This window comes from Electrona antarctica, assembly GCF_951216825.1.
Source record: "Electrona antarctica genome assembly, chromosome: 14".
Taxonomy (NCBI): domain Eukaryota; kingdom Metazoa; phylum Chordata; class Actinopteri; order Myctophiformes; family Myctophidae; genus Electrona; species Electrona antarctica.
In genome coordinates, this window is record NC_136795.1 from 34,133,973 (window position 1) to 34,206,061 (window position 72,089).

Consider the following 72,089-nt stretch of genomic DNA (forward strand, 5'->3'; position numbering starts at 1 on the left):
GGGCTCTTCCTTTCCTTCTTCCTCTGGCCTTTTTCCACAGAGGAATAGAGCACTTCGACAGGTGGTGCCTCATCTGCATCACTTTGATCCTTGACCTCACTGACAGTCACTGCCTTCCGTTTCCTTTTCTTCTTCTTTTTGGTGACAGTAGAGTCTGCTGCTGGTTCACCGCCATCTTTTGTAGGCTCTTGGTTTACCACTGTGCAATTAGCAGTAACTGTGGGGCCACTCCCACTATGCATGCCATTGGTTTGTAAAGGACCATTGATTACCCATCCCAGTAGGGTTCTGACAGCATAAGGTCCCTTTCCATGGCTGTTAATTACCTCTCTCGGTTCCATTAACTTGGAGGTATTAGTACCAATTAACAGGTCCACATTAGCTGCAATTCTAGGGATCTGGATATCTTGGAGGTAATGCCACTTATCCAGCTCCTCTTTACTGATCAGGTTAGCAGTAGACACAGGCATTTCTTTTTGGGTGAACACATCAGGAAGTTCGAAAAATAGCTTGCCGGTAAATTCAGATACTTCCAGGCCATTAACCATGCAGCTGGGTACCATCTTGCTATGACCCATGGTGTGCAAATGGACTTTGGTTCTTTGGCCTTCTGTGTTCAGTTTGTTCACCAGGTGTTCTGAACAGAAAGTACCGGTGCTTCCTGGATCCAGAAAAGCATAGGTCTGGATGACCTTGCTGCCCTCTGAGCATCTCACTTGTACAGGCAAGATGGGAAGAATGCCGTTACTGTTGCCAGCCCCTGTATGGCCACAAGTAGTTATAATGCAATTCTCAGATTTGTCTGTTTGCTGCTCATTGGTAGCTCCAAAACTCCACATTTCCTGTCTCTCCATATGTAGAACACTGGGATGTCTCTTGTTGCAGTGGGAGCAATTCATGCGACTGCCACAAGTCTTGTTCAAGTGCCCTGGGCACAGGCATCCAAAACACAGGCCTTTCTCCCTTAGAAAGTCAAGCCTTTCTTGATGTGCCTTCTTCTTCAGTTGCGGACACTGCTCCAAAGCATGATCACGTTCACAATAAAGACAGGATGGGCGAGAGTCTGTTTCAGATTCATCAGAAAGTTCAACATGAGTTGCAAAACTGTTTCTATACAGTGATTTGGTTTGAGGTTGAGGTTTGGGTTTGATAATTGGTTTACCCAGAGGAGTGTCCTGGATGTCTCCAAAAACAGGGTCGGAGGCAATTCTGACCAGCTGTTCGATAAATGTCACAATGTCTGGGAAACAAGCTCTTCGGTCATGTCTGTCAAGGATGTCACATGCCTTCCCTCTCCACTGGTCTCTGAGCTTGTATGGGAGTTTCAGAATAAGAGCTTTCATGTTTGCTGGCATGTTAAGCTCTTCCAAATACTGCAGCTCCTCCATGGCATTTGAACATTCCCGCAAGTAAAGTGCAAATGCCTTGAGACCTTTCACATCCTCTGACTTTACATTTGGCCAAGCCATGATTTTGTCCATGTAGGCTGCAGTAATTCTTAATGGATGCCCAAAGTGTTCCTTGAGCAGATCTTTAGCAGCAGCATAACCCCTCTCAGGAGGCATATGGAGGCAACTGCGTACCAGGTCCCTTGGCTGTCCCCTAGTAAACTGCTCAAGGTAATACAAACGGTCACCAAAGTCATTAGTTTTTGCCTCCACACAATGCTGAAATGCCTTTATGAATGACTGAAACTGTAATGGGTCACCATCAAAATGTGGAATCTCTCTGTGAGGTAGGAACTGAGAAGTTTGTGTTTGTACAAGGAGTGTTGTTATTTCATTTTGCCTTTGTAGTATATTGTACAGATCTGATGGTTGGTTATTGGGTTGGGATGGTGGAGCTGGTTGGGGTAATTTTTGCCTTGTTTGCATTTTTGCAGGATCCAATGTTGAGGTGTGAACTCGTTTACTTTGCTTGTTTTGCTGAGGGTTGAAATGATTCCGGTGAGCTGTGTCTTTGGATTGGTGATGCATGACTGGGTTTTGCATTGACTGCTGCTGTTGAGAGGAGAACTGCTGTAAGCCAAGAGGCTGGATTTTAGATCTAGTGCCTTGCCTAAAATAGGACTCCATGCCATCAGTTCTCCTGCCAGTGACACTGCTGCCGGCCTCTTGTAGGACAGATATTTTAGCAGTAGAGGCTGCTATCTGAGCATCCAGCTCCACTTGTTCCTTTTTCCTCCTTAGGGCCTCAGCCTGCTTCTCCAAGGCATGTACCTCTTTTAATGCAGCAGCACGGGCCATGAGTGCGGCCTTGTCCGCCTCTGCTTTAATGCGTGCTGAAGAAGTAGAGGACCTTTTGCTTGTCTTTGAAGCAGTGCTGTTATTATGGTTTACATTAGCAGTTGACACATGGGATGGAACATTAGAAATGCTGTCATGAGGCTCGACATCATTATTGTCATCGGCGGCAACAGAACCCTCAATTTCAGCATTAATTTCATCACCCTTTTCATCACCGGCGGCAACAAAACTCTCACTTTCAAAAATCACATCATCATCCTCCTCAGAGCAACTTTGAACATAACTCCACCTTTTCATTTCATCAATAAACCCATCAAAAGTGAGCATTTTTGCATTGTACCATGTTTCATGTTTTTTGGCTTCATCAGCCGACACAAGACCCAACAAAGTATTGTGAACCTTTTTTGTTTCATCATATAAACCCTTGAAATTGTGAAATGCACATTCTGCTTCATATGCACATGTCTCATCATTCACCAAGGCAGAAACCACTTCCTTCAGTTTTAACAGTTTGCTCAGTTTAACCTTTCTCTCCTTTTGCAAACTGTCGATTTTTTCATCCAACGCTTTGGGTGTCAATTTGACCATACGTTTTCCCAAAGCCCCTTCCCCACCAGACTCAAGTTCAACCACATTGTCACCAGCGCCAGCTGGCGCCTCCTTTTGATCCATAATAGAAAATAAATAAACAAATGTCAAGTTTCTTAGAGTGTTCCGCAATAAAGTACTTGTTGTTCAACTTCAAACAATAATAAGCTGCGCGCAAAGTGGCGCTCCTTTTACCAATGCATTGGGTTTGTTATTTCACTTATTTGTGTGCACACCTTTCCTAACAATGGCCATTGTTTTAATGTCGGCGTTGCGCTGCTAAAGCCTTTAGCCTACCATGCATGCACACGCTGAACGCCGGGTGCGCCGCGTTGATGAGCCAGGTGTTTTTCGCCGATCGCTGTATGATGACGGTCCGGTCCGCTGCTGTCAGCTGCGGCGGCCCGGTAGTGCTGCCGATGTGCCCCGATGAGCGCCCCTGTAGCTCTGGGTCGACTCGTGCAGCCGTGTCCGCCGCCGTTGCGCTGATCCGTCCCCGGTCCCGTCCACCTCCGCGGCTCCGCCGTTGCAACAACACACGCTGCGGCCCGTCCGTGGCCGTGCGTGTTCTCCTTCCAAACGACCCCCGTTGGTTCCACTTGCCTCCCAGTTGGCGTGGCGTGGAACAGAGGCAGTTTTTTGACTAAAATGTAGCGTCAAAGTCCTAAACTTTGGGCTACTGGCTGCCCGATGCCGAGGGTCTAGTCATGACGTGTGATAAAAAGACTGATGTACAAACGTTGACTTAAAGTTCAAAGATGATATTTATTCACTGTAACTTGTATTAAATAAAACAAAAGAGTGTCAAAACCATATCAATCAACAGCCTATGTCTCACAGTCAAAAAACTGTTCGCCTTCACATCAGGACAACAACAGAGTATTCAATCAGGTCTCATTAAGTAACCTGGCCAACCTTGGCCTTGACCAAGCCCTTGGAATGACGTCATCAAAAAACATAGAAATAAAATGAACAGAAAAGAAATGGCTCTTACAGGTGTCTTTAGTGCTTTTAAGTGTCTGCTTGTGTTGGCTTTGATACTCTGGTACCTCTGCCCCGAGGGCAGCAGCCTGAAAAAAACTGTTCTTCAGTCTGCTTGTGTTAGCTTATAGGGGTGTGTGGGGAAAAGCGTGACGGAAAAGTGTGACGAAAAAGCGTGACGGAAAAGCGTGACGAAAAAGCGTGTTTTTCATCATTTTTGACCATGGGCTGTAGCCCATCTCAGACGGCATACTATAGCATGCTGTTTTTCATCATTTTTGAGGATTTGAAAAAAAGACGAAAATCACTCAAGACAATGGACTATAGCCCATGGTCTCGGAGTGATTTTAGTCTTTTTTTCAAATCCTCGTTTTTCATCATTTTTGACCATGGGCTGTAGCCCATCTCAGACGGCATACTATAGCATGCCGTTTTTCATCATTTTTTAGGATTTGAAAAAAAGACGAAAATCACTCAAGACAATGGACTATAGCCCATGGTCTTGGAGTGATTTTAGTCTTTTTTTCAAATCCTCGTTTTTCATCATTTTTGACCATGGGCTGTACCCCATCTCCGACGGTATACTATAGCATGCTGTTTTTCATCATTTTTGAGGATTTGAAAAAAAGACGAAAATCACTCGAGACAATGGACTATAGCCCATGGTCTCGGAGTGATTTTCGTCTTTTTTTCAAATCCTCAAAAATGATGAAAAACGGCATGCTATAGTATGCCGTCCGAGGCCATAGTCATCTTAACAAGGGTGCCACTGAGCTCTCAGTGATTTCTAGGTTGTAAGTTGTTCTTCTTGGTGTCACTTTTCAAATGGGGCCTTGGGATCATGTACAGAGCATTTGAATGGTGCTGTGCATCAAAGGTGTCTTTAGTGCTTTTAAGTGTCTGCTTGTGTTGGCTTTGATACTCTGGTACCTCTGCCCCGAGGGCAGCAGCCTGAAAAAAACTGTTCTTCAGTCTGCTTGTGTTAGCTTATAGGGGTGTGTGGGGAAAAGCGTGACGGAAAAGTGTGACGAAAAAGCGTGACGGAAAAGCGTGACGAAAAAGCGTGTTTTTCATCATCTCAGACGGCATACTATAGCATGCTGTTTTTCATCATTTTTGAGGATTTGAAAAAAAGACGAAAATCACCCAAGACAATGGACTATAGCCCATGGTCTCGGAGTAATTTTAGTCTTTTTTTCAAATCCTCGTTTTTCATCATTTTTGACCATGGGCTGTAGCCCATCTCAGACGGCATACTATAGCATGCCGTTTTTCATCATTTTTTAGGATTTGAAAAAAAGACGAAAATCACTCAAGACAATGGACTATAGCCCATGGTCTTGGAGTGATTTTAGTCTTTTTTTCAAATCCTCGTTTTTCATCATTTTTGACCATGGGCTGTACCCCATCTCCGACGGTATACTATAGCATGCTGTTTTTCATCATTTTTGAGGATTTGAAAAAAAGACGAAAATCACTCGAGACAATGGACTATAGCCCATGGTCTCGGAGTGATTTTCGTCTTTTTTTCAAATCCTCAAAAATGATGAAAAACGGCATGCTATAGTATGCCGTCCGAGGCCATGGGCTATAGCCCATGGTCTCGGAGTGATTTTCGTCTTTTTTTCAAATCCTCAAAAATGATGAAAAATGGCATGCTATAGTATGCCGTCCGAAAAAAACTTATAACTTTGGCATGCTACTAGTCCTACATACTTACACCTAGAATCCCCATTCAAACCTATTTAGGTTCATCTTACGGTGGACATGTTTGCCTGAAAAGGAATCTTTCAAATGTTTCATAGTTTTAGAAATATAGTGCTTTCAAATTTGAGAAATTTATAATGGCAGATAGTGGCACGTCAAAAAATCTTTCACCTAGAAACTCCATTCACACGTTTTATAATTCAGCTTACTGTGGAGACACATGCTGGAACTTTTTACTTTGAAATGTTTTGTAGTTTCTGAGTTATTTAACTTAAACGCCCAATGCATTCTCAATGGCAATAGCACAAACTTTGGCATGCTACTAGTCCTACATACTTACACCTAGAAACCCCATTCAAACCTATTTAGGTTCATCTTACGGTGGACATGTTTGCCTGAAAAATGGCATGCTATAGTATGCCGTCCGAAAAAAAATTATAACTTTGGCATGCTACTAGTCCTACATACTTACACCTAGAATCCCCATTCAAACCTATTTAGGTTCATCTTACGGTGGACATGTTTGCCTGAAAAGGAATCTTTGAAATGTTTCATAGTTTTAGAAATATAGTGCTTTAAATTTGAGAAATTTATAATGGCAGATATTGGCACGTCAAAAAATCTTTCACCTAGAAACTCCATTCACACGTTTTATAATTCAGCTTACTGTGGAGACACATGCTGGAACTTTTTACTTTGAAATTTTTGTAGTTTCTAAGTTATTTAACTTAAACGCCCAATGCATTCTCAATGGCAATAGCACAAACTTTGGCATGCTACTAGTCCTACATACTTACACCTAGAAACCCCATTCAAACCTATTTAGGTTCATCTTACGGTGGACATGTTTGCCTGAAAAATGGCATGCTATAGTATGCCGTCTGAGGCCATGGGCTGAACTTGAACCCACAACCTGTGGCTCACATAGACAGCAGCTTATCACAGAGTGCCACCATGCTCTCTGAGAATCTCCTCAGCTTTCCATCTCTTTCCAGTTCTCTTCTGGATGTTATTCTCCAAAACATGCTGCAGAGTGAAAGTAGGAGGAACTCAGCTGGATTTGAACTCACAACCTCTGGCTCACAGGGACGTCATCTTAACAAGGGGGCCACTGAGCTCTCAGTGATTTCTAGGTTGTAAGTTGTTCTTCTTGGTGTCACTTTTCAAATGGGGCCTTGGGATCATGTACAGAGCATTTGAATGGTGCTGTGCATCAAAGGTGTCTTTAGTGCTTTTAAGTGTCTGCTTGTGTTGGCTTTGATACTCTGGTACCTCTGCCCCGAGGGTAGCAGCCTGAAAAAAACTGTTCTTCAGTCTGCTTGTGTTAGCTTATAGGGGTGTGTGGGGAAAAGCGTGACGGAAAAGTGTGACGAAAAAGCGTGACGGAAAAGCGTGACGAAAAAGCGTGTTTTTCATCATTTTTGACCATGGGCTGTAGCCCATCTCAGACGGCATACTATAGCATGCCGTTTTTCATCATTTTTTAGGATTTGAAAAAAAGACGAAAATCACTCAAGACAATGGACTATAGCCCATGGTCTTGGAGTGATTTTAGTCTTTTTTTCAAATCCTCGTTTTTCATCATTTTTGACCATGGGCTGTACCCCATCTCCGACGGTATACTATAGCATGCTGTTTTTCATCATTTTTGAGGATTTGAAAAAAAGACGAAAATCACTCGAGACAATGGACTATAGCCCATGGTCTCGGAGTGATTTTCGTCTTTTTTTCAAATCCTCAAAAATGATGAAAAACGGCATGCTATAGTATGCCGTCCGAGGCCATAGTCATCTTAACAAGGGTGCCACTGAGCTCTCAGTGATTTCTAGGTTGTAAGTTGTTCTTCTTGGTGTCACTTTTCAAATGGGGCCTTGGGATCATGTACAGAGCATTTGAATGGTGCTGTGCATCAAAGGTGTCTTTAGTGCTTTTAAGTGTCTGCTTGTGTTGGCTTTGATACTCTGGTACCTCTGCCCCGAGGGCAGCAGCCTGAAAAAAACTGTTCTTCAGTCTGCTTGTGTTAGCTTATAGGGGTGTGTGGGGAAAAGCGTGACGGAAAAGTGTGACGAAAAAGCGTGACGGAAAAGCGTGACGAAAAAGCGTGTTTTTCATCATCTCAGACGGCATACTATAGCATGCTGTTTTTCATCATTTTTGAGGATTTGAAAAAAAGACGAAAATCACCCAAGACAATGGACTATAGCCCATGGTCTCGGAGTAATTTTAGTCTTTTTTTCAAATCCTCGTTTTTCATCATTTTTGACCATGGGCTGTAGCCCATCTCAGACGGCATACTATAGCATGCCGTTTTTCATCATTTTTTAGGATTTGAAAAAAAGACGAAAATCACTCAAGACAATGGACTATAGCCCATGGTCTTGGAGTGATTTTAGTCTTTTTTTCAAATCCTCGTTTTTCATCATTTTTGACCATGGGCTGTACCCCATCTCCGACGGTATACTATAGCATGCTGTTTTTCATCATTTTTGAGGATTTGAAAAAAAGACGAAAATCACTCGAGACAATGGACTATAGCCCATGGTCTCGGAGTGATTTTCGTCTTTTTTTCAAATCCTCAAAAATGATGAAAAACGGCATGCTATAGTATGCCGTCCGAGGCCATGGGCTATAGCCCATGGTCTCGGAGTGATTTTCGTCTTTTTTTCAAATCCTCAAAAATGATGAAAAATGGCATGCTATAGTATGCCGTCCGAAAAAAACTTATAACTTTGGCATGCTACTAGTCCTACATACTTACACCTAGAATCCCCATTCAAACCTATTTAGGTTCATCTTACGGTGGACATGTTTGCCTGAAAAGGAATCTTTCAAATGTTTCATAGTTTTAGAAATATAGTGCTTTCAAATTTGAGAAATTTATAATGGCAGATAGTGGCACGTCAAAAAATCTTTCACCTAGAAACTCCATTCACACGTTTTATAATTCAGCTTACTGTGGAGACACATGCTGGAACTTTTTACTTTGAAATGTTTTGTAGTTTCTGAGTTATTTAACTTAAACGCCCAATGCATTCTCAATGGCAATAGCACAAACTTTGGCATGCTACTAGTCCTACATACTTACACCTAGAAACCCCATTCAAACCTATTTAGGTTCATCTTACGGTGGACATGTTTGCCTGAAAAATGGCATGCTATAGTATGCCGTCCGAAAAAAAATTATAACTTTGGCATGCTACTAGTCCTACATACTTACACCTAGAATCCCCATTCAAACCTATTTAGGTTCATCTTACGGTGGACATGTTTGCCTGAAAAGGAATCTTTGAAATGTTTCATAGTTTTAGAAATATAGTGCTTTAAATTTGAGAAATTTATAATGGCAGATATTGGCACGTCAAAAAATCTTTCACCTAGAAACTCCATTCACACGTTTTATAATTCAGCTTACTGTGGAGACACATGCTGGAACTTTTTACTTTGAAATTTTTGTAGTTTCTAAGTTATTTAACTTAAACGCCCAATGCATTCTCAATGGCAATAGCACAAACTTTGGCATGCTACTAGTCCTACATACTTACACCTAGAAACCCCATTCAAACCTATTTAGGTTCATCTTACGGTGGACATGTTTGCCTGAAAAATGGCATGCTATAGTATGCCGTCTGAGGCCATGGGCTGAACTTGAACCCACAACCTGTGGCTCACATAGACAGCAGCTTATCACAGAGTGCCACCATGCTCTCTGAGAATCTCCTCAGCTTTCCATCTCTTTCCAGTTCTCTTCTGGATGTTATTCTCCAAAACATGCTGCAGAGTGAAAGTAGGAGGAACTCAGCTGGATTTGAACTCACAACCTCTGGCTCACAGGGACGTCATCTTAACAAGGGGGCCACTGAGCTCTCAGTGATTTCTAGGTTGTAAGTTGTTCTTCTTGGTGTCACTTTTCAAATGGGGCCTTGGGATCATGTACAGAGCATTTGAATGGTGCTGTGCATCAAAGGTGTCTTTAGTGCTTTTAAGTGTCTGCTTGTGTTGGCTTTGATACTCTGGTACCTCTGCCCCGAGGGTAGCAGCCTGAAAAAAACTGTTCTTCAGTCTGCTTGTGTTAGCTTATAGGGGTGTGTGGGGAAAAGCGTGACGGAAAAGTGTGACGAAAAAGCGTGACGGAAAAGCGTGACGAAAAAGCGTGTTTTTCATCATTTTTGACCATGGGCTGTAGCCCATCTCAGACGGCATACTATAGCATGCCGTTTTTCATCATTTTTTAGGATTTGAAAAAAAGACGAAAATCACTCAAGACAATGGACTATAGCCCATGGTCTTGGAGTGATTTTAGTCTATTTTTCAAATCCTCGTTTTTCATCATTTTTGACCATGGGCTGTACCCCATCTCCGACGGTATACTATAGCATGCTGTTTTTCATCATTTTTGAGGATTTGAAAAAAAGACGAAAATCACTCGAGACAATGGACTATAGCCCATGGTCTCGGAGTGATTTTCGTCTTTTTTTCAAATCCTCAAAAATGATGAAAAACGGCATGCTATAGTATGCCGTCCGAGGTCATGGGCTCGGAGTGATTTTCGTCTTTTTTTCAAATCCTCAAAAATGATGAAAAATGGCATGCTATAGTATGCCGTCCGAAAAAAATTATAACTTTGGCATGCTACTAGTCCTACATACTTACACCTAGAATCCCCATTCAAACCTATTTAGGTTCATCTTACGGTGGACATGTTTGCCTGAAAAGGAATCTTTGAAATGTTTCATAGTTTTAGAAATATAGTGCTTTCAAATTTGAGAATTTTACAATGGGGCTCAATGGCAGATATTGGCACGTCAAAAAAGCACTTTCACCTAGAAACTCCATTCACACTTTTTATAATTCAGCTTACTGTGGAGACACATGCTGGAACTTTTTACTTTGAAATGTTTTGTAGTTTCTGAGTTATTTAACTTAAACGCCCAATGCATTCTCAATGGCAATAGCACAAACTTTGGCATGCTACTAGTCCTACATACTTACACCTAGAAACCCCATTCAAACCTATTTAGGTTCATCTTACGGTGGACATGTTTGCCTGAAAAATGGCATGCTATAGTATGCCGTCTGAGGCCATGGGCTGAACTTGAACCCACAACCTGTGGCTCACATAGACAGCAGCTTATCACAGAGTGCCACCATGCTCTCTGAGAATCTCCTCAGCTTTCCATCTCTTTCCAGTTCTCTTCTGGATGTTATTCTCCAAAACATGCTGCAGAGTGAAAGTAGGAGGAACTCAGCTGGATTTGAACTCACAACCTCTGGCTCACAGGGACGTCATCTTAACAAGGGTGCCACTGAGCTCTCACTGATTTCTAGGTTGTAAGTTGTTCTTCTTGGTGTCACTTTTCAAATGGGGCCTTGGGATCATGTACAGAGCATTTGAATGGTGCTGTGCATCAAAGGTGTCTTTAGTGCTTTTAAGTGTCTGCTTGTGTTGGCTTTGATACTCTGGTACCTCTGCCCCGAGGGCAGCAGCCTGAAAAAAACTGTTCTTCAGTCTGCTTGTGTTAGCTTATAGGGGTGTGTGGGGAAAAGCGTGACGGAAAAGTGTGACGAAAAAGCGTGACGGAAAAGCGTGACGAAAAAGCGTGTTTTTCATCATTTTTGACCATGGGCTGTAGCCCATCTCAGACGGCATACTATAGCATGCTGTTTTTCATCATTTTTGAGGATTTGAAAAAAAGACGAAAATCACTCAAGACAATGGACTATAGCCCATGGTCTCGGAGTAATTTTAGTCTTTTTTTCAAATCCTCGTTTTTCATCATTTTTGACCATGGGCTGTAGCCCATCTCAGACGGCATACTATAGCATGCCGTTTTTCATCATTTTTTAGGATTTGAAAAAAAGACGAAAATCACTCGAGACAATGGACTATAGCCCATGGTCTCGGAGTGATTTTCGTCTTTTTTTCAAATCCTCAAAAATGATGAAAAACGGCATGCTATAGTATGCCGTCCGAGGCCATGGGCTATAGCCCATGGTCTCGGAGTGATTTTCGTCTTTTTTTCAAATCCTCAAAAATGATGAAAAATGGCATGCTATAGTATGCCGTCCGAAAAAAACGTATAACTTTGGCATGCTACTAGTCCTACATACTTACACCTAGAATCCCCATTCAAACCTATTTAGGTTCATCTTACGGTGGACATGTTTGCCTGAAAAGGAATCTTTGAAATGTTTCATAGTTTTAGAAATATAGTGCTTTCAAATTTGAGAATTTTACAATGGGGCTCAATGGCAGATATTGGCACGTCAAAAAAGCACTTTCACCTAGAAACTCCATTCACACTTTTTATAATTCAGCTTACTGTGGAGACACATGCTGGAACTTTTTACTTTGAAATGTTTTGTAGTTTCTGAGTTATTTAACTTAAACGCCCAATGCATTCTCAATGGCAATAGCACAAACTTTGGCATGCTACTAGTCCTACATACTTACACCTAGAAACCCCATTCAAACCTATTTAGGTTCATCTTACGGTGGACATGTTTGCCTGAAAAATGGCATGCTATAGTATGCCGTCTGAGGCCATGGGCTGAACTTGAACCCACAACCTGTGGCTCACATAGACAGCAGCTTATCACAGAGTGCCACCATGCTCTCTGAGAATCTCCTCAGCTTTCCATCTCTTTCCAGTTCTCTTCTGGATGTTATTCTCCAAAACATGCTGCAGAGTGAAAGTAGGAGGAACTCAGCTGGATTTGAACTCACAACCTCTGGCTCACAGGGACGTCATCTTAACAAGGGTGCCACTGAGCTCTCAGTGATTTCTAGGTTGTAAGTTGTTCTTCTTGGTGTCACTTTTCAAATGGGGCCTTGGGATCATGTACAGAGCATTTGAATGGTGCTGTGCATCAAAGGTGTCTTTAGTGCTTTTAAGTGTCTGCTTGTGTTGGCTTTGATACTCTGGTACCTCTGCCCCGAGGGCAGCAGCCTGAAAAAAACTGTTCTTCAGTCTGCTTGTGTTAGCTTATAGGGGTGTGTGGGGAAAAGCGTGACGGAAAAGTGTGACGAAAAAGCGTGACGGAAAAGCGTGACGAAAAAGCGTGTTTTTCATCATTTTTGACCATGGCCTGTAGCCCATCTCAGACGGCATACTATAGCATGCTGTTTTTCATCATTTTTGAGGATTTGAAAAAAAGACGAAAATCACTCAAGACAATGGACTATAGCCCATGGTCTCGGAGTGATTTTAGTCTTTTTTTCAAATCCTCGTTTTTCATCATTTTTGACCATGGGCTGTAGCCCATCTCAGACGGCATACTATAGCATGCCGTTTTTCATCATTTTTTAGGATTTGAAAAAAAGACGAAAATCACTCAAGACAATGGACTATAGCCCATGGTCTTGGAGTGATTTTAGTCTTTTTTTCAAATCCTCGTTTTTCATCATTTTTGACCATGGGCTGTACCCCATCTCCGACGGTATACTATAGCATGCTGTTTTTCATCATTTTTGAGGATTTGAAAAAAAGACGAAAATCACTCGAGACAATGGACTATAGCCCATGGTCTCGGAGTGATTTTCGTCTTTTTTTCAAATCCTCAAAAATGATGAAAAACGGCATGCTATAGTATGCCGTCCGAGGCCATGGGCTCTGAGTGATTTTCGTCTTTTTTTCAAATCCTCAAAAATGATGAAAAATGGCATGCTATAGTATGCCGTCCGAAAAAAATTATAACTTTGGCATGCTACTACATACTTACACCTAGAATCCCCATTCAAACCTATTTAGGTTCATCTTACGGTGGACATGTTTGCCTGAAAAGGAATCTTTGAAATGTTTCATAGTTTTAGAAATATAGTGCTTTCAAATTTGAGAATTTTACAATGGGGCTCAATGGCAGATATTGGCACGTCAAAAAAGCACTTTCACCTAGAAACTCCATTCACACTTTTTATAATTCAGCTTACTGTGGAGACACATGCTGGAACTTTTTACTTTGAAATGTTTTGTAGTTTCTGAGTTATTTAACTTAAACGCCCAATGCATTCTCAATGGCAATAGCACAAACTTTGGCATGCTACTAGTCCACTACTATAGCCCATGGTCTTGGAGTGATTTTAGTCTTTTTTTCAAATCCTCGTTTTTCATCATTTTTGACCATGGGCTGTACCCCATCTCCGACGGTATACTATAGCATGCTGTTTTTCATCATTTTTGAGGATTTGAAAAAAAGACGAAAATCACTCGAGACAATGGACTATAGCCCATGGTCTCGGAGTGATTTTCGTCTTTTTTTCAAATCCTCAAAAATGATGAAAAACGGCATGCTATAGTATGCCGTCCGAGGCCATGGGCTCGGAGTGATTTTCGTCTTTTTTTCAAATCCTCAAAAATGATGAAAAATGGCATGCTATAGTATGCCGTCCGAAAGAAATTATAACTTTGGCATGCTACTAGTCCTACATACTTACACCTAGAATCCCCATTCAAACCTATTTAGGTTCATCTTACGGTGGACATGTTTGCCTGAAAAGGAATCTTTGAAATGTTTCATAGTTTTAGAAATATAGTGCTTTCAAATTTGAGAATTTTACAATGGGGCTCAATGGCAGATATTGGCACGTCAAAAAATCTTTCACCTAGAAACTCCATTCACACGTTTTATAATTCAGCTTACTGTGGAGACACATGCTGGAACTTTTTACTTTGAAATTTTTGTAGTTTCTAAGTTATTTAACTTAAACGCCCAATGCATTCTCAATGGCAATAGCACAAACTTTGGCATGCTACTAGTCCTACATACTTACACCTAGAAACCCCATTCAAACCTATTTAGGTTCATCTTACGGTGGACATGTTTGCCTGAAAAATGGCATGCTATAGTATGCCGTCTGAGGCCATGGGCTGAACTTGAACCCACAACCTGTGGCTCACATAGACAGCAGCTTATCACAGAGTGCCACCATGCTCTCTGAGAATCTCCTCAGCTTTCCATCTCTTTCCAGTTCTCTTCTGGATGTTATTCTCCAAAACATGCTGCAGAGTGAAAGTAGGAGGAACTCAGCTGGATTTGAACTCACAACCTCTGGCTCACAGGGACGTCATCTTAACAAGGGGGCCACTGAGCTCTCAGTGATTTCTAGGTTGTAAGTTGTTCTTCTTGGTGTCACTTTTCAAATGGGGCCTTGGGATCATGTACAGAGCATTTGAATGGTGCTGTGCATCAAAGGTGTCTTTAGTGCTTTTAAGTGTCTGCTTGTGTTGGCTTTGATACTCTGGTACCTCTGCCCCGAGGGTAGCAGCCTGAAAAAAACTGTTCTTCAGTCTGCTTGTGTTAGCTTATAGGGGTGTGTGGGGAAAAGCGTGACGGAAAAGTGTGACGAAAAAGCGTGACGGAAAAGCGTGACGAAAAAGCGTGTTTTTCATCATTTTTGACCATGGGCTGTAGCCCATCTCAGACGGCATACTATAGCATGCCGTTTTTCATCATTTTTTAGGATTTGAAAAAAAGACGAAAATCACTCAAGACAATGGACTATAGCCCATGGTCTTGGAGTGATTTTAGTCTATTTTTCAAATCCTCGTTTTTCATCATTTTTGACCATGGGCTGTACCCCATCTCCGACGGTATACTATAGCATGCTGTTTTTCATCATTTTTGAGGATTTGAAAAAAAGACGAAAATCACTCGAGACAATGGACTATAGCCCATGGTCTCGGAGTGATTTTCGTCTTTTTTTCAAATCCTCAAAAATGATGAAAAACGGCATGCTATAGTATGCCGTCCGAGGCCATGGGCTCGGAGTGATTTTCGTCTTTTTTTCAAATCCTCAAAAATGATGAAAAATGGCATGCTATAGTATGCCGTCCGAAAAAAATTATAACTTTGGCATGCTACTAGTCCTACATACTTACACCTAGAATCCCCATTCAAACCTATTTAGGTTCATCTTACGGTGGACATGTTTGCCTGAAAAGGAATCTTTGAAATGTTTCATAGTTTTAGAAATATAGTGCTTTCAAATTTGAGAATTTTACAATGGGGCTCAATGGCAGATATTGGCACGTCAAAAAAGCACTTTCACCTAGAAACTCCATTCACACTTTTTATAATTCAGCTTACTGTGGAGACACATGCTGGAACTTTTTACTTTGAAATGTTTTGTAGTTTCTGAGTTATTTAACTTAAACGCCCAATGCATTCTCAATGGCAATAGCACAAACTTTGGCATGCTACTAGTCCTACATACTTACACCTAGAAACCCCATTCAAACCTATTTAGGTTCATCTTACGGTGGACATGTTTGCCTGAAAAATGGCATGCTATAGTATGCCGTCTGAGGCCATGGGCTGAACTTGAACCCACAACCTGTGGCTCACATAGACAGCAGCTTATCACAGAGTGCCACCATGCTCTCTGAGAATCTCCTCAGCTTTCCATCTCTTTCCAGTTCTCTTCTGGATGTTATTCTCCAAAACATGCTGCAGAGTGAAAGTAGGAGGAACTCAGCTGGATTTGAACTCACAACCTCTGGCTCACAGGGACGTCATCTTAACAAGGGTGCCACTGAGCTCTCACTGATTTCTAGGTTGTAAGTTGTTCTTCTTGGTGTCACTTTTCAAATGGGGCCTTGGGATCATGTACAGAGCATTTGAATGGTGCTGTGCATCAAAGGTGTCTTTAGTGCTTTTAAGTGTCTGCTTGTGTTGGCTTTGATACTCTGGTACCTCTGCCCCGAGGGCAGCAGCCTGAAAAAAACTGTTCTTCAGTCTGCTTGTGTTAGCTTATAGGGGTGTGTGGGGAAAAGCGTGACGGAAAAGTGTGACGAAAAAGCGTGACGGAAAAGCGTGACGAAAAAGCGTGTTTTTCATCATTTTTGACCATGGGCTGTAGCCCATCTCAGACGGCATACTATAGCATGCTGTTTTTCATCATTTTTGAGGATTTGAAAAAAAGACGAAAATCACTCAAGACAATGGACTATAGCCCATGGTCTCGGAGTAATTTTAGTCTTTTTTTCAAATCCTCGTTTTTCATCATTTTTGACCATGGGCTGTAGCCCATCTCAGACGGCATACTATAGCATGCCGTTTTTCATCATTTTTTAGGATTTGAAAAAAAGACGAAAATCACTCGAGACAATGGACTATAGCCCATGGTCTCGGAGTGATTTTCGTCTTTTTTTCAAATCCTCAAAAATGATGAAAAACGGCATGCTATAGTATGCCGTCCGAGGCCATGGGCTATAGCCCATGGTCTCGGAGTGATTTTCGTCTTTTTTTCAAATCCTCAAAAATGATGAAAAATGGCATGCTATAGTATGCCGTCCGAAAAAAACTTATAACTTTGGCATGCTACTAGTCCTACATACTTACACCTAGAATCCCCATTCAAACCTATTTAGGTTCATCTTACGGTGGACATGTTTGCCTGAAAAGGAATCTTTGAAATGTTTCATAGTTTTAGAAATATAGTGCTTTCAAATTTGAGAATTTTACAATGGGGCTCAATGGCAGATATTGGCACGTCAAAAAAGCACTTTCACCTAGAAACTCCATTCACACTTTTTATAATTCAGCTTACTGTGGAGACACATGCTGGAACTTTTTACTTTGAAATGTTTTGTAGTTTCTGAGTTATTTAACTTAAACGCCCAATGCATTCTCAATGGCAATAGCACAAACTTTGGCATGCTACTAGTCCTACATACTTACACCTAGAAACCCCATTCAAACCTATTTAGGTTCATCTTACGGTGGACATGTTTGCCTGAAAAATGGCATGCTATAGTATGCAGCCTGAAAAAAACTGTTCAGTCTGCTTGTGTTAGCTTATAGGGGTGTGTGGGGAAAAGCGTGACGGAAAAGTGTGACGAAAAAGCGTGACGGAAAAGCGTGACGAAAAAGCGTGTTTTTCATCATTTTTGACCATGGGCTGTAGCCCATCTCAGACGGCATACTATAGCATGCCGTTTTTCATCATTTTTTAGGATTTGAAAAAAAGACGAAAATCACTCAAGACAATGGACTATAGCCCATGGTCTTGGAGTGATTTTAGTCTTTTTTTCAAATCCTCGTTTTTCATCATTTTTGACCATGGGCTGTACCCCATCTCCGACGGTATACTATAGCATGCTGTTTTTCATCATTTTTGAGGATTTGAAAAAAAGACGAAAATCACTCAAGACAATGGACTATAGCCCATGGTCTTGGAGTGATTTTAGTCTTTTTTTCAAATCCTCGTTTTTCATCATTTTTGACCATGGGCTGTACCCCATCTCCGACGGTATACTATAGCATGCTGTTTTTCATCATTTTTGAGGATTTGAAAAAAAGACGAAAATCACTCGAGACAATGGACTATAGCCCATGGTCTCGGAGTGATTTTCGTCTTTTTTTCAAATCCTCAAAAATGATGAAAAACGGCATGCTATAGTATGCCGTCCGAGGCCATGGGCTCAGAGTGATTTTCGTCTTTTTTTCAAATCCTCAAAAATGATGAAAAATGGCATGCTATAGTATGCCGTCCGAAAAAAATTATAACTTTGGCATGCTACTAGTCCTACATACTTACACCTAGAATCCCCATTCAAACCTATTTAGGTTCATCTTACGGTGGACATGTTTGCCTGAAAAGGAATCTTTGAAATGTTTCATAGTTTTAGAAATATAGTGCTTTCAAATTTGAGAATTTTACAATGGGGCTCAATGGCAGATATTGGCACGTCAAAAAAGCACTTTCACCTAGAAACTCCATTCACACTTTTTATAATTCAGCTTACTGTGGAGACACATGCTGGAACTTTTTACTTTGAAATGTTTTGTAGTTTCTGAGTTATTTAACTTAAACGCCCAATGCATTCTCAATGGCAATAGCACAAACTTTGGCATGCTACTAGTCCTACATACTTACACCTAGAAACCCCATTCAAACCTATTTAGGTTCATCTTACGGTGGACATGTTTGCCTGAAAAATGGCATGCTATAGTATGCCGTCTGAGGCCATGGGCTGAACTTGAACCCACAACCTGTGGCTCACATAGACAGCAGCTTATCACAGAGTGCCACCATGCTCTCTGAGAATCTCCTCAGCTTTCCATCTCTTTCCAGTTCTCTTCTGGATGTTATTCTCCAAAACATGCTGCAGAGTGAAAGTAGGAGGAACTCAGCTGGATTTGAACTCACAACCTCTGGCTCACAGGGACGTCATCTTAACAAGGGTGCCACTGAGCTCTCACTGATTTCTAGGTTGTAAGTTGTTCTTCTTGGTGTCACTTTTCAAATGGGGCCTTGGGATCATGTACAGAGCATTTGAATGGTGCTGTGCATCAAAGGTGTCTTTAGTGCTTTTAAGTGTCTGCTTGTGTTGGCTTTGATACTCTGGTACCTCTGCCCCGAGGGCAGCAGCCTGAAAAAAACTGTTCTTCAGTCTGCTTGTGTTAGCTTATAGGGGTGTGTGGGGAAAAGCGTGACGGAAAAGTGTGACGACAAAGCGTGACGGAAAAGCGTGACGAAAAAGCGTGTTTTTCATCATTTTTGTCCATGGGCTGTAGCCCATCTCAGACGGCATACTATAGCATGCTGTTTTTCATCATTTTTGAGGATTTGAAAAAAAGACGAAAATCACTCAAGACAATGGACTATAGCCCATGGTCTCGGAGTAATTTTAGTCTTTTTTTCAAATCCTCGTTTTTCATCATTTTTGACCATGGGCTGTAGCCCATCTCAGACGGCATACTATAGCATGCCGTTTTTCATCATTTTTTAGGATTTGAAAAAAAGACGAAAATCACTCAAGACAATGGACTATAGCCCATGGTCTTGGAGTGATTTTAGTCTTTTTTTCAAATCCTCAAAAATGATGAAAAACGGCATGCTATAGTATGCCGTCCGAGGCCATGGGCTCGGAGTGATTTTCGTCTTTTTTTCAAATCCTCAAAAATGATGAAAAATGGCATGCTATAGTATGCCGTCCGAAAAAAAAAAAGTGTGACGAAAAAGCGTGACGGAAAAGCGTGACGAAAAAGCGTGTTTTTCATCATTTTTGACCATGGGCTGTAGCCCATCTCAGACGGCATACTATAGCATGCTGTTTTTCATCATTTTTGAGGATTTGAAAAAAAGACGAAAATCACTCAAGACAATGGACTATAGCCCATGGTCTCGGAGTAATTTTAGTCTTTTTTTCAAATCCTCGTTTTTCATCATTTTTGACCATGGGCTGTAGCCCATCTCAGACGGCATACTATAGCATGCCGTTTTTCATCATTTTTTAGGATTTGAAAAAAAGACGAAAATCACTCGAGACAATGGACTATAGCCCATGGTCTCGGAGTGATTTTCGTCTTTTTTTCAAATCCTCAAAAATGATGAAAAACGGCATGCTATAGTATGCCGTCCGAGGCCATGGGCTATAGCCCATGGTCTCGGAGTGATTTTCGTCTTTTTTTCAAATCCTCAAAAATGATGAAAAATGGCATGCTATAGTATGCCGTCCGAAAAAAACTTATAACTTTGGCATGCTACTAGTCCTACATACTTACACCTAGAATCCCCATTCAAACCTATTTAGGTTCATCTTACGGTGGACATGTTTGCCTGAAAAGGAATCTTTGAAATGTTTCATAGTTTTAGAAATATAGTGCTTTCAAATTTGAGAATTTTACAATGGGGCTCAATGGCAGATATTGGCACGTCAAAAAAGCACTTTCACCTAGAAACTCCATTCACACTTTTTATAATTCAGCTTACTGTGGAGACACATGCTGGAACTTTTTACTTTGAAATGTTTTGTAGTTTCTGAGTTATTTAACTTAAACGCCCAATGCATTCTCAATGGCAATAGCACAAACTTTGGCATGCTACTAGTCCTACATACTTACACCTAGAAACCCCATTCAAACCTATTTAGGTTCATCTTACGGTGGACATGTTTGCCTGAAAAATGGCATGCTATAGTATGCAGCCTGAAAAAAACTGTTCAGTCTGCTTGTGTTAGCTTATAGGGGTGTGTGGGGAAAAGCGTGACGGAAAAGTGTGACGAAAAAGCGTGACGGAAAAGCGTGACGAAAAAGCGTGTTTTTCATCATTTTTGACCATGGGCTGTAGCCCATCTCAGACGGCATACTATAGCATGCCGTTTTTCATCATTTTTTAGGATTTGAAAAAAAGACGAAAATCACTCAAGACAATGGACTATAGCCCATGGTCTTGGAGTGATTTTAGTCTTTTTTTCAAATCCTCGTTTTTCATCATTTTTGACCATGGGCTGTACCCCATCTCCGACGGTATACTATAGCATGCTGTTTTTCATCATTTTTGAGGATTTGAAAAAAAGACGAAAATCACTCAAGACAATGGACTATAGCCCATGGTCTTGGAGTGATTTTAGTCTTTTTTTCAAATCCTCGTTTTTCATCATTTTTGACCATGGGCTGTACCCCATCTCCGACGGTATACTATAGCATGCTGTTTTTCATCATTTTTGAGGATTTGAAAAAAAGACGAAAATCACTCGAGACAATGGACTATAGCCCATGGTCTCGGAGTGATTTTCGTCTTTTTTTCAAATCCTCAAAAATGATGAAAAACGGCATGCTATAGTATGCCGTCCGAGGCCATGGGCTCAGAGTGATTTTCGTCTTTTTTTCAAATCCTCAAAAATGATGAAAAATGGCATGCTATAGTATGCCGTCCGAAAAAAATTATAACTTTGGCATGCTACTAGTCCTACATACTTACACCTAGAATCCCCATTCAAACCTATTTAGGTTCATCTTACGGTGGACATGTTTGCCTGAAAAGGAATCTTTGAAATGTTTCATAGTTTTAGAAATATAGTGCTTTCAAATTTGAGAATTTTACAATGGGGCTCAATGGCAGATATTGGCACGTCAAAAAAGCACTTTCACCTAGAAACTCCATTCACACTTTTTATAATTCAGCTTACTGTGGAGACACATGCTGGAACTTTTTACTTTGAAATGTTTTGTAGTTTCTGAGTTATTTAACTTAAACGCCCAATGCATTCTCAATGGCAATAGCACAAACTTTGGCATGCTACTAGTCCTACATACTTACACCTAGAAACCCCATTCAAACCTATTTAGGTTCATCTTACGGTGGACATGTTTGCCTGAAAAATGGCATGCTATAGTATGCCGTCTGAGGCCATGGGCTGAACTTGAACCCACAACCTGTGGCTCACATAGACAGCAGCTTATCACAGAGTGCCACCATGCTCTCTGAGAATCTCCTCAGCTTTCCATCTCTTTCCAGTTCTCTTCTGGATGTTATTCTCCAAAACATGCTGCAGAGTGAAAGTAGGAGGAACTCAGCTGGATTTGAACTCACAACCTCTGGCTCACAGGGACGTCATCTTAACAAGGGTGCCACTGAGCTCTCACTGATTTCTAGGTTGTAAGTTGTTCTTCTTGGTGTCACTTTTCAAATGGGGCCTTGGGATCATGTACAGAGCATTTGAATGGTGCTGTGCATCAAAGGTGTCTTTAGTGCTTTTAAGTGTCTGCTTGTGTTGGCTTTGATACTCTGGTACCTCTGCCCCGAGGGCAGCAGCCTGAAAAAAACTGTTCTTCAGTCTGCTTGTGTTAGCTTATAGGGGTGTGTGGGGAAAAGCGTGACGGAAAAGTGTGACGACAAAGCGTGACGGAAAAGCGTGACGAAAAAGCGTGTTTTTCATCATTTTTGTCCATGGGCTGTAGCCCATCTCAGACGGCATACTATAGCATGCTGTTTTTCATCATTTTTGAGGATTTGAAAAAAAGACGAAAATCACTCAAGACAATGGACTATAGCCCATGGTCTCGGAGTAATTTTAGTCTTTTTTTCAAATCCTCGTTTTTCATCATTTTTGACCATGGGCTGTAGCCCATCTCAGACGGCATACTATAGCATGCCGTTTTTCATCATTTTTTAGGATTTGAAAAAAAGACGAAAATCACTCAAGACAATGGACTATAGCCCATGGTCTTGGAGTGATTTTAGTCTTTTTTTCAAATCCTCGTTTTTCATCATTTTTGACCATGGGCTGTACCCCATCTCCGACGGTATACTATAGCATGCTGTTTTTCATCATTTTTGAGGATTTGAAAAAAAGACGAAAATCACTCGAGACAATGGACTATAGCCCATGGTCTCGGAGTGATTTTCGTCTTTTTTTCAAATCCTCAAAAATGATGAAAAACGGCATGCTATAGTATGCCGTCCGAGGCCATGGGCTATAGCCCATGGTCTCGGAGTGATTTTCGTCTTTTTTTCAAATCCTCAAAAATGATGAAAAATGGCATGCTATAGTATGCCGTCCGAAAAAAACTTATAACTTTGGCATGCTACTAGTCCTACATACTTACACCTAGAATCCCCATTCAAACCTATTTAGGTTCATCTTACGGTGGACATGTTTGCCTGAAAAGGAATCTTTGAAATGTTTCATAGTTTTAGAAATATAGTGCTTTCAAATTTGAGAAATTTATAATGGCAGATAGTGGCACGTCAAAAAATCTTTCACCTAGAAACTCCATTCACACGTTTTATAATTCAGCTTACTGTGGAGACACATGCTGGAACTTTTTACTTTGAAATGTTTTGTAGTTTCTGAGTTATTTAACTTAAACGCCCAATGCATTCTCAATGGCAATAGCACAAACTTTGGCATGCTACTAGTCCTACATACTTACACCTAGAAACCCCATTCAAACCTATTTAGGTTCATCTTACGGTGGACATGTTTGCCTGAAAAATGGCATGCTATAGTATGCCGTCTGAGGCCATGGGCTGAACTTGAACCCACAACCTGTGGCTCACATAGACAGCAGCTTATCACAGAGTGCCACCATGCTCTCTGAGAATCTCCTCAGCTTTCCATCTCTTTCCAGTTCTCTCCTGGATGTTATTCTCCAAAACATGCTGCAGAGTGAAAGTAGGAGGAACTCAGCTGGATTTGAACTCACAACCTCTGGCTCACAGGGACGTCATCTTAACAAGGGTGCCACTGAGCTCTCAGTGATTTCTAGGTTGTAAGTTGTTCTTCTTGGTGTCACTTTTCAAATGGGGCCTTGGGATCATGTACAGAGCATTTGAATGGTGCTGTGCATCAAAGGTGTCTTTAGTGCTTTTAAGTGTCTGCTTGTGTTGGCTTTGATACTCTGGTACCTCTGCCCCGAGGGCAGCAGCCTGAAAAAAACTGTTCTTCAGTCTGCTTGTGTTAGCTTATAGTGGTGTGTGGGGAAAAGCGTGACGGAAAAGTGTGACGAAAAAGCGTGACGGAAAAGCGTGACGAAAAAGCGTGTTTTTCATCATTTTTGACCATGGGCTGTAGCCCATCTCAGACGGCATACTATAGCATGCTGTTTTTCATCATTTTTGAGGATTTGAAAAAAAGACGAAAATCACTCAAGACAATGGACTATAGCCCATGGTCTCGGAGTAATTTTAGTCTTTTTTTCAAATCCTCGTTTTTCATCATTTTTGACCATGGGCTGTAGCCCATCTCAGACGGCATACTATAGCATGCCGTTTTTCATCATTTTTTAGGATTTGAAAAAAAGACGAAAATCACTCGAGACAATGGACTATAGCCCATGGTCTCGGAGTGATTTTCGTCTTTTTTTCAAATCCTCAAAAATGATGAAAAACGGCATGCTATAGTATGCCGTCCGAGGCCATGGGCTATAGCCCATGGTCTCGGAGTGATTTTCGTCTTTTTTTCAAATCCTCAAAAATGATGAAAAATGGCATGCTATAGTATGCCGTCCGAAAAAAACTTATAACTTTGGCATGCTACTAGTCCTACATACTTACACCTAGAATCCCCATTCAAACCTATTTAGGTTCATCTTACGGTGGACATGTTTGCCTGAAAAGGAATCTTTGAAATGTTTCATAGTTTTAGAAATATAGTGCTTTCAAATTTGAGAATTTTACAATGGGGCTCAATGGCAGATATTGGCACGTCAAAAAAGCACTTTCACCTAGAAACTCCATTCACACTTTTTATAATTCAGCTTACTGTGGAGACACATGCTGGAACTTTTTACTTTGAAATGTTTTGTAGTTTCTGAGTTATTTAACTTAAACGCCCAATGCATTCTCAATGGCAATAGCACAAACTTTGGCATGCTACTAGTCCTACATACTTACACCTAGAAACCCCATTCAAACCTATTTAGGTTCATCTTACGGTGGACATGTTTGCCTGAAAAATGGCATGCTATAGTATGCAGCCTGAAAAAAACTGTTCAGTCTGCTTGTGTTAGCTTATAGGGGTGTGTGGGGAAAAGCGTGACGGAAAAGTGTGACGAAAAAGCGTGACGGAAAAGCGTGACGAAAAAGCGTGTTTTTCATCATTTTTGACCATGGGCTGTAGCCCATCTCAGACGGCATACTATAGCATGCTGTTTTTCATCATTTTTGAGGATTTGAAAAAAAGACGAAAATCACTCAAGACAATGGACTATAGCCCATGGTCTCGGAGTAATTTTAGTCTTTTTTTCAAATCCTCGTTTTTCATCATTTTTGACCATGGGCTGTAGCCCATCTCAGACGGCATACTATAGCATGCCGTTTTTCATCATTTTTTAGGATTTGAAAAAAAGACGAAAATCACTCGAGACAATGGACTATAGCCCATGGTCTCGGAGTGATTTTCGTCTTTTTTTCAAATCCTCAAAAATGATGAAAAACGGCATGCTATAGTATGCCGTCCGAGGCCATGGGCTATAGCCCATGGTCTCGGAGTGATTTTCGTCTTTTTTCAAATCCTCAAAAATGATGAAAAATGGCATGCTATAGTATGCCGTCCGAAAAAAACTTATAACTTTGGCATGCTACTAGTCCTACATACTTACACCTAGAATCCCCATTCAAACCTATTTAGGTTCATCTTACGGTGGACATGTTTGCCTGAAAAGGAATCTTTGAAATGTTTCATAGTTTTAGAAATATAGTGCTTTCAAATTTGAGAATTTTACAATGGGGCTCAATGGCAGATATTGGCACGTCAAAAAAGCACTTTCACCTAGAAACTCCATTCACACTTTTTATAATTCAGCTTACTGTGGAGACACATGCTGGAACTTTTTACTTTGAAATGTTTTGTAGTTTCTGAGTTATTTAACTTAAACGCCCAATGCATTCTCAATGGCAATAGCACAAACTTTGGCATGCTACTAGTCCTACATACTTACACCTAGAAACCCCATTCAAACCTATTTAGGTTCATCTTACGGTGGACATGTTTGCCTGAAAAATGGCATGCTATAGTATGCAGCCTGAAAAAAACTGTTCAGTCTGCTTGTGTTAGCTTATAGGGGTGTGTGGGGAAAAGCGTGACGGAAAAGTGTGACGAAAAAGCGTGACGGAAAAGCGTGACGAAAAAGCGTGTTTTTCATCATTTTTGACCATGGGCTGTAGCCCATCTCAGACGGCATACTATAGCATGCCGTTTTTCATCATTTTTTAGGATTTGAAAAAAAGACGAAAATCACTCAAGACAATGGACTATAGCCCATGGTCTTGGAGTGATTTTAGTCTTTTTTTCAAATCCTCGTTTTTCATCATTTTTGACCATGGGCTGTACCCCATCTCCGACGGTATACTATAGCATGCTGTTTTTCATCATTTTTGAGGATTTGAAAAAAAGACGAAAATCACTCAAGACAATGGACTATAGCCCATGGTCTTGGAGTGATTTTAGTCTTTTTTTCAAATCCTCGTTTTTCATCATTTTTGACCATGGGCTGTACCCCATCTCCGACGGTATACTATAGCATGCTGTTTTTCATCATTTTTGAGGATTTGAAAAAAAGACGAAAATCACTCGAGACAATGGACTATAGCCCATGGTCTCGGAGTGATTTTCGTCTTTTTTTCAAATCCTCAAAAATGATGAAAAACGGCATGCTATAGTATGCCGTCCGAGGCCATGGGCTCAGAGTGATTTTCGTCTTTTTTTCAAATCCTCAAAAATGATGAAAATGGCATGCTATAGTATGCCGTCCGAAAAAAATTATAACTTTGGCATGCTACTAGTCCTACATACTTACACCTAGAATCCCCATTCAAACCTATTTAGGTTCATCTTACGGTGGACATGTTTGCCTGAAAAGGAATCTTTGAAATGTTTCATAGTTTTAGAAATATAGTGCTTTCAAATTTGAGAATTTTACAATGGGGCTCAATGGCAGATATTGGCACGTCAAAAAAGCACTTTCACCTAGAAACTCCATTCACACTTTTTATAATTCAGCTTACTGTGGAGACACATGCTGGAACTTTTTACTTTGAAATGTTTTGTAGTTTCTGAGTTATTTAACTTAAACGCCCAATGCATTCTCAATGGCAATAGCACAAACTTTGGCATGCTACTAGTCCTACATACTTACACCTAGAAACCCCATTCAAACCTATTTAGGTTCATCTTACGGTGGACATGTTTGCCTGAAAAATGGCATGCTATAGTATGCCGTCTGAGGCCATGGGCTGAACTTGAACCCACAACCTGTGGCTCACATAGACAGCAGCTTATCACAGAGTGCCACCATGCTCTCTGAGAATCTCCTCAGCTTTCCATCTCTTTCCAGTTCTCTTCTGGATGTTATTCTCCAAAACATGCTGCAGAGTGAAAGTAGGAGGAACTCAGCTGGATTTGAACTCACAACCTCTGGCTCACAGGGACGTCATCTTAACAAGGGTGCCACTGAGCTCTCACTGATTTCTAGGTTGTAAGTTGTTCTTCTTGGTGTCACTTTTCAAATGGGGCCTTGGGATCATGTACAGAGCATTTGAATGGTGCTGTGCATCAAAGGTGTCTTTAGTGCTTTTAAGTGTCTGCTTGTGTTGGCTTTGATACTCTGGTACCTCTGCCCCGAGGGCAGCAGCCTGAAAAAAACTGTTCTTCAGTCTGCTTGTGTTAGCTTATAGGGGTGTGTGGGGAAAAGCGTGACGGAAAAGTGTGACGAAAAAGCGTGATGGAAAAGCGTGACGAAAAAGCGTGTTTTTCATCATTTTTGTCCATGGGCTGTAGCCCATCTCAGACGGCATACTATAGCATGCTGTTTTTCATCATTTTTGAGGATTTGAAAAAAAGACGAAAATCACTCAAGACAATGGACTATAGCCCATGGTCTCGGAGTAATTTTAGTCTTTTTTTCAAATCCTCGTTTTTCATCATTTTTGACCATGGGCTGTAGCCCATCTCAGACGGCATACTATAGCATGCCGTTTTTCATCATTTTTTAGGATTTGAAAAAAAGACGAAAATCACTCAAGACAATGGACTATAGCCCATGGTCTTGGAGTGATTTTAGTCTTTTTTTCAAATCCTCGTTTTTCATCATTTTTGACCATGGGCTGTACCCCATCTCCGACGGTATACTATAGCATGCTGTTTTTCATCATTTTTGAGGATTTGAAAAAAAGACGAAAATCACTCGAGACAATGGACTATAGCCCATGGTCTCGGAGTGATTTTCGTCTTTTTTTCAAATCCTCAAAAATGATGAAAAATGGCATGCTATAGTATGCCGTCCGAAAAAAACGTATAACTTTGGCATGCTACTAGTCCTACATACTTACACCTAGAATCCCCATTCAAACCTATTTAGGTTCATCTTACGGTGGACATGTTTGCCTGAAAAGGAATCTTTGAAATGTTTCATAGTTTTAGAAATATAGTGCTTTCAAATTTGAGAATTTTACAATGGGGCTCAATGGCAGATATTGGCACGTCAAAAAAGCACTTTCACCTAGAAACTCCATTCACACTTTTTATAATTCAGCTTACTGTGGAGACACATGCTGGAACTTTTTACTTTGAAATGTTTTGTAGTTTCTGAGTTATTTAACTTAAACGCCCAATGCATTCTCAATGGCAATAGCACAAACTTTGGCATGCTACTAGTCCTACATACTTACACCTAGAAACCCCATTCAAACCTATTTAGGTTCATCTTACGGTGGACATGTTTGCCTGAAAAATGGCATGCTATAGTATGCCGTCTGAGGCCATGGGCTGAACTTGAACCCACAACCTGTGGCTCACATAGACAGCAGCTTATCACAGAGTGCCACCATGCTCTCTGAGAATCTCCTCAGCTTTCCATCTCTTTCCAGTTCTCTTCTGGATGTTATTCTCCAAAACATGCTGCAGAGTGAAAGTAGGAGGAACTCAGCTGGATTTGAACTCACAACCTCTGGCTCACAGGGATGTCATCTTAACAAGGGTGCCACTGAGCTCTCACTGATTTCTAGGTTGTAAGTTGTTCTTCTTGGTGTCACTTTTCAAATGGGGCCTTGGGATCATGTACAGAGCATTTGAATGGTGCTGTGCATCAAAGGTGTCTTTAGTGCTTTTAAGTGTCTGCTTGTGTTGGCTTTGATACTCTGGTACCTCTGCTCCGAGGGCAGCAGCCTGAAAAAAACTGTTCTTCAGTCTGCTTGTGTTAGCTTATAGGGGTGTGTGGGGCGTGACGGAAAAGTGTGACGAAAAAGCGTGACGGAAAAGCGTGACGAAAAAGCGTGTTTTTCATCATTTTTGACCATGGGCTGTAGCCCATCTCAGACGGCATACTATAGCATGCCGTTTTTCATAATTTTTTAGGATTTGAAAAAAAGACGAAAATCACTCAAGACAATGGACTATAGCCCATGGTCTTGGAGTGATTTTAGTCTTTTTTTCAAATCCTCGTTTTTCATCATTTTTGACCATGGGCTGTACCCCATCTCCGACGGTATACTATAGCATGCTGTTTTTCATCATTTTTGAGGATTTGAAAAAAAGACGAAAATCACTCGAGACAATGGACTATATATAGCCCATGGTCTCGGAGTGATTTTCGTCTTTTTTTCAAATCCTCAAAAATGATGAAAAACGGCATGCTATAGTATGCCGTCCGAGGCCATGGGCTATAGCCCATGGTCTCGGAGTGATTTTCGTCTTTTTTTCAAATCCTCAAAAATGATGAAAAATGGCATGCTATAGTATGCCGTCCGAAAAAAACGTATAACTTTGGCATGCTACTAGTCCTACATACTTACACCTAGAATCCCCATTCAAACCTATTTAGGTTCATCTTACGGTGGACATGTTTGCCTGCAAAGGAATCTTTGAAATGTTTCATAGTTTTAGAAATATAGTGCTTTCAAATTTGAGAAATTTATAATGGCAGATAGTGGCACGTCAAAAAATCTTTCACCTAGAAACTCCATTCACACGTTTTATAATTCAGCTTACTGTGGAACTTTTTACTTTGAAATGTTTTGTAGTTTCTGAGTTATTTAACTTAAACGCCCAATGCATTCTCAATGGCAATAGCACAAACTTTGGCATGCTACTAGTCCTACATACTTACACCTAGAAACCCCATTCAAACCTATTTAGGTTCATCTTACGGTGGACATGTTTGCCTGAAAAGGAATCTTTGAAATGTTTCATAGTTTTAGAAATATAGTGCTTTAAATTTGAGAAATTTATAATGGCAGATAGTGGCACGTCAAAAAATCTTTCACCTAGAAACTCCATTCACACGTTTTATAATTCAGCTTACTGTGGAGACACATGCTGGAACTTTTTACTTTGAAATGTTTTGTAGTTTCTGAGTTATTTAACTTAAACGCCCAATGCATTCTCAATGGCAATAGCACAAACTTTGGCATGCTACTAGTCCTACATACTTACACCTAGAAACCCCATTCAAACCTATTTAGGTTCTACGGTGGACATGTTTGCCTGAAAAATGGCATGCTATAGTATGCCGTCTGAGGCCATGGGCTGAACTTGAACCCACAACCTGTGGCTCACATAGACAGCAGCTTATCACAGAGTGCCACCATGCTCTCTGAGAATCTCCTCAGCTTTCCATCTCTTTCCAGTTCTCTCCTGGATGTTATTCTCCAAAACATGCTGCAGAGTGAAAGTAGGAGGAACTCAGCTGGATTTGAACTCACAACCTCTGGCTCACAGGGACGTCATCTTAACAAGGGTGCCACTGAGCTCTCAGTGATTTCTAGGTTGTAAGTTGTTCTTCTTGGTGTCACTTTTCAAATGGGGCCTTGGGATCATGTACAGAGCATTTGAATGGTGCTGTGCATCAAAGGTGTCTTTAGTGCTTTTAAGTGTCTGCTTGTGTTGGCTTTGATACTCTGGTACCTCTGCCCCGAGGGCAGCAGCCTGAAAAAAACTGTTCTTCAGTCTGCTTGTGTTAGCTTATAGGGGTGTGTGGGGAAAAGCGTGACGGAAAAGTGTGACGAAAAAGCGTGACGGAAAAGCGTGACGAAAAAGCGTGTTTTTCATCATTTTTGACCATGGGCTGTAGCCCATCTCAGACGGCATACTATAGCATGCTGTTTTTCATCATTTTTGAGGATTTGAAAAAAAGACGAAAATCACTCAAGACAATGGACTATAGCCCATGGTCTCGGAGTAATTTTAGTCTTTTTTTCAAATCCTCGTTTTTCATCATTTTTGACCATGGGCTGTAGCCCATCTCAGACGGCATACTATAGCATGCCGTTTTTCATCATTTTTTAGGATTTGAAAAAAAGACGAAAATCACTCAAGACAATGGACTATAGCCCATGGTCTTGGGGTGATTTTAGTCTTTTTTTCAAATCCTCGTTTTTCATCATTTTTGACCATGGGCTGTACCCCATCTCCGACGGTATACTATAGCATGCTGTTTTTCATCATTTTTGAGGATTTGAAAAAAAGACGAAAATCACTCGAGACAATGGACTATAGCCCATGGTCTCGGAGTGATTTTCGTCTTTTTTTCAAATCCTCAAAAATGATGAAAAACGGCATGCTATAGTATGCCGTCCGAGGCCATGGGCTCGGAGTGATTTTCGTCTTTTTTTCAAATCCTCAAAAATGATGAAAAATGGCATGCTATAGTATGCCGTCCGAAAGAAATTATAACTTTGGCATGCTACTAGTCCTACATACTTACACCTAGAATCCCCATTCAAACCTATTTAGGTTCATCTTACGGTGGACATGTTTGCCTGAAAAGGAATCTTTGAAATGTTTCATAGTTTTAGAAATATAGTGCTTTCAAATTTGAGAATTTTACAATGGGGCTCAATGGCAGATATTGGCACGTCAAAAAATCTTTCACCTAGAAACTCCATTCACACGTTTTATAATTCAGCTTACTGTGGAGACACATGCTGGAACTTTTTACTTTGAAATTTTTGTAGTTTCTAAGTTATTTAACTTAAACGCCCAATGCATTCTCAATGGCAATAGCACAAACTTTGGCATGCTACTAGTCCTACATACTTACACCTAGAAACCCCATTCAAACCTATTTAGGTTCATCTTACGGTGGACATGTTTGCCTGAAAAATGGCATGCTATAGTATGCCGTCTGAGGCCATGGGCTGAACTTGAACCCACAACCTGTGGCTCACATAGACAGCAGCTTATCACAGAGTGCCACCATGCTCTCTGAGAATCTCCTCAGCTTTCCATCTCTTTCCAGTTCTCTTCTGGATGTTATTCTCCAAAACATGCTGCAGAGTGAAAGTAGGAGGAACTCAGCTGGATTTGAACTCACAACCTCTGGCTCACAGGGACGTCATCTTAACAAGGGGGCCACTGAGCTCTCAGTGATTTCTAGGTTGTAAGTTGTTCTTCTTGGTGTCACTTTTCAAATGGGGCCTTGGGATCATGTACAGAGCATTTGAATGGTGCTGTGCATCAAAGGTGTCTTTAGTGCTTTTAAGTGTCTGCTTGTGTTGGCTTTGATACTCTGGTACCTCTGCCCCGAGGGTAGCAGCCTGAAAAAAACTGTTCTTCAGTCTGCTTGTGTTAGCTTATAGGGGTGTGTGGGGAAAAGCGTGACGGAAAAGTGTGACGAAAAAGCGTGACGGAAAAGCGTGACGAAAAAGCGTGTTTTTCATCATTTTTGACCATGGGCTGTAGCCCATCTCAGACGGCATACTATAGCATGCCGTTTTTCATCATTTTTTAGGATTTGAAAAAAAGACGAAAATCACTCAAGACAATGGACTATAGCCCATGGTCTTGGAGTGATTTTAGTCTATTTTTCAAATCCTCGTTTTTCATCATTTTTGACCATGGGCTGTACCCCATCTCCGACGGTATACTATAGCATGCTGTTTTTCATCATTTTTGAGGATTTGAAAAAAAGACGAAAATCACTCGAGACAATGGACTATAGCCCATGGTCTCGGAGTGATTTTCGTCTTTTTTTCAAATCCTCAAAAATGATGAAAAACGGCATGCTATAGTATGCCGTCCGAGGCCATGGGCTCGGAGTGATTTTCGTCTTTTTTTCAAATCCTCAAAAATGATGAAAAATGGCATGCTATAGTATGCCGTCCGAAAAAAATTATAACTTTGGCATGCTACTAGTCCTACATACTTACACCTAGAATCCCCATTCAAACCTATTTAGGTTCATCTTACGGTGGACATGTTTGCCTGAAAAGGAATCTTTGAAATGTTTCATAGTTTTAGAAATATAGTGCTTTCAAATTTGAGAATTTTACAATGGGGCTCAATGGCAGATATTGGCACGTCAAAAAAGCACTTTCACCTAGAAACTCCATTCACACTTTTTATAATTCAGCTTACTGTGGAGACACATGCTGGAACTTTTTACTTTGAAATGTTTTGTAGTTTCTGAGTTATTTAACTTAAACGCCCAATGCATTCTCAATGGCAATAGCACAAACTTTGGCATGCTACTAGTCCTACATACTTACACCTAGAAACCCCATTCAAACCTATTTAGGTTCATCTTACGGTGGACATGTTTGCCTGAAAAATGGCATGCTATAGTATGCCGTCTGAGGCCATGGGCTGAACTTGAACCCACAACCTGTGGCTCACATAGACAGCAGCTTATCACAGAGTGCCACCATGCTCTCTGAGAATCTCCTCAGCTTTCCATCTCTTTCCAGTTCTCTTCTGGATGTTATTCTCCAAAACATGCTGCAGAGTGAAAGTAGGAGGAACTCAGCTGGATTTGAACTCACAACCTCTGGCTCACAGGGACGTCATCTTAACAAGGGTGCCACTGAGCTCTCACTGATTTCTAGGTTGTAAGTTGTTCTTCTTGGTGTCACTTTTCAAATGGGGCCTTGGGATCATGTACAGAGCATTTGAATGGTGCTGTGCATCAAAGGTGTCTTTAGTGCTTTTAAGTGTCTGCTTGTGTTGGCTTTGATACTCTGGTACCTCTGCCCCGAGGGCAGCAGCCTGAAAAAAACTGTTCTTCAGTCTGCTTGTGTTAGCTTATAGGGGTGTGTGGGGAAAAGCGTGACGGAAAAGTGTGACGAAAAAGCGTGACGGAAAAGCGTGACGAAAAAGCGTGTTTTTCATCATTTTTGACCATGGGCTGTAGCCCATCTCAGACGGCATACTATAGCATGCTGTTTTTCATCATTTTTGAGGATTTGAAAAAAAGACGAAAATCACTCAAGACAATGGACTATAGCCCATGGTCTCGGAGTAATTTTAGTCTTTTTTTCAAATCCTCGTTTTTCATCATTTTTGACCATGGGCTGTAGCCCATCTCAGACGGCATACTATAGCATGCCGTTTTTCATCATTTTTTAGGATTTGAAAAAAAGACGAAAATCACTCGAGACAATGGACTATAGCCCATGGTCTCGGAGTGATTTTCGTCTTTTTTTCAAATCCTCAAAAATGATGAAAAACGGCATGCTATAGTATGCCGTCCGAGGCCATGGGCTATAGCCCATGGTCTCGGAGTGATTTTCGTCTTTTTTTCAAATCCTCAAAAATGATGAAAAATGGCATGCTATAGTATGCCGTCCGAAAAAAACTTATAACTTTGGCATGCTACTAGTCCTACATACTTACACCTAGAATCCCCATTCAAACCTATTTAGGTTCATCTTACGGTGGACATGTTTGCCTGAAAAGGAATCTTTGAAATGTTTCATAGTTTTAGAAATATAGTGCTTTCAAATTTGAGAATTTTACAATGGGGCTCAATGGCAGATATTGGCACGTCAAAAAAGCACTTTCACCTAGAAACTCCATTCACACTTTTTATAATTCAGCTTACTGTGGAGACACATGCTGGAACTTTTTACTTTGAAATGTTTTGTAGTTTCTGAGTTATTTAACTTAAACGCCCAATGCATTCTCAATGGCAATAGCACAAACTTTGGCATGCTACTAGTCCTACATACTTACACCTAGAAACCCCATTCAAACCTATTTAGGTTCATCTTACGGTGGACATGTTTGCCTGAAAAATGGCATGCTATAGTATGCAGCCTGAAAAAAACTGTTCAGTCTGCTTGTGTTAGCTTATAGGGGTGTGTGGGGAAAAGCGTGACGGAAAAGTGTGACGAAAAAGCGTGACGGAAAAGCGTGACGAAAAAGCGTGTTTTTCATCATTTTTGACCATGGGCTGTAGCCCATCTCAGACGGCATACTATAGCATGCCGTTTTTCATCATTTTTTAGGATTTGAAAAAAAGACGAAAATCACTCAAGACAATGGACTATAGCCCATGGTCTTGGAGTGATTTTAGTCTTTTTTTCAAATCCTCGTTTTTCATCATTTTTGACCATGGGCTGTACCCCATCTCCGACGGTATACTATAGCATGCTGTTTTTCATCATTTTTGAGGATTTGAAAAAAAGACGAAAATCACTCAAGACAATGGACTATAGCCCATGGTCTTGGAGTGATTTTAGTCTTTTTTTCAAATCCTCGTTTTTCATCATTTTTGACCATGGGCTGTACCCCATCTCCGACGGTATACTATAGCATGCTGTTTTTCATCATTTTTGAGGATTTGAAAAAAAGACGAAAATCACTCGAGACAATGGACTATAGCCCATGGTCTCGGAGTGATTTTCGTCTTTTTTTCAAATCCTCAAAAATGATGAAAAACGGCATGCTATAGTATGCCGTCCGAGGCCATGGGCTCAGAGTGATTTTCGTCTTTTTTTCAAATCCTCAAAAATGATGAAAAATGGCATGCTATAGTATGCCGTCCGAAAAAAATTATAACTTTGGCATGCTACTAGTCCTACATACTTACACCTAGAATCCCCATTCAAACCTATTTAGGTTCATCTTACGGTGGACATGTTTGCCTGAAAAGGAATCTTTGAAATGTTTCATAGTTTTAGAAATATAGTGCTTTCAAATTTGAGAATTTTACAATGGGGCTCAATGGCAGATATTGGCACGTCAAAAAAGCACTTTCACCTAGAAACTCCATTCACACTTTTTATAATTCAGCTTACTGTGGAGACACATGCTGGAACTTTTTACTTTGAAATGTTTTGTAGTTTCTGAGTTATTTAACTTAAACGCCCAATGCATTCTCAATGGCAATAGCACAAACTTTGGCATGCTACTAGTCCTACATACTTACACCTAGAAACCCCATTCAAACCTATTTAGGTTCATCTTACGGTGGACATGTTTGCCTGAAAAATGGCATGCTATAGTATGCCGTCTGAGGCCATGGGCTGAACTTGAACCCACAACCTGTGGCTCACATAGACAGCAGCTTATCACAGAGTGCCACCATGCTCTCTGAGAATCTCCTCAGCTTTCCATCTCTTTCCAGTTCTCTTCTGGATGTTATTCTCCAAAACATGCTGCAGAGTGAAAGTAGGAGGAACTCAGCTGGATTTGAACTCACAACCTCTGGCTCACAGGGACGTCATCTTAACAAGGGTGCCACTGAGCTCTCACTGATTTCTAGGTTGTAAGTTGTTCTTCTTGGTGTCACTTTTCAAATGGGGCCTTGGGATCATGTACAGAGCATTTGAATGGTGCTGTGCATCAAAGGTGTCTTTAGTGCTTTTAAGTGTCTGCTTGTGTTGGCTTTGATACTCTGGTACCTCTGCCCCGAGGGCAGCAGCCTGAAAAAAACTGTTCTTCAGTCTGCTTGTGTTAGCTTATAGGGGTGTGTGGGGAAAAGCGTGACGGAAAAGTGTGACGACAAAGCGTGACGGAAAAGCGTGACGAAAAAGCGTGTTTTTCATCATTTTTGTCCATGGGCTGTAGCCCATCTCAGACGGCATACTATAGCATGCTGTTTTTCATCATTTTTGAGGATTTGAAAAAAAGACGAAAATCACTCAAGACAATGGACTATAGCCCATGGTCTCGGAGTAATTTTAGTCTTTTTTTCAAATCCTCGTTTTTCATCATTTTTGACCATGGGCTGTAGCCCATCTCAGACGGCATACTATAGCATGCCGTTTTTCATCATTTTTTAGGATTTGAAAAAAAGACGAAAATCACTCAAGACAATGGACTATAGCCCATGGTCTTGGAGTGATTTTAGTCTTTTTTTCAAATCCTCGTTTTTCATCATTTTTGACCATGGGCTGTACCCCATCTCCGACGGTATACTATAGCATGCTGTTTTTCATCATTTTTGAGGATTTGAAAAAAAGACGAAAATCACTCGAGACAATGGACTATAGCCCATGGTCTCGGAGTGATTTTCGTCTTTTTTTCAAATCCTCAAAAATGATGAAAAACGGCATGCTATAGTATGCCGTCCGAGGCCATGGGCTATAGCCCATGGTCTCGGAGTGATTTTCGTCTTTTTTTCAAATCCTCAAAAATGATGAAAAATGGCATGCTATAGTATGCCGTCCGAAAAAAACTTATAACTTTGGCATGCTACTAGTCCTACATACTTACACCTAGAATCCCCATTCAAACCTATTTAGGTTCATCTTACGGTGGACATGTTTGCCTGAAAAGGAATCTTTGAAATGTTTCATAGTTTTAGAAATATAGTGCTTTCAAATTTGAGAAATTTATAATGGCAGATAGTGGCACGTCAAAAAATCTTTCACCTAGAAACTCCATTCACACGTTTTATAATTCAGCTTACTGTGGAGACACATGCTGGAACTTTTTACTTTGAAATGTTTTGTAGTTTCTGAGTTATTTAACTTAAACGCCCAATGCATTCTCAATGGCAATAGCACAAACTTTGGCATGCTACTAGTCCTACATACTTACACCTAGAAACCCCATTCAAACCTATTTAGGTTCATCTTACGGTGGACATGTTTGCCTGAAAAATGGCATGCTATAGTATGCCGTCTGAGGCCATGGGCTGAACTTGAACCCACAACCTGTGGCTCACATAGACAGCAGCTTATCACAGAGTGCCACCATGCTCTCTGAGAATCTCCTCAGCTTTCCATCTCTTTCCAGTTCTCTCCTGGATGTTATTCTCCAAAACATGCTGCAGAGTGAAAGTAGGAGGAACTCAGCTGGATTTGAACTCACAACCTCTGGCTCACAGGGACGTCATCTTAACAAGGGTGCCACTGAGCTCTCAGTGATTTCTAGGTTGTAAGTTGTTCTTCTTGGTGTCACTTTTCAAATGGGGCCTTGGGATCATGTACAGAGCATTTGAATGGTGCTGTGCATCAAAGGTGTCTTTAGTGCTTTTAAGTGTCTGCTTGTGTTGGCTTTGATACTCTGGTACCTCTGCCCCGAGGGCAGCAGCCTGAAAAAAACTGTTCTTCAGTCTGCTTGTGTTAGCTTATAGTGGTGTGTGGGGAAAAGCGTGACGGAAAAGTGTGACGAAAAAGCGTGACGGAAAAGCGTGACGAAAAAGCGTGTTTTTCATCATTTTTGACCATGGGCTGTAGCCCATCTCAGACGGCATACTATAGCATGCTGTTTTTCATCATTTTTGAGGATTTGAAAAAAAGACGAAAATCACTCAAGACAATGGACTATAGCCCATGGTCTCGGAGTAATTTTAGTCTTTTTTTCAAATCCTCGTTTTTCATCATTTTTGACCATGGGCTGTAGCCCATCTCAGACGGCATACTATAGCATGCCGTTTTTCATCATTTTTTAGGATTTGAAAAAAAGACGAAAATCACTCGAGACAATGGACTATAGCCCATGGTCTCGGAGTGATTTTCGTCTTTTTTTCAAATCCTCAAAAATGATGAAAAACGGCATGCTATAGTATGCCGTCCGAGGCCATGGGCTATAGCCCATGGTCTCGGAGTGATTTTCGTCTTTTTTTCAAATCCTCAAAAATGATGAAAAATGGCATGCTATAGTATGCCGTCCGAAAAAAACTTATAACTTTGGCATGCTACTAGTCCTACATACTTACACCTAGAATCCCCATTCAAACCTATTTAGGTTCATCTTACGGTGGACATGTTTGCCTGAAAAGGAATCTTTGAAATGTTTCATAGTTTTAGAAATATAGTGCTTTCAAATTTGAGAAATTTATAATGGCAGATAGTGGCACGTCAAAAAATCTTTCACCTAGAAACTCCATTCACACGTTTTATAATTCAGCTTACTGTGGAGACACATGCTGGAACTTTTTACTTTGAAATGTTTTGTAGTTTCTGAGTTATTTAACTTAAACGCCCAATGCATTCTCAATGGCAATAGCACAAACTTTGGCATGCTACTAGTCCTACATACTTACACCTAGAAACCCCATTCAAACCTATTTAGGTTCATCTTACGGTGGACATGTTTGCCTGAAAAATGGCATGCTATAGTATGCCGTCTGAGGCCATGGGCTGAACTTGAACCCACAACCTGTGGCTCACATAGACAGCAGCTTATCACAGAGTGCCACCATGCTCTCTGAGAATCTCCTCAGCTTTCCATCTCTTTCCAGTTCTCTCCTGGATGTTATTCTCCAAAACATGCTGCAGAGTGAAAGTAGGAGGAACTCAGCTGGATTTGAACTCACAACCTCTGGCTCACAGGGACGTCATCTTAACAAGGGTGCCACTGAGCTCTCAGTGATTTCTAGGTTGTAAGTTGTTCTTCTTGGTGTCACTTTTCAAATGGGGCCTTGGGATCATGTACAGAGCATTTGAATGGTGCTGTGCATCAAAGGTGTCTTTAGTGCTTTTAAGTGTCTGCTTGTGTTGGCTTTGATACTCTGGTACCTCTGCCCCGAGGGCAGCAGCCTGAAAAAAACTGTTCTTCAGTCTGCTTGTGTTAGCTTATAGTGGTGTGTGGGGAAAAGCGTGACGGAAAAGTGTGACGAAAAAGCGTGACGGAAAAGCGTGACGAAAAAGCGTGTTTTTCATCATTTTTGACCATGGGCTGTAGCCCATCTCAGACGGCATACTATAGCATGCTGTTTTTCATCATTTTTGAGGATTTGAAAAAAAGACGAAAATCACTCAAGACAATGGACTATAGCCCATGGTCTCGGAGTAATTTTAGTCTTTTTTTCAAATCCTCGTTTTTCATCATTTTTGACCATGGGCTGTAGCCCATCTCAGACGGCATACTATAGCATGCCGTTTTTCATCATTTTTTAGGATTTGAAAAAAAGACGAAAATCACTCGAGACAATGGACTATAGCCCATGGTCTCGGAGTGATTTTCGTCTTTTTTTCAAATCCTCAAAAATGATGAAAAACGGCATGCTATAGTATGCCGTCCGAGGCCATGGGCTATAGCCCATGGTCTCGGAGTGATTTTCGTCTTTTTTTCAAATCCTCAAAAATGATGAAAAATGGCATGCTATAGTATGCCGTCCGAAAAAAACTTATAACTTTGGCATGCTACTAGTCCTACATACTTACACCTAGAATCCCCATTCAAACCTATTTAGGTTCATCTTACGGTGGACATGTTTGCCTGAAAAGGAATCTTTGAAATGTTTCATAGTTTTAGAAATATAGTGCTTTCAAATTTGAGAATTTTACAATGGGGCTCAATGGCAGATATTGGCACGTCAAAAAAGCACTTTCACCTAGAAACTCCATTCACACTTTTTATAATTCAGCTTACTGTGGAGACACATGCTGGAACTTTTTACTTTGAAATGTTTTGTAGTTTCTGAGTTATTTAACTTAAACGCCCAATGCATTCTCAATGGCAATAGCACAAACTTTGGCATGCTACTAGTCCTACATACTTACACCTAGAAACCCCATTCAAACCTATTTAGGTTCATCTTACGGTGGACATGTTTGCCTGAAAAATGGCATGCTATAGTATGCAGCCTGAAAAAAACTGTTCAGTCTGCTTGTGTTAGCTTATAGGGGTGTGTGGGGAAAAGCGTGACGGAAAAGTGTGACGAAAAAGCGTGACGGAAAAGCGTGACGAAAAAGCGTGTTTTTCATCATTTTTGACCATGGGCTGTAGCCCATCTCAGACGGCATACTATAGCATGCTGTTTTTCATCATTTTTGAGGATTTGAAAAAAAGACGAAAATCACTCAAGACAATGGACTATAGCCCATGGTCTCGGAGTAATTTTAGTCTTTTTTTCAAATCCTCGTTTTTCATCATTTTTGACCATGGGCTGTAGCCCATCTCAGACGGCATACTATAGCATGCCGTTTTTCATCATTTTTTAGGATTTGAAAAAAAGACGAAAATCACTCGAGACAATGGACTATAGCCCATGGTCTCGGAGTGATTTTCGTCTTTTTTTCAAATCCTCAAAAATGATGAAAAACGGCATGCTATAGTATGCCGTCCGAGGCCATGGGCTATAGCCCATGGTCTCGGAGTGATTTTCGTCTTTTTTCAAATCCTCAAAAATGATGAAAAATGGCATGCTATAGTATGCCGTCCGAAAAAAACTTATAACTTTGGCATGCTACTAGTCCTACATACTTACACCTAGAATCCCCATTCAAACCTATTTAGGTTCATCTTACGGTGGACATGTTTGCCTGAAAAGGAATCTTTGAAATGTTTCATAGTTTTAGAAATATAGTGCTTTCAAATTTGAGAATTTTACAATGGGGCTCAATGGCAGATATTGGCACGTCAAAAAAGCACTTTCACCTAGAAACTCCATTCACACTTTTTATAATTCAGCTTACTGTGGAGACACATGCTGGAACTTTTTACTTTGAAATGTTTTGTAGTTTCTGAGTTATTTAACTTAAACGCCCAATGCATTCTCAATGGCAATAGCACAAACTTTGGCATGCTACTAGTCCTACATACTTACACCTAGAAACCCCATTCAAACCTATTTAGGTTCATCTTACGGTGGACATGTTTGCCTGAAAAATGGCATGCTATAGTATGCAGCCTGAAAAAAACTGTTCAGTCTGCTTGTGTTAGCTTATAGGGGTGTGTGGGGAAAAGCGTGACGGAAAAGTGTGACGAAAAAGCGTGACGGAAAAGCGTGACGAAAAAGCGTGTTTTTCATCATTTTTGACCATGGGCTGTAGCCCATCTCAGACGGCATACTATAGCATGCCGTTTTTCATCATTTTTTAGGATTTGAAAAAAAGACGAAAATCACTCAAGACAATGGACTATAGCCCATGGTCTTGGAGTGATTTTAGTCTTTTTTTCAAATCCTCGTTTTTCATCATTTTTGACCATGGGCTGTACCCCATCTCCGACGGTATACTATAGCATGCTGTTTTTCATCATTTTTGAGGATTTGAAAAAAAGACGAAAATCACTCGAGACAATGGACTATAGCCCATGGTCTCGGAGTGATTTTCGTCTTTTTTTCAAATCCTCAAAAATGATGAAAAACGGCATGCTATAGTATGCCGTCCGAGGCCATGGGCTCAGAGTGATTTTCGTCTTTTTTTCAAATCCTCAAAAATGATGAAAATGGCATGCTATAGTATGCCGTCCGAAAAAAATTATAACTTTGGCATGCTACTAGTCCTACATACTTACACCTAGAATCCCCATTCAAACCTATTTAGGTTCATCTTACGGTGGACATGTTTGCCTGAAAAGGAATCTTTGAAATGTTTCATAGTTTTAGAAATATAGTGCTTTCAAATTTGAGAATTTTACAATGGGGCTCAATGGCAGATATTGGCACGTCAAAAAAGCACTTTCACCTAGAAACTCCATTCACACTTTTTATAATTCAGCTTACTGTGGAGACACATGCTGGAACTTTTTACTTTGAAATGTTTTGTAGTTTCTGAGTTATTTAACTTAAACGCCCAATGCATTCTCAATGGCAATAGCACAAACTTTGGCATGCTACTAGTCCTACATACTTACACCTAGAAACCCCATTCAAACCTATTTAGGTTCATCTTACGGTGGACATGTTTGCCTGAAAAATGGCATGCTATAGTATGCCGTCTGAGGCCATGGGCTGAACTTGAACCCACAACCTGTGGCTCACATAGACAGCAGCTTATCACAGAGTGCCACCATGCTCTCTGAGAATCTCCTCAGCTTTCCATCTCTTTCCAGTTCTCTTCTGGATGTTATTCTCCAAAACATGCTGCAGAGTGAAAGTAGGAGGAACTCAGCTGGATTTGAACTCACAACCTCTGGCTCACAGGGACGTCATCTTAACAAGGGTGCCACTGAGCTCTCACTGATTTCTAGGTTGTAAGTTGTTCTTCTTGGTGTCACTTTTCAAATGGGGCCTTGGGATCATGTACAGAGCATTTGAATGGTGCTGTGCATCAAAGGTGTCTTTAGTGCTTTTAAGTGTCTGCTTGTGTTGGCTTTGATACTCTGGTACCTCTGCCCCGAGGGCAGCAGCCTGAAAAAAACTGTTCTTCAGTCTGCTTGTGTTAGCTTATAGGGGTGTGTGGGGAAAAGCGTGACGGAAAAGTGTGACGAAAAAGCGTGATGGAAAAGCGTGACGAAAAAGCGTGTTTTTCATCATTTTTGTCCATGGGCTGTAGCCCATCTCAGACGGCATACTATAGCATGCTGTTTTTCATCATTTTTGAGGATTTGAAAAAAAGACGAAAATCACTCAAGACAATGGACTATAGCCCATGGTCTCGGAGTAATTTTAGTCTTTTTTTCAAATCCTCGTTTTTCATCATTTTTGACCATGGGCTGTAGCCCATCTCAGACGGCATACTATAGCATGCCGTTTTTCATCATTTTTTAGGATTTGAAAAAAAGACGAAAATCACTCAAGACAATGGACTATAGCCCATGGTCTTGGAGTGATTTTAGTCTTTTTTTCAAATCCTCGTTTTTCATCATTTTTGACCATGGGCTGTACCCCATCTCCGACGGTATACTATAGCATGCTGTTTTTCATCATTTTTGAGGATTTGAAAAAAAGACGAAAATCACTCGAGACAATGGACTATAGCCCATGGTCTCGGAGTGATTTTCGTCTTTTTTTCAAATCCTCAAAAATGATGAAAAATGGCATGCTATAGTATGCCGTCCGAAAAAAACGTATAACTTTGGCATGCTACTAGTCCTACATACTTACACCTAGAATCCCCATTCAAACCTATTTAGGTTCATCTTACGGTGGACATGTTTGCCTGAAAAGGAATCTTTGAAATGTTTCATAGTTTTAGAAATATAGTGCTTTCAAATTTGAGAATTTTACAATGGGGCTCAATGGCAGATATTGGCACGTCAAAAAAGCACTTTCACCTAGAAACTCCATTCACACTTTTTATAATTCAGCTTACTGTGGAGACACATGCTGGAACTTTTTACTTTGAAATGTTTTGTAGTTTCTGAGTTATTTAACTTAAACGCCCAATGCATTCTCAATGGCAATAGCACAAACTTTGGCATGCTACTAGTCCTACATACTTACACCTAGAAACCCCATTCAAACCTATTTAGGTTCATCTTACGGTGGACATGTTTGCCTGAAAAATGGCATGCTATAGTATGCCGTCTGAGGCCATGGGCTGAACTTGAACCCACAACCTGTGGCTCACATAGACAGCAGCTTATCACAGAGTGCCACCATGCTCTCTGAGAATCTCCTCAGCTTTCCATCTCTTTCCAGTTCTCTTCTGGATGTTATTCTCCAAAACATGCTGCAGAGTGAAAGTAGGAGGAACTCAGCTGGATTTGAACTCACAACCTCTGGCTCACAGGGATGTCATCTTAACAAGGGTGCCACTGAGCTCTCACTGATTTCTAGGTTGTAAGTTGTTCTTCTTGGTGTCACTTTTCAAATGGGGCCTTGGGATCATGTACAGAGCATTTGAATGGTGCTGTGCATCAAAGGTGTCTTTAGTGCTTTTAAGTGTCTGCTTGTGTTGGCTTTGATACTCTGGTACCTCTGCTCCGAGGGCAGCAGCCTGAAAAAAACTGTTCTTCAGTCTGCTTGTGTTAGCTTATAGGGGTGTGTGGGGCGTGACGGAAAAGTGTGACGAAAAAGCGTGACGGAAAAGCGTGACGAAAAAGCGTGTTTTTCATCATTTTTGACCATGGGCTGTAGCCCATCTCAGACGGCATACTATAGCATGCCGTTTTTCATAATTTTTTAGGATTTGAAAAAAAGACGAAAATCACTCAAGACAATGGACTATAGCCCATGGTCTTGGAGTGATTTTAGTCTTTTTTTCAAATCCTCGTTTTTCATCATTTTTGACCATGGGCTGTACCCCATCTCCGACGGTATACTATAGCATGCTGTTTTTCATCATTTTTGAGGATTTGAAAAAAAGACGAAAATCACTCGAGACAATGGACTATATATAGCCCATGGTCTCGGAGTGATTTTCGTCTTTTTTTCAAATCCTCAAAAATGATGAAAAACGGCATGCTATAGTATGCCGTCCGAGGCCATGGGCTATAGCCCATGGTCTCGGAGTGATTTTCGTCTTTTTTTCAAATCCTCAAAAATGATGAAAAATGGCATGCTATAGTATGCCGTCCGAAAAAAACGTATAACTTTGGCATGCTACTAGTCCTACATACTTACACCTAGAATCCCCATTCAAACCTATTTAGGTTCATCTTACGGTGGACATGTTTGCCTGCAAAGGAATCTTTGAAATGTTTCATAGTTTTAGAAATATAGTGCTTTCAAATTTGAGAAATTTATAATGGCAGATAGTGGCACGTCAAAAAATCTTTCACCTAGAAACTCCATTCACACGTTTTATAATTCAGCTTACTGTGGAACTTTTTACTTTGAAATGTTTTGTAGTTTCTGAGTTATTTAACTTAAACGCCCAATGCATTCTCAATGGCAATAGCACAAACTTTGGCATGCTACTAGTCCTACATACTTACACCTAGAAACCCCATTCAAACCTATTTAGGTTCATCTTACGGTGGACATGTTTGCCTGAAAAGGAATCTTTGAAATGTTTCATAGTTTTAGAAATATAGTGCTTTAAATTTGAGAAATTTATAATGGCAGATAGTGGCACGTCAAAAAATCTTTCACCTAGAAACTCCATTCACACGTTTTATAATTCAGCTTACTGTGGAGACACATGCTGGAACTTTTTACTTTGAAATGTTTTGTAGTTTCTGAGTTATTTAACTTAAACGCCCAATGCATTCTCAATGGCAATAGCACAAACTTTGGCATGCTACTAGTCCTACATACTTACACCTAGAAACCCCATTCAAACCTATTTAGGTTCTACGGTGGACATGTTTGCCTGAAAAATGGCATGCTATAGTATGCCGTCTGAGGCCATGGGCTGAACTTGAACCCACAACCTGTGGCTCACATAGACAGCAGCTTATCACAGAGTGCCACCATGCTCTCTGAGAATCTCCTCAGCTTTCCATCTCTTTCCAGTTCTCTCCTGGATGTTATTCTCCAAAACATGCTGCAGAGTGAAAGTAGGAGGAACTCAGCTGGATTTGAACTCACAACCTCTGGCTCACAGGGACGTCATCTTAACAAGGGTGCCACTGAGCTCTCAGTGATTTCTAGGTTGTAAGTTGTTCTTCTTGGTGTCACTTTTCAAATGGGGCCTTGGGATCATGTACAGAGCATTTGAATGGTGCTGTGCATCAAAGGTGTCTTTAGTGCTTTTAAGTGTCTGCTTGTGTTGGCTTTGATACTCTGGTACCTCTGCCCCGAGGGCAGCAGCCTGAAAAAAACTGTTCTTCAGTCTGCTTGTGTTAGCTTATAGGGGTGTGTGGGGAAAAGCGTGACGGAAAAGTGTGACGAAAAAGCGTGACGGAAAAGCGTGACGAAAAAGCGTGTTTTTCATCATTTTTGACCATGGGCTGTAGCCCATCTCAGACGGCATACTATAGCATGCTGTTTTTCATCATTTTTGAGGATTTGAAAAAAAGACGAAAATCACTCAAGACAATGGACTATAGCCCATGGTCTCGGAGTAATTTTAGTCTTTTTTTCAAATCCTCGTTTTTCATCATTTTTGACCATGGGCTGTAGCCCATCTCAGACGGCATACTATAGCATGCCGTTTTTCATCATTTTTTAGGATTTGAAAAAAAGACGAAAATCACTCAAGACAATGGACTATAGCCCATGGTCTTGGAGTGATTTTAGTCTTTTTTTCAAATCCTCGTTTTTCATCATTTTTGACCATGGGCTGTACCCCATCTCCGACGGTATACTATAGCATGCTGTTTTTCATCATTTTTGAGGATTTGAAAAAAAGACGAAAATCACTCGAGACAATGGACTATAGCCCATGGTCTCGGAGTGATTTTCGTATTTTTTTCAAATCCTCAAAAATGATGAAAAACGGCATGCTATAGTATGCCGTCCGAGGCCATGGGCTATAGCCCATGGTCTCGGAGTGATTTTCGTCTTTTTTTCAAATCCTCAAAAATGATGAAAAATGGCATGCTATAGTATGCCGTCCGAAAAAAACGTATAACTTTGGCATGCTACTAGTCCTACATACTTACACCTAGAATCCCCATTCAAACCTATTTAGGTTCATCTTACGGTGGACATGTTTGCCTGAAAAGGAATCTTTGAAATGTTTCATAGTTTTAGAAATATAGTGCTTTCAAATTTGAGAATTTTACAATGGGGCTCAATGGCAGATATTGGCACGTCATAAAAGCACTTTCACCTAGAAACTCCATTCACACTTTTTATAATTCAGCTTACTGTGGAGACACATGCTGGAACTTTTTACTTTGAAATGTTTTGTAGTTTCTGAGTTATTTAACTTAAACGCCCAATGCATTCTCAATGGCAATAGCACAAACTTTGGCATGCTACTAGTCCTACATACTTACACCTAGAAACCCCATTCAAACCTATTTAGGTTCATCTTACGGTGGACATGTTTGCCTGAAAAATGGCATGCTATAGTATGCCGTCTGAGGCCATGGGCTGAACTTGAACCCACAACCTGTGGCTCACATAGACAGCAGCTTATCACAGAGTGCCACCATGCTCTCTGAGAATCTCCTCAGCTTTCCATCTCTTTCCAGTTCTCTTCTGGATGTTATTCTCCAAAACATGCTGCAGAGTGAAAGTAGGAGGAACTCAGCTGGATTTGAACTCACAACCTCTGGCTCACAGGGATGTCATCTTAACAAGGGTGCCACTGAGCTCTCACTGATTTCTAGGTTGTAAGTTGTTCTTCTTGGTGTCACTTTTCAAATGGGGCCTTGGGATCATGTACAGAGCATTTGAATGGTGCTGTGCATCAAAGGTGTCTTTAGTGCTTTTAAGTGTCTGCTTGTGTTGGCTTTGATACTCTGGTACCTCTGCTCCGAGGGCAGCAGCCTGAAAAAAACTGTTCTTCAGTCTGCTTGTGTTAGCTTATAGGGGTGTGTGGGGCGTGACGGAAAAGTGTGACGAAAAAGCGTGACGGAAAAGCGTGACGAAAAAGCGTGTTTTTCATCATTTTTGACCATGGGCTGTAGCCCATCTCAGACGGCATACTATAGCATGCCGTTTTTCATAATTTTTTAGGATTTGAAAAAAAGACGAAAATCACTCAAGACAATGGACTATAGCCCATGGTCTTGGAGTGATTTTAGTCTTTTTTTCAAATCCTCGTTTTTCATCATTTTTGACCATGGGCTGTACCCCATCTCCGACGGTATACTATAGCATGCTGTTTTTCATCATTTTTGAGGATTTGAAAAAAAGACGAAAATCACTCGAGACAATGGACTATATATAGCCCATGGTCTCGGAGTGATTTTCGTCTTTTTTTCAAATCCTCAAAAATGATGAAAAACGGCATGCTATAGTATGCCGTCCGAGGCCATGGGCTATAGCCCATGGTCTCGGAGTGATTTTCGTCTTTTTTTCAAATCCTCAAAAATGATGAAAAATGGCATGCTATAGTATGCCGTCCGAAAAAAACGTATAACTTTGGCATGCTACTAGTCCTACATACTTACACCTAGAATCCCCATTCAAACCTATTTAGGTTCATCTTACGGTGGACATGTTTGCCTGCAAAGGAATCTTTGAAATGTTTCATAGTTTTAGAAATATAGTGCTTTCAAATTTGAGAAATTTATAATGGCAGATAGTGGCACGTCAAAAAATCTTTCACCTAGAAACTCCATTCACACGTTTTATAATTCAGCTTACTGTGGAACTTTTTACTTTGAAATGTTTTGTAGTTTCTGAGTTATTTAACTTAAACGCCCAATGCATTCTCAATGGCAATAGCACAAACTTTGGCATGCTACTAGTCCTACATACTTACACCTAGAAACCCCATTCAAACCTATTTAGGTTCATCTTACGGTGGACATGTTTGCCTGAAAAGGAATCTTTGAAATGTTTCATAGTTTTAGAAATATAGTGCTTTAAATTTGAGAAATTTATAATGGCAGATAGTGGCACGTCAAAAAATCTTTCACCTAGAAACTCCATTCACACGTTTTATAATTCAGCTTACTGTGGAGACACATGCTGGAACTTTTTACTTTGAAATGTTTTGTAGTTTCTGAGTTATTTAACTTAAACGCCCAATGCATTCTCAATGGCAATAGCACAAACTTTGGCATGCTACTAGTCCTACATACTTACACCTAGAAACCCCATTCAAACCTATTTAGGTTCTACGGTGGACATGTTTGCCTGAAAAATGGCATGCTATAGTATGCCGTCTGAGGCCATGGGCTGAACTTGAACCCACAACCTGTGGCTCACATAGACAGCAGCTTATCACAGAGTGCCACCATGCTCTCTGAGAATCTCCTCAGCTTTCCATCTCTTTCCAGTTCTCTCCTGGATGTTATTCTCCAAAACATGCTGCAGAGTGAAAGTAGGAGGAACTCAGCTGGATTTGAACTCACAACCTCTGGCTCACAGGGACGTCATCTTAACAAGGGTGCCACTGAGCTCTCAGTGATTTCTAGGTTGTAAGTTGTTCTTCTTGGTGTCACTTTTCAAATGGGGCCTTGGGATCATGTACAGAGCATTTGAATGGTGCTGTGCATCAAAGGTGTCTTTAGTGCTTTTAAGTGTCTGCTTGTGTTGGCTTTGATACTCTGGTACCTCTGCCCCGAGGGCAGCAGCCTGAAAAAAACTGTTCTTCAGTCTGCTTGTGTTAGCTTATAGGGGTGTGTGGGGAAAAGCGTGACGGAAAAGTGTGACGAAAAAGCGTGACGGAAAAGCGTGACGAAAAAGCGTGTTTTTCATCATTTTTGACCATGGGCTGTAGCCCATCTCAGACGGCATACTATAGCATGCTGTTTTTCATCATTTTTGAGGATTTGAAAAAAAGACGAAAATCACTCAAGACAATGGACTATAGCCCATGGTCTCGGAGTAATTTTAGTCTTTTTTTCAAATCCTCGTTTTTCATCATTTTTGACCATGGGCTGTAGCCCATCTCAGACGGCATACTATAGCATGCCGTTTTTCATCATTTTTTAGGATTTGAAAAAAAGACGAAAATCACTCAAGACAATGGACTATAGCCCATGGTCTTGGAGTGATTTTAGTCTTTTTTTCAAATCCTCGTTTTTCATCATTTTTGACCATGGGCTGTACCCCATCTCCGACGGTATACTATAGCATGCTGTTTTTCATCATTTTTGAGGATTTGAAAAAAAGACGAAAATCACTCGAGACAATGGACTATAGCCCATGGTCTCGGAGTGATTTTCGTATTTTTTTCAAATCCTCAAAAATGATGAAAAACGGCATGCTATAGTATGCCGTCCGAGGCCATGGGCTATAGCCCATGGTCTCGGAGTGATTTTCGTCTTTTTTTCAAATCCTCAAAAATGATGAAAAATGGCATGCTATAGTATGCCGTCCGAAAAAAACGTATAACTTTGGCATGCTACTAGTCCTACATACTTACACCTAGAATCCCCATTCAAACCTATTTAGGTTCATCTTACGGTGGACATGTTTGCCTGAAAAGGAATCTTTGAAATGTTTCATAGTTTTAGAAATATAGTGCTTTCAAATTTGAGAATTTTACAATGGGGCTCAATGGCAGATATTGGCACGTCATAAAAGCACTTTCACCTAGAAACTCCATTCACACTTTTTATAATTCAGCTTACTGTGGAGACACATGCTGGAACTTTTTACTTTGAAATGTTTTGTAGTTTCTGAGTTATTTAACTTAAACGCCCAATGCATTCTCAATGGCAATAGCACAAACTTTGGCATGCTACTAGTCCTACATACTTACACCTAGAAACCCCATTCAAACCTATTTAGGTTCATCTTACGGTGGACATGTTTGCCTGAAAAATGGCATGCTATAGTATGCCGTCTGAGGCCATGGGCTGAACTTGAACCCACAACCTGTGGCTCACATAGACAGCAGCTTATCACAGAGTGCCACCATGCTCTCTGAGAATCTCCTCAGCTTTCCATCTCTTTCCAGTTCTCTTCTGGATGTTATTCTCCAAAACATGCTGCAGAGTGAAAGTAGGAGGAACTCAGCTGGATTTGAACTCACAACCTCTGGCTCACAGGGATGTCATCTTAACAAGGGTGCCACTGAGCTCTCACTGATTTCTAGGTTGTAAGTTGTTCTTCTTGGTGTCACTTTTCAAATGGGGCCTTGGGATCATGTACAGAGCATTTGAATGGTGCTGTGCATCAAAGGTGTCTTTAGTGCTTTTAAGTGTCTGCTTGTGTTGGCTTTGATACTCTGGTACCTCTGCTCCGAGGGCAGCAGCCTGAAAAAAACTGTTCTTCAGTCTGCTTGTGTTAGCTTATAGGGGTGTGTGGGGCGTGACGGAAAAGTGTGACGAAAAAGCGTGACGGAAAAGCGTGACGAAAAAGCGTGTTTTTCATCATTTTTGACCATGGGCTGTAGCCCATCTCAGACGGCATACTATAGCATGCCGTTTTTCATCATTTTTTAGGATTTGAAAAAAAGACGAAAATCACTCAAGACAATGGACTATAGCCCATGGTCTTGGAGTGATTTTAGTCTTTTTTTCAAATCCTCGTTTTTCATAATTTTTGACCATGGGCTGTACCCCATCTCCGACGGTATACTATAGCATGCTGTTTTTCATCATTTTTGAGGATTTGAAAAAAAGACGAAAATCACTCGAGACAATGGACTATAGCCCATGGTCTCGGAGTGATTTTCGTCTTTTTTTCAAATCCTCAAAAATGATGAAAAACGGCATGCTATAGTATGCCGTCCGAGGCCATGGGCTATAGCCCATGGTCTCGGAGTGATTTTCGTCTTTTTTTCAAATCCTCAAAAATGATGAAAAATGGCATGCTATAGTATGCCGTCCGAAAAAAACGTATAACTTTGGCATGCTACTAGTCCTACATACTTACACCTAGAATCCCCATTCAAACCTATTTAGGTTCATCTTACGGTGGACATGTTTGCCCTGAAAAGGAATCTTTGAAATGTTTCATAGTTTTAGAAATATAGTGCTTTCAAATTTGAGAAATTTATAATGGCAGATAGTGGCACGTCAAAAAATCTTTCACCTAGAAACTCCATTCACACGTTTTATAATTCAGCTTACTGTGGAACTTTTTACTTTGAAATGTTTTGTAGTTTCTGAGTTATTTAACTTAAACGCCCAATGCATTCTCAATGGCAATAGCACAAACTTTGGCATGCTACTAGTCCTACATACTTACACCTAGAAACCCCATTCAAACCTATTTAGGTTCATCTTACGGTGGACATGTTTGCCTGAAAAGGAATCTTTGAAATGTTTCATAGTTTTAGAAATATAGTGCTTTAAATTTGAGAAATGTATAATGGCAGATAGTGGCACGTCAAAAAATCTTTCACCTAGAAACTCCATTCACACGTTTTATAATTCAGCTTACTGTGGAGACACATGCTGGAACTTTTTACTTTGAAATGTTTTGTAGTTTCTGAGTTATTTAACTTAAACGCCCAATGCATTCTCAATGGCAATAGCACAAACTTTGGCATGCTACTAGTCCTACATACTTACACCTAGAAACCCCATTCAAACCTATTTAGGTTCATCTTACGGTGGACATGTTTGCCTGAAAAATGGCATGCTATAGTATGCCGTCTGAGGCCATGGGCTGAACTTGAACCCACAACCTGTGGCTCACATAGACAGCAGCTTATCACAGAGTGCCACCATGCTCTCTGAGAATCTCCTCAGCTTTCCATCTCTTTCCAGTTCTCTTCTGGATGTTATTCTCCAAAACATGCTGCAGAGTGAAAGTAGGAGGAACTCAGCTGGATTTGAACTCACAACCTCTGGCTCACAGGGATGTCATCTTAACAAGGGTGCCACTGAGCTCTCACTGATTTCTAGGTTGTAAGTTGTTCTTCTTGGAGTCACTTTTCAAATGGGGCCTTGGGATCATGTACAGAGCATTTGAATGGTGCTGTGCATCAAAGGTGTCTTTAGTGCTTTTAAGTGTCTGCTTGTGTTGGCTTTGATACTCTGGTACCTCTGCTCCGAGGGCAGCAGCCTGAAAAAAACTGTTCTTCAGTCTGCTTGTGTTAGCTTATAGGGGTGTGTGGGGCGTGACGGAAAAGTGTGACGAAAAAGCGTGACGGAAAAGCGTGACGAAAAAGCGTGTTTTTCATCATTTTTGACCATGGGCTGTAGCCCATCTCAGACGGCATACTATAGCATGCCGTTTTTCATAATTTTTTAGGATTTGAAAAAAAGACGAAAATCACTCAAGACAATGGACTATAGCCCATGGTCTTGGAGTGATTTTAGTCTTTTTTTCAAATCCTCGTTTTTCATCATTTTTGACCATGGGCTGTACCCCATCTCCGACGGTATACTATAGCATGCTGTTTTTCATCATTTTTGAGGATTTGAAAAAAAGACGAAAATCACTCGAGACAATGGACTATAGCCCATGGTCTCGGAGTGATTTTCGTCTTTTTTTCAAATCCTCAAAAATGATGAAAAACGGCATGCTATAGTATGCCGTCCGAGGCCATGGGCTATAGCCCATGGTCTCGGAGTGATTTTCGTCTTTTTTTCAAATCCTCAAAAATGATGAAAAATGGCATGCTATAGTATGCCGTCCGAAAAAAACGTATAACTTTGGCATGCTACTAGTCCTACATACTTACACCTGGAATCCCCATTCAAACCTATTTAGGTTCATCTTACGGTGGACATGTTTGCCTGAAAAGGAATCTTTGAAATGTTTCATAGTTTTAGAAATATAGTGCTTTCAAATTTGAGAAATTTATAATGGCAGATAGTGGCACGTCAAAAAATCTTTCACCTAGAAACTCCATTCACACGTTTTATAATTCAGCTTACTGTGGAACTTTTTACTTTGAAATGTTTTGTAGTTTCTGAGTTATTTAACTTAAACGCCCAATGCATTCTCAATGGCAATAGCACAAACTTTGGCATGCTACTAGTCCTACATACTTACACCTAGAAACCCCATTCAAACCTATTTAGGTTCATCTTACGGTGGACATGTTTGCCTGAAAAGGAATCTTTGAAATGTTTCATAGTTTTAGAAATATAGTGCTTTAAATTTGAGAAATTTATAATGGCAGATAGTGGCACGTCAAAAAATCTTTCACCTAGAAACTCCATTCACACGTTTTATAATTCAGCTTACTGTGGAGACACATGCTGGAACTTTTTACTTTGAAATGTTTTGTAGTTTCTGAGTTATTTAACTTAAACGCCCAATGCATTCTCAATGGCAATAGCACAAACTTTGGCATGCTACTAGTCCTACATACTTACACCTAGAAACCCCATTCAAACCTATTTAGGTTCATCTTACGGTGGACATGTTTGCCTGAAAAATGGCATGCTATAGTATGCCGTCTGAGGCCATGGGCTGAACTTGAACCCACAACCTGTGGCTCACATAGACAGCAGCTTATCACAGAGTGCCACCATGCTCTCTGAGAATCTCCTCAGCTTTCCATCTCTTTCCAGTTCTCTTCTGGATGTTATTCTCCAAAACATGCTGCAGAGTGAAAGTAGGAGGAACTCAGCTGGATTTGAACTCACAACCTCTGGCTCACAGGGACGTCATCTTAACAAGGGTGCCACTGAGCTCTCAGTGATTTCTAGGTTGTAAGTTGTTCTTCTTGGTGTCACTTTTCAAATGGGGCCTTGGGATCATGTACAGAGTATTTGAATGGTGCTGTGCATCAAAGGTGTCTTTAGTGCTTTTAAGTGTCTGCTTGTGTTGGCTTTGATACTCTGGTACCTCTGCCCCGAGGGCAGCAGCCTGAAAAAAACTGTTCTTCAGTCTGCTTGTGTTAGCTTATAGGGGTGTGTGGGGAAAAGCGTGACGGAAAAGTGTGACGAAAAAGCGTGACGGAAAAGCGTGACGAAAAAGCGTGTTTTTCATAATTTTTGACCATGGGCTGTAGCCCATCTCAGACGGCATACTATAGCATGCTGTTTTTCATCATTTTTGAGGATTTGAAAAAAAGACGAAAATCACTCAAGACAATGGACTATAGCCCATGGTCTCGGAGTAATTTTAGTCTTTTTTTCAAATCCTCGTTTTTCATCATTTTTGACCATGGGCTGTAGCCCATCTCAGACGGCATACTATAGCATGCCGTTTTTCATCATTTTTTAGGATTTGAAAAAAAGACGAAAATCACTCAAGACAATGGACTATAGCCCATGGTCTTGGAGTGATTTTAGTCTTTTTTTCAAATCCTCGTTTTTCATCATTTTTGACCATGGGCTGTACCCCATCTCCGACGGTATACTATAGCATGCTGTTTTTCATCATTTTTGAGGATTTGAAAAAAAGACGAAAATCACTCGAGACAATGGACTATAGCCCATGGTCTCGGAGTGATTTTCGTATTTTTTTAAAATCCTCAAAAATGAGGAAAAACGGCATGCTATAGTATGCCGTCCGAGGCCATGGGCTATAGCCCATGGTCTCGGAGTGATTTTCGTCTTTTTTTCAAATCCTCAAAAATGATGAAAAATGGCATGCTATAGTATGCCGTCCGAAAAAAACGTATAACTTTGGCATGCTACTAGTCCTACATACTTACACCTAGAATCCCCATTCAAACCTATTTAGGTTCATCTTACGGTGGACATGTTTGCCTGAAAAGGAATCTTTGAAATGTTTCATAGTTTTAGAAATATAGTGCTTTCAAATTTGAGAATTTTACAATGGGGCTCAATGGCAGATATTGGCACGTCATAAAAGCACTTTCACCTAGAAACTCCATTCACATTTTTTATAATTCAGCTTACTGTGGAGACACATGCTGGAACTTTTTACTTTGAAATGTTTTGTAGTTTCTGAGTTATTTAACTTAAACGCCCAATGCATTCTCAATGGCAATAGCACAAACTTTGGCATGCTACTAGTCCTACATACTTACACCTAGAAACCCCATTCAAACCTATTTAGGTTCATCTTACGGTGGACATGTTTGCCTGAAAAATGGCATGCTATAGTATGCCGTCTGAGGCCATGGGCTGAACTTGAACCCACAACCTGTGGCTCACATAGACAGCAGCTTATCACAGAGTGCCACCATGCTCTCTGAGAATCTCCTCAGCTTTCCATCTCTTTCCAGTTCTCTTCTGGATGTTATTCTCCAAAACATGCTGCAGAGTGAAAGTAGGAGGAACTCAGCTGGATTTGAACTCACAACCTCTGGCTCACAGGGATGTCATCTTAACAAGGGTGCCACTGAGCTCTCACTGATTTCTAGGTTGTAAGTTGTTCTTCTTGGTGTCACTTTTCAAATGGGGCCTTGGGATCATGTACAGAGCATTTGAATGGTGCTGTGCATCAAAGGTGTCTTTAGTGCTTTTAAGTGTCTGCTTGTGTTGGCTTTGATACTCTGGTACCTCTGCTCCGAGGGCAGCAGCCTGAAAAAAACTGTTCTTCAGTCTGCTTGTGTTAGCTTATAGGGGTGTGTGGGGCGTGACGGAAAAGTGTGACGAAAAAGCGTGACGGAAAAGCGTGACGAAAAAGCGTGTTTTTCATCATTTTTGACCATGGGCTGTAGCCCATCTCAGACGGCATACTATAGCATGCCGTTTTTCATAATTTTTTAGGATTTGAAAAAAAGACGAAAATCACTCAAGACAATGGACTATAGCCCATGGTCTTGGAGTGATTTTAGTCTTTTTTCAAATCCTCGTTTTTCACCATTTTTGACCATGGGCTGTACCCCATCTCCGACGGTATACTATAGCATGCTGTTTTTCATCATTTTTGAGGATTTGAAAAAAAGACGAAAATCACTCGAGACAATGGACTATAGCCCATGGTCTCGGAGTGATTTTCGTCTTTTTTTCAAATCCTCAAAAATGATGAAAAACGGCATGCTATAGTATGCCGTCCGAGGCCATGGGCTATAGCCCATGGTCTCGGAGTGATTTTCGTCTTTTTTTCAAATTCTCAAAAATGATGAAAAATGGCATGCTATAGTATGCCGTCCGAAAAAAACGTATAACTTTGGCATGCTACTAGTCCTACATACTTACACCTAGAATCCCCATTCAAACCTATTTAGGTTCATCTTACGGTGGACATGTTTGCCTGAAAAGGAATCTTTGAAATGTTTCATAGTTTTAGAAATATAGTGCTTTCAAATTTGAGAAATTTATAATGGCAGATAGTGGCACGTCAAAAAATCTTTCACCTAGAAACTCCATTCACACGTTTTATAATTCAGCTTACTGTGGAACTTTTTACTTTGAAATGTTTTGTAGTTTCTGAGTTATTTAACTTAAACGCCCAATGCATTCTCAATGGCAATAGCACAAACTTTGGCATGCTACTAGTCCTACATACTTACACCTAGAAACCCCATTCAAACCTATTTAGGTTCATCTTACGGTGGACATGTTTGCCTGAAAAGGAATCTTTGAAATGTTTCATAGTTTTAGAAATATAGTGCTTTAAATTTGAGAAATTTATAATGGCAGATAGTGGCACGTCAAAAAATCTTTCACCTAGAAACTCCATTCACACGTTTTATAATTCAGCTTACTGTGGAGACACATGCTGGAACTTTTTACTTTGAAATGTTTTGTAGTTTCTGAGTTATTTAACTTAAACGCCCAATGCATTCTCAATGGCAATAGCACAAACTTTGGCATGCTACTAGTCCTACATACTTACACCTAGAAACCCCATTCAAACCTATTTAGGTTCTACGGTGGACATGTTTGCCTGAAAAATGGCATGCTATAGTATGCCGTCTGAGGCCATGGGCTGAACTTGAACCCACAACCTGTGGCTCACATAGACAGCAGCTTATCACAGAGTGCCACCATGCTCTCTGAGAATCTCCTCAGCTTTCCATCTCTTTCCAGTTCTCTCCTGGATGTTATTCTCCAAAACATGCTGCAGAGTGAAAGTAGGAGGAACTCAGCTGGATTTGAACTCACAACCTCTGGCTCACAGGGACGTCATCTTAACAAGGGTGCCACTGAGCTCTCAGTGATTTCTAGGTTGTAAGTTGTTCTTCTTGGTGTCACTTTTCAAATGGGGCCTTGGGATCATGTACAGAGCATTTGAATGGTGCTGTGCATCAAAGGTGTCTTTAGTGCTTTTAAGTGTCTGCTTGTGTTGGCTTTGATACTCTGGTACCTCTGCCCCGAGGGCAGCAGCCTGAAAAAAACTGTTCTTCAGTCTGCTTGTGTTAGCTTATAGGGGTGTGTGGGGAAAAGCGTGACGGAAAAGTGTGACGAAAAAGCGTGACGGAAAAGCGTGACGAAAAAGCGTGTTTTTCATCATTTTTGACCATGGGCTGTAGCCCATCTCAGACGGCATACTATAGCATGCTGTTTTTCATCATTTTTGAGGATTTGAAAAAAAGACGAAAATCACTCAAGACAATGGACTATAGCCCATGGTCTCGGAGTAATTTTAGTCTTTTTTTCAAATCCTCGTTTTTCATCATTTTTGACCATGGGCTGTAGCCCATCTCAGACGGCATACTATAGCATGCCGTTTTTCATCATTTTTTAGGATTTGAAAAAAAGACGAAAATCACTCAAGACAATGGACTATAGCCCATGGTCTTGGAGTGATTTTAGTCTTTTTTTCAAATCCTCGTTTTTCATCATTTTTGACCATGGGCTGTACCCCATCTCCGACGGTATACTATAGCATGCTGTTTTTCATCATTTTTGAGGATTTGAAAAAAAGACGAAAATCACTCGAGACAATGGACTATAGCCCATGGTCTCGGAGTGATTTTCGTCTTTTTTTCAAATCCTCAAAAATGATGAAAAACGGCATGCTATAGTATGCCGTCCGAGGCCATGGGCTATAGCCCATGGTCTCGGAGTGATTTTCGTCTTTTTTTCAAATCCTCAAAAATGATGAAAAATGGCATGCTATAGTATGCCGTCCGAAAAAAACGTATAACTTTGGCATGCTACTAGTCCTACATACTTACACCTAGAATCCCCATTCAAACCTATTTAGGTTCATCTTACGGTGGACATGTTTGCCTGAAAAGGAATCTTTGAAATGTTTCATAGTTTTAGAAATATAGTGCTTTCAAATTTGAGAAATGTATAATGGCAGATAGTGGCACGTCAAAAAATCTTTCACCTAGAAACTCCATTCACACGTTTTATAATTCAGCTTACTGTGGAACTTTTTACTTTGAAATGTTTTGTAGTTTCTGAGTTATTTAACTTAAACGCCCAATGCATTCTCAATGGCAATAGCACAAACTTTGGCATGCTACTAGTCCTACATACTTACACCTAGAAACCCCATTCAAACCTATTTAGGTTCATCTTACGGTGGACATGTTTGCCTGAAAAGGAATCTTTGAAATGTTTCATAGTTTTAGAAATATAGTGCTTTAAATTTGAGAAATGTATAATGGCAGATAGTGGCACGTCAAAAAATCTTTCACCTAGAAACTCCATTCACACGTTTTATAATTCAGCTTACTGTGGAGACACATGCTGGAACTTTTTACTTTGAAATGTTTTGTAGTTTCTGAGTTATTTAACTTAAACGCCCAATGCATTCTCAATGGCAATAGCACAAACTTTGGCATGCTACTAGTCCTACATACTTACACCTAGAAACCCCATTCAAACCTATTTAGGTTCATCTTACGGTGGAAATGTTTGCCTGAAAAATGGCATGCTATAGTATGCCGTCTGAGGCCATGGGCTGAACTTGAACCCACAACCTGTGGCTCACATAGACAGCAGCTTATCACAGAGTGCCACCATGCTCTCTGAGAATCTCCTCAGCTTTCCATCTCTTTCCAGTTCTCTTCTGGATGTTATTCTCCAAAACATGCTGCAGAGTGAAAGTAGGAGGAACTCAGCTGGATTTGAACTCACAACCTCTGGCTCACAGGGATGTCATCTTAACAAGGGTGCCACTGAGCTCTCACTGATTTCTAGGTTGTAAGTTGTTCTTCTTGGTGTCACTTTTCAAATGGGGCCTTGGGATCATGTACAGAGCATTTGAATGGTGCTGTGCATCAAAGGTGTCTTTAGTGCTTTTAAGTGTCTGCTTGTGTTGGCTTTGATACTCTGGTACCTCTGCTCCGAGGGCAGCAGCCTGAAAAAAACTGTTCTTCAGTCTGCTTGTGTTAGCTTATAGGGGTGTGTGGGGCGTGACGGAAAAGTGTGACGAAAAAGCGTGACGGAAAAGCGTGACGAAAAAGCGTGTTTTTCATCATTTTTGACCATGGGCTGTAGCCCATCTCAGACGGCATACTATAGCATGCCGTTTTTCATAATTTTTTAGGATTTGAAAAAAAGACGAAAATCACTCAAGACAATGGACTATAGCCCATGGTCTTGGAGTGATTTTAGTCTTTTTTTCAAATCCTCGTTTTTCATCATTTTTGACCATGGGCTGTACCCCATCTCCGACGGTATACTATAGCATGCTGTTTTTCATCATTTTTGAGGATTTGAAAAAAAGACGAAAATCACTCGAGACAATGGACTATAGCCCATGGTCTCGGAGTGATTTTCGTCTTTTTTTCAAATCCTCAAAAATGATGAAAAACGGCATGCTATAGTATGCCGTCCGAGGCCATGGGCTATAGCCCATGGTCTCGGAGTGATTTTCGTCTTTTTTTCAAATCCTCAAAAATGATGAAAAATGGCATGCTATAGTATGCCGTCCGAAAAAAACGTATAACTTTGGCATGCTACTAGTCCTACATACTTACACCTAGAATCCCCATTCAAACCTATTTAGGTTCATCTTACGGTGGACATGTTTGCCTGAAAAGGAATCTTTGAAATGTTTCATAGTTTTAGAAATATAGTGCTTTCAAATTTGAGAAATTTATAATGGCAGATAGTGGCACGTCAAAAAATCTTTCACCTAGAAACTCCATTCACACGTTTTATAATTCAGCTTACTGTGGAACTTTTTACTTTGAAATGTTTTGTAGTTTCTGAGTTATTTAACTTAAACGCCCAATGCATTCTCAATGGCAATAGCACAAACTTTGGCATGCTACTAGTCCTACATACTTACACCTAGAAACCCCATTCAAACCTATTTAGGTTCATCTTACGGTGGACATGTTTGCCTGAAAAGGAATCTTTGAAATGTTTCATAGTTTTAGAAATATAGTGCTTTAAATTTGAGAAATTTATAATGGCAGATAGTGGCACGTCAAAAAATCTTTCACCTAGAAACTCCATTCACACGTTTTATAATTCAGCTTACTGTGGAGACACATGCTGGAACTTTTTACTTTGAAATGTTTTGTAGTTTCTGAGTTATTTAACTTAAACGCCCAATGCATTCTCAATGGCAATAGCACAAACTTTGGCATGCTACTAGTCCTACATACTTACACCTAGAAACCCCATTCAAACCTATTTAGGTTCATCTTACGGTGGACATGTTTGCCTGAAAAATGGCATGCTATAGTATGCCGTCTGAGGCCATGGGCTGAACTTGAACCCACAACCTGTGGCTCACATAGACAGCAGCTTATCACAGAGTGCCACCATGCTCTCTGAGAATCTCCTCAGCTTTCCATCTCTTTCCAGTTCTCTTCTGGATGTTATTCTCCAAAACATGCTGCAGAGTGAAAGTAGGAGGAACTCAGCTGGATTTGAACTCACAACCTCTGGCTCACAGGGACGTCATCTTAACAAGGGTGCCACTGAGCTCTCAGTGATTTCTAGGTTGTAAGTTGTTCTTCTTGGTGTCACTTTTCAAATGGGGCCTTGGGATCATGTACAGAGTATTTGAATGGTGCTGTGCATCAAAGGTGTCTTTAGTGCTTTTAAGTGTCTGCTTGTGTTGGCTTTGATACTCTGGTACCTCTGCCCCGAGGGCAGCAGCCTGAAAAAAACTGTTCTTCAGTCTGCTTGTGTTAGCTTATAGGGGTGTGTGGGGAAAAGCGTGACGGAAAAGTGTGACGAAAAAGCGTGACGGAAAAGCGTGACGAAAAAGCGTGTTTTTCATCATTTTTGACCATGGGCTGTAGCCCATCTCAGACGGCATACTATAGCATGCTGTTTTTCATCATTTTTGAGGATTTGAAAAAAAGACGAAAATCACTCAAGACAATGGACTATAGCCCATGGTCTCGGAGTAATTTTAGTCTTTTTTTCAAATCCTCGTTTTTCATCATTTTTGACCATGGGCTGTACCCCATCTCAGACGGCATACTATAGCATGCCGTTTTCCATCATTTTTTAGGATTTGAAAAAAAGACGAAAATCACTCAAGACAATGGACTATAGCCCATGGTCTTGGAGTGATTTTAGTCTTTTTTTCAAATCCTCGTTTTTCATCATTTTTGACCATGGGCTGTACCCCATCTCAGACGGCATACTATAGCAAGCCGTTTTTCATCATTTTTTAGGATTTGAAAAAAAGACGAAAATCACTCGAGACAATGAACTATAGCCCATGGCCTCGGAGTGATTTTCGTCTTTTTTTCAAATCCTCAAAAATGATGAAAAACGGCATGCTATAGTATGCCGTCCGAGGCCATGGGCTATAGCCCATGGTCTCGGAGTGATTTTCGTCTTTTTTTCAAATCCTCCAAAATCATGAAAAACGACATGCTATAGTATGCCGTCCGAAGCCATGAACTATAGTATGTCGTTTTTTCATGATTTTCATCTTTTTTTCAAATAGTCCAAAATCACGAAAAACGACATGCTATAGTATGCCGCCCGAAATAAATTATAACTTTGGCATGCGACTAGTCCTACATACTTACACCTAGAATCCCCATTCAAACCTTTTTAGGTTCATCTTACGGTGGACATGTTTGCCTGAAAAGGAATCTTTGAAATGTTTCATAGTTTTAGAAATATAGTGCTTTAAATGTGAGAAATTTATAATGGCAGATAGTGGCACGTCAAAATCACTTTCGCCTAGAAACTCCATTCACACGTTTTATAATTCAGCTTACTGTGGAGACACATGCTGGAACTTTTTACTTTGAAATGTTTTGTAGTTTCTGAGTTATTTAACTTTAACGCCCAATGCATTCTCAATGGCAATAGCACAAACTTTGGCATGCTACTAGTCCTACATACTTACACCTAGAAACCACATTCAAGCCTACTTAGGTTCATCTTACGGTGGACATGTTTGCCTGAAAAGGAATCTTTGAAATGCTTCATAGTTTTAGGAATATAGTGCTTTCAAATTTGAGAATTTTACAATGGGGCTCAATGGCAGATATTGGCACGTCAAAAAAGCACTTTCACCTAGAAACTCCATTCACACTTTTTATAATTCAGCTTACTGTGGAGACACATGCTGGAACTTTTTACTTTGAAATGTTTTGTAGTTTCTGAGTTATTTAACTTTAACGCCCAATGCATTCTCAATGGCAATAGCACAAACTTTGGCATGCTACTAGTCCTACATACTTACACCTAGAAACCCCATTCAAGCCTACTTAGGTTCATCTTACAGTGGACATGTTTGCCTGAAAAGGAATCTTTGAAATGTTTCATAGTTTTAGAAATATAGTGCTTTTAAATTTGAGAAATTCAGAATGGGGGTCAATGGCAGATTTTGGCAAGTAAAGATTTGAGTGGTGTTTGAACCCACTATCTCCAGATCATGCAGCCAGTGTGCTAAGTCACTGATCTACTTGCTACCTGCCACAATGCAGTCTGCTGTTCCCTTTGAGTACAACATTGATACAAAAATAAAATACAAAAAATAAAATAACAGGAGATTTGTCTATTGTTTATTTTGCTGTTGTTTATCTCTAGACGCTCGAATGTTTATGAACCACAATGGAAACAAGTCTCTGGCTCTTCTGTCATTATCTATTCGGCCTTTTAAGAACAGCATGCACAGTGGCTCACTGGGTACAGAGCCTGTCTGGTAATCAGGAGGCTGCAGGTTCAAGTCCTGGCTCTGACATAGTGTCCCAAAATCATGAAAATATGACATAATATATTATGCCGTCCCAAACCATGGACTATAGTATGTCGTTTTTTCATGATTTTCATCTTTTTTTCAAATCCTCCAAAATCATGAAAAACGACATGCTATAGTATGCCGTCCGAAAAAAATTATAACTTTGGCATGCTACTAGTCCTACATACTTACACCTAGAATCCCCATTCAAACCTATTTAGGTTCATCTTACGGTGGACATGTTTGCCTGAAAAGGAATCTTTGAAATGTTTCATAGTTTTAGAAATATTGTGCTTTAAATGTGAGAAATTTATAATGGCAGATAGTGGCACGTCAAAATCACTTTCGCCTAGAAACTCCATTCACACGTTTTATAATTCAGCTTACTGTGGAGACACATGCTGGAACTTTTTACTTTGAAATGTTTTGTAGTTTCTGAGTTATTTAACTTTAACGCCCAATGCATTCTCAATGGCAATAGCACAAACTTTGGCATGCTACTAGTCCTACATACTTACACCTAGAAACCACATTCAAGCCTACTTAGGTTCATCTTACGGTGGACATGTTTGCCTGAAAAGGAATCTTTGAAATGTTTCATAGTTTTAGAAATATAGTGCTTTTAAATTTGAGAAATTCAGAATGGGGGTCAATGGCAGATTTTGGCAAGTAAAGATTTGAGTGGTGTTTGAACCCACTATCTCCAGATCATGCAGCCAGTGTGCTAAGTCACTGATCTACTTGCTACCTGCCACAATGCAGTCTGCTGTTCCCTTTGAGTACAACATTGATACAAAAATAAAATACAAAAAATAAAATAACAGGAGATTTGTCTATTGTTTATTTTGCTGTTGTTTATCTCTAGACGCTCGAATGTTTATGAACCACAATGGAAACAAGTCTTTGGCTCTTCTGTCATTATCTATTCGGCCTTTTAAGAACAGCATGCACAGTGGCTCACTGGGTACAGAGCCTGTCTGGTAATCAGGAGGCTGCAGGTTCAAGTCCTGGCTCTGACATAGTGTCCCAAAATCATGAAAATATGACATAATATATTATGCCGTCCCAAACCATGGACTATAGTATGTCGTTTTTTCATGATTTTCATCTTTTTTTCAAATCCTCCAAAATCATGAAAAACGACATGCTATAGTATGCCGTCCGAAAAAAATTATAACTTTGGCATGCTACTAGTCCTACATACTTACACCTAGAATCCCCATTCAAACCTATTTAGGTTCATCTTACGGTGGACATGTTTGCCTGAAAAGGAATCTTTGAAATGTTTCATAGTTTTAGAAATATTGTGCTTTAAATGTGAGAAATTTATAATGGCAGATAGTGGCACGTCAAAATCACTTTCGCCTAGAAACTCCATTCACACGTTTTATAATTCAGCTTACTGTGGAGACACATGCTGGAACTTTTTACTTTGAAATGTTTTGTAGTTTCTGAGTTATTTAACTTTAACGCCCAATGCATTCTCAATGGCAATAGCACAAACTTTGGCATGCTACTAGTCCTACATACTTACACCTAGAAACCACATTCAAGCCTACTTAGGTTCATCTTACGGTGGACATGTTTGCCTGAAAAGGAATCTTTGAAATGTTTCATAGTTTTAGAAATATAGTGCTTTTAAATTTGAGAAATTCAGAATGGGGGTCAATGGCAGATTTTGGCAAGTAAAGATTTGAGTGGGGTTTGACTTTGAACCCACAATCTCCAGATCATGCAGCCAGTGTGCTAAGTCACTGATCTACTTGCTACCTGCCACAATACAGTCTGCTGTTCCCTTTGAGTACAACATTGATACAAAAATAAAATACAAAAAATAAAATAACAGGAGATTTGTCTATTGTTTCTTTTGCTGTTGTTTATCTCTAGAGTAGACGTTCGAATGTTTATGAACCACAATGGAAACAAGTCTCTGGCTCTTCTGTCATTATCTATTCAGCCTTTTAAGAACAGCATGCACAGTGGCTCACTGGGTACAGAGCCTGCCTGGGAATCAGGAGGCTGCAGGTTCAAGTCCTGGCTCTGACATAGTGTCCCAAAAGTTCCAGTGCTTTACTGAATAAGCCGGCAGGGCACCGCAGGGAGTTGCACCCCATCCCAGTAAACCAGGAGTAACATACTACCAGAGTCATTTGCCATGTCCTTCCTTGCATGTGAATGTTCTTGTATATATATCATAGAACATGTAGGAAAAGATAGATTTATACTTACCAGTGTTTCCTCTGGGATGAAGCTGAAGAAGGTGTCTTAAACATTACAAAGGACATCCCATATCCTTCTGGGCTTGCTGCTGGATCAAAACTTCAGCAGTAGCAAAATAACAAAATGAGAATAAACTTCCACAATGGGAGCATAACACTGGTGTACTGAAACAACACTGGTGTACTGAAACAATCATTTATGACCCCCCCCCCACACACACACCTAAGATAGGGTGTCATGTGTCAAACTTTAGACTTGACATCTAACCACTATAGCATCGTTATTCTGAGGGGAATATTCATCAAGAATAGCAGAAGAATAGCATGATGAATTCCAATTATTAGCCAATTATTCTGCAACACCCCTGGAACAACACTCAGGGATCCATCACCTAAGCATTAGCAACAACTAATTATTCAACTTATTATTCATTTCATCACAAACACAAACACCCCTGGAACAACATTCAGGGATCCATCACCTAAGCATTAGCAACAACTAATTATTCAACTTATTATTCATTTCATCACAAACACAAAGATGATGTAGGCTCCACAAAAATGAAGCAAATCAAGTCATTCAACAAAATATAAATGAGGCTGAATATGTTTGCAAATGGTTAATTCCTACTATTCGTTGCCATTTCAGCCTAGTAACTTTTTCAAAACAATTTTTTAAATTATTTTCTGAAAGAGGACATGTTCAGCTGTCAGAAAAATATATTTGTCCATTTTTACATGGAAAACTTGGAATAATGCATTCATTATTCCAAGTTTTCCATGTAAAAATCTGTTGACACTGTAACAGGGAGGACAAATGTTGGACATAACAGGGGGGACATTTTTATGCTAAAGATGGACATTACTCCTCATGAAGAATATGGTAAGATTAAGATTAAGTTTAGATTTTAATATATATTTATCAACCATATTTTCAGAATTAATTTCCTCTATAATTATGCAACCTAAAACATAAACAAAACATAAAAAAGGCAAATTATACAGTGATACTTATATGCTAGTGAAAATATATGCTACTTTCTGAAGTCATTTGGCTAGAGAAATAGTCAGGGGACATTTACGGATTTATGGATTTACATCAGTGTAACATGGGGGACAGTAAGGGACAAAATTGATTTCAAGATTTTAAGCAGTAAAATTACATTTATCACAATTAATAACATTTAGTGGGAAGCATTAGAACAATACTATATAATAAGATTTCAATTTTTTGATTGTTTGAATTTGATTAGATATAATTTGTAACTGAAGCTGAAAAAACATGCAGGGGACATGGCATTTTAGGAATACCTCTATTCAAATCAAAGGGATTATTGTCTCCACCAGGCCAAGGCATGTTTTGTCCGTCCGTCCGTCCTATTTAAGACGTATCACCCACATGATTATAGAGATCATACTTGATGGAAATCAAGTCAACAATTTATAGAAACACAAGTAGGCCTATGTGCTGCTTTTCTTTAAGGTGAAAAAGGTAAGTAAAATCTATTAATTATATTATATTTCCAAACTGATTCCACCATATTTCACAGGCCCTCAGCCCCCCAGCTCAGCTCAGCCTCTCTCTCTCTCTCTCTCTCTCATAGGCTACTGTATCCACGTTTTTCCCCGCCAACGTACTGGGGCACACTGTGTGTCACCGTCTCCACACCATAGCGCAAAACTTTCTTAAGCTGCGCACTTCTTAAGCTGCGCGCAGCTTAAAGCTTGAGTTTTTAGACAGCTGGTGGATGGAAATTAAGCTCCACCTCCGCGGAAGACTTGAGCGGAGGAGAGCGTTTCCGGGAATCTGGCCGTCGCGCAAGTATTCGGCGGAGGTGGAGCTTAATTTCCATCCACCAGCTGTCTAAAAACTCAAGCTTTAAGCAGCGCGCAGCCGAGAACGTGCGCAGCTCTTTTGACCATGTGGCAGCACCTTGTCACCGTCTCCACACCATAGCGCAAAACTTTCTTAAGCTGCGCACTTCTTAAGCTGCGCGCAGCTTAAAGCTTGAGTTTTTAGACAGCTGGTGGATGGAAAGGAAGCTCCACCTCCGCGGAAGACTTGAGCGGAGGAGAGCGTTTCCGGGAATCTGGCCGTCGCGCAAGAATTCAGCGGAGGCGGAGCTTAATTTCCATCCACCAGCTGTCTAAAAACTCAAGCTTTAAGCAGCGCGCAGCCGAGAACGTGCGCAGCTCTTTTGACCGTGTGGCAGCGGCTAGAGCTTTGCTTCCTTCAGGCAGTGTTGCCATGTCTGCTTATTATAAGCAACCTTTGACTTTTCTGTAAAGTCACTTGCAAATAAATTATTGGTAGTTGCTGGCCTGGTTGATGTTTTTTGGGGCTTGATTCCAAGTGTACAGTAGTTGCTTATTTGGGCTTGCTTCCTAATGTTGTTTAAACCAGTGGTTCCCAAATTTCTTCACGTCAAGGAACCCCAGATGAATATGTAATTGTCTACAGACATCTGAAATATTTTGTGCCTTTATTAAAATGTTTAAAAAAATATTCAAAATATTTCGATTTATTCTCAATGTGTTTGTTTTAAATAACAGATGTACAACCTCACAATGTGTCGCTGTGAGCTTGTAGATCAGCTATTTTCATTTGTGCTTGTTTTCATAGACCTGGCCACTTGTTTGTCTTGCAAAACTGGCAACACAGCAAGAGAAAGAGGAACTTATGCACACACAAACGCAAAGACTTATGGGCTATATGAAAAAGGTGGATAGTGTTAGTGGTTTTTCTGATTTATTTACTTATGTATTTATTTATTTCAGGATAGTAATGTATATATGATCATGCATGCATCATGACATCATGTGACATCAGGAATGGAGATCCCTGATGTATGGAGATCCCTGATGTCATCAATATTAAGCCCATATATGGAGATCCCTGATGTCATCAATATTGGCCAACAACTCTACATCTGACCTCAGTCAAACCTCAAACCATATATATGGAGCTGACCTGTTCTGAGTGACATTCCATATGTTGATCCTTCCTCTTCGATGTCTGCCTTTTGACTGATACCTGTCCATAAACTCTAACATTTAAACTAGAGTTGTCAACATGCCCACCATCGAGACTTTTAACTCTCGCCTTAAGACCCACCTTTACACCTTGGCTTTTAATTCCGTTTGAGTTCTGTGTTTTTGTTTGGCTTTGTTATGTGTGTTTTTGCCGTTTTCTGTTTTAGCTTTACAGTGTATTTAGCTTTTAACTTTCTGTACAGCACTTTGTAAACCCTGAGTTGTGAAATGTGCAATATAAATAAAGTGGATTGGATTGGAGAGCGCTGGCGCTTTGGCATGGGGGGTCAGATCAACATATGGAATGAATTCTGTACTGGGAGCGTGTCTTGAGTGTACAAGGTTTGATGAGGTCAGATCAACAAATGGAATGTCAGAACAGGTCAGCTCCATATGGAGATCTAAGGGTGGCAGCGGGGGCAGTGTCTTGAGTGCAGGGTTTGATGAGGACCCAGTTAGGCAATTGGTTTACAATAAAGAGTGTTTTTGAAAACTTGACCTGTCATCCTGGGAGAGTTTATAACAGCACAGCCGGGAGGTAAAAGTTTGGTGAAAGCAGAAGACTCAACCCGTTGTATCCAGGTTTCCGTCAGAAAGAGGATATCCAATGCGTGAGATGAGAAAAAGTTATTCAGGATGAAAGTCTTATTACTCACCGATCTAGCAACGCCGTTGCAACATACAGCTAGTTGTCACGGGGGGATCCGCGGCGAGGCGGGAGAGGGCGCAGGCCAAGGAGCTCTCCATACGGATCGACAACAGGTAGCAGCCAGATGTGGACCAGGGCGGGGGCACGCCGAAAGGCGATGCAGCGAAGACACGCTCCATAATCCGGTGGAACACTGCGGGAAAGCAGGACCGATTCAGGGGACAGCGCAAGCTTTGACCCGGACTAGCCGGCCAGCTCGCGTCCCTCTGCGCTTGTGGCGTTTACGCCTCCGGGGGGAATCCTTCGCGTGCCACAGGTCAGGGGCGGCAGGTTCCTATAACGGCAGTGGGGCACAGGAGAACAAACAACAGTAGAACACTCAGCCTCACACAGCCTCAGACAGCCAGCCAGCCACACGGCGCCATCATGACCTGGGTCTGCTGCCATTCCAAAGCTCCAGCGCTCGCCCAGCAGTCTGCTGTCAGCGGATGCGTGCACGCGACCTCGCCCTTTAGGGCGATGCTTAGTGACTTCGTCGCCCTTTAGGGGAGGTCGCTTCTCGCCCTCAGGCGTCTTACTGGTCTTATGTGCAAAATACAGTCACTCGCTGGCACATACTCTGGCTGGCATACAAAGTGCTGGTGCCTGTGCCATTTACTGTATGTTTACTTGTATAAATCTGTGTGCGCCTATTGTCCTCATAAGAATAATGTCGCCTGTGGCACGGTTACATTTAAATCCTCATCTGTTTGGGATAAACCCCACATTCAGCAACTCTCGTTCAAAAACTGAACGGCAACCCACGTTAACAATGTCTACAAGAGGAATTTATAACAATTTTGACTGTTTTGAGACACAGGCAAGGCAGTGTTTCGCCGTATGTGATGGAATTCATTCCATCTTCTATCTAGTCCAGCCCTGCCAAGTCCATCTTATCTAGTTTCGCCCATCACATCTACTGTAGGCCCAGTGTCGGCTGACTGATCGATAGACCACTTAGCGTCCGCTACACATCCCGGTTATTTGACCTGCCCGAGCTGTAGGAATGGGTACACAATCCAATAAGTATTGAGCCGCTGAGCAACGGAGGCGGGCTCATCGTCTTGAGGAACTTCCTCATCCTTGAATGGTTTTCTCATGGTCAGAGAGATAAAGCCTGTCTCATTTAGTCATTATGACATTATGGTGAGATAATGGAATATGGCTCAGTATCGATCATGCACTGTGAAACACGTGATAAGGGATACCAGTTTAGCCTGTACAGGTATATTGAGTTAATATTCAGTACACTCACATAGCCTACTTCTTAATATATGTGTAGCCCTGATTAGGGATGTCCCGATCACGTTATTTTGCTCCCGATCCTATTCCGAGTATCTGCCAATACCGATTTTTCCCGATCCGATATTTACATTTTTATAGGACATTTATGCCATATCACAATAGTACAATTATTACAATCCAGTTGGTCTAGGGGTGGAAAAGGATGCAATATAGGTGGCAAGTGAAGTTTTACTTTATTATAGGACTTTTATAGGCTCTTTTAAGGTCAAGGTCAAGTTTACAGAATTTTAAGGATTTCAAACCTATATGAAGCAAAGTGTCTTTTACAATAAAAATAATATGGAGCAACTCAAAGAAACAATCAAAAATAATCTTGTCCTCACCTTTAAAATAAAGAAAGCACTGGCTTGCCTAGCAAACTCGAAATGAAAAGGGTTATAAAAGGTGTAAAGGCTAGCACACTGGCTGCACGGACTCACCTATCCAAAAGGTGGCCTTTACAATAAGCAGGCTCTCATATTTTACTTAGCTGAATAGCAGTACTGACTCTTGCAACTTTCACAGTTTAAGCATAACATGTGTTCAGTTCTGAACCAAGGGGAAACTGCAGCCACACTAAACATTCAGTGGACCAACATTATGGACATCACAGACCTCAATTAATTTAGACCTCACAGCTCTGGACAGCGTGCACACAGCTACTGCAAACTGTTACACACTGTCAAGGAGCACAGGTGCTAACACTTGTTGAAATAGTGGGGATGACGGCAGATGATTGGTACAGGCTTGATTGGAGGCAAGGCGTAGCAACAGGTAGGTCTCCTCCCACACATGGCAACAGGACCTAGAAAGCTGATGTCAGTGTTCCACTCTCCAACCATACATGAATGCATAGGCCATATAGATAAATATAATGTGAATAATATAAAATATGGTTTTTGTCATGAAAAAAGAAAGAAAACAAAAACAATA